Source organism: Benincasa hispida, chromosome 8, assembly GCF_009727055.1.
Source record: "Benincasa hispida cultivar B227 chromosome 8, ASM972705v1, whole genome shotgun sequence".
In the NCBI taxonomy this organism is placed as follows: Eukaryota; Viridiplantae; Streptophyta; class Magnoliopsida; order Cucurbitales; family Cucurbitaceae; genus Benincasa; species Benincasa hispida.
Window position 1 is genome coordinate 43,160,259 of NC_052356.1, and position 72,089 is coordinate 43,232,347.

General features: G+C 33.7%; 4 protein-coding genes across 8 annotated transcripts; 1 reads left to right on the forward strand and 3 right to left on the reverse strand.

The window, feature by feature from the left end:
- The first annotated feature begins 18,940 nt into the window (after positions 1-18,940).
- On the forward strand, positions 18,941-22,831 carry LOC120083722 (UPF0235 protein At5g63440). Of its 4 annotated transcripts, none has more exons than XR_005483525.1 (7): positions 18,941-19,177; positions 19,575-19,689; positions 20,429-20,582; positions 21,084-21,180; positions 21,798-21,926; positions 22,009-22,077; positions 22,562-22,609. XR_005483525.1 is itself a non-coding variant. In XM_039039576.1 (7 exons), the coding sequence occupies exons 1-6, from the start codon at positions 19,063-19,065 to the stop codon at positions 22,084-22,086; spliced, it is 648 nt and encodes a 215-aa protein (XP_038895504.1). In that variant the 5' UTR covers positions 18,941-19,062; the 3' UTR covers positions 22,087-22,095; positions 22,562-22,831. The 4 variants fall into 4 exon arrangements, 3 of the variants coding, with proteins under 3 accessions (XP_038895504.1, XP_038895503.1, XP_038895505.1); XM_039039576.1 differs by having other exon boundaries at positions 21,798-21,886; positions 22,009-22,095; positions 22,562-22,831; XM_039039575.1 differs by having other exon boundaries at positions 21,798-21,886; positions 22,562-22,831.
- A 1,267-nt stretch (positions 22,832-24,098) lies between these two features.
- On the reverse strand, positions 24,099-26,914 carry LOC120082533. 2 transcript variants are annotated; one of them, XM_039037737.1, is made up of 6 exons: positions 26,744-26,914; positions 26,336-26,665; positions 25,274-25,555; positions 24,863-24,935; positions 24,576-24,654; positions 24,099-24,473 (listed from the first exon to the last, which is right to left on the reverse strand). In XM_039037737.1, exons 2-6 carry the CDS (start codon positions 26,615-26,617, stop codon positions 24,413-24,415), a joined length of 777 nt encoding a protein of 258 aa, XP_038893665.1. In that variant the 5' UTR covers positions 26,618-26,665; positions 26,744-26,914; the 3' UTR covers positions 24,099-24,412. The 2 variants fall into 2 exon arrangements, with proteins under 2 accessions (XP_038893665.1, XP_038893664.1); XM_039037736.1 differs by having other exon boundaries at positions 26,336-26,913.
- A 1,680-nt stretch (positions 26,915-28,594) lies between these two features.
- LOC120083127 (exocyst complex component EXO70B1) lies at positions 28,595-31,995 on the reverse strand. The gene is made up of 2 exons (XM_039038690.1): positions 29,820-31,995; positions 28,595-28,948 (listed from the first exon to the last, which is right to left on the reverse strand). The coding sequence occupies exon 1, from the start codon at positions 31,825-31,827 to the stop codon at positions 29,848-29,850; it is 1,980 nt and encodes a 659-aa protein (XP_038894618.1). The 5' UTR covers positions 31,828-31,995; the 3' UTR covers positions 28,595-28,948; positions 29,820-29,847.
- Positions 31,996-69,483: 37,488 nt separating this feature from the next.
- Positions 69,484-71,178, reverse strand: LOC120083205 (F-box protein At1g67340). Its single transcript, XM_039038857.1, has 3 exons — positions 70,866-71,178; positions 70,613-70,775; positions 69,484-70,517 (listed from the first exon to the last, which is right to left on the reverse strand). Exons 1-3 carry the CDS (start codon positions 71,018-71,020, stop codon positions 69,783-69,785), a joined length of 1,053 nt encoding a protein of 350 aa, XP_038894785.1. The 5' UTR covers positions 71,021-71,178; the 3' UTR covers positions 69,484-69,782.
- Between the last annotated feature and the right edge of the window lie 911 nt (positions 71,179-72,089).

Consider the following 72,089-nt stretch of genomic DNA (forward strand, 5'->3'; position numbering starts at 1 on the left):
AGAAGGTGAAACAATCTTTAAGGTAGGGACCGGGGAGATTGTTTCAGCCAAAACAGTGGGAGATATGAAGTTATTTATAGGAGATAAGTACATTTATTTGAAAAATGTATATTATATTCCTTCTATGAAAAGGAATCTAATTTTTGTCTCTTATTTGCTAGAACAAAATCATAAAGTTTATTTTGAAAATGATGAAGTGTTTGGAAATAAACAGATTTGCCCTGCAAAGTTAGAAAATAACTTGTACATGTGAAAACCAACTGAGGTCAAAGCAGTCTTGAACATAGAGATGTTTAAAACCGCTCATAAGAAGAGGAAGATTTCTCCATATGCCTATCTTTGGCACTTGAGACTGGGTCACATAAATCTCAACAGGATTGAGAGATTGGTTAAGAATGGTCATCTAAATAAGTTGGAAGACAGTTCATTACCACCATGTGAGTCCTACCTCGAGGGTAAAATGACAAAGAGATCTTTTTCTGGAAAAGGTCTTAAAGCCAAAGAACCCCTAGAGTTGATTCACTCATACCTTTGTGGGCCTCTAAATGTTAGAGTAAGAGGAGGATATGAATATTTCATCAATTTTATAGATGATTACTCTAGGTATGGGCATATTTACCTAATGCACCAAAAGTCAGAAACTTTTGAAAAGTTCAAAGAGTATAAGGCTGAGGTTAAAAACCAATTAGGTAAAAAGATTAAAACACTTCGATCGGATTGAGGTGGTGAGTATATGTACATAGAATTCTAGAACTATTTGATAGAACATGGAATTCAATCTTAACTCACAGCCCTTGGCACACCTCAGCAAAACGGTGTGGCAGAAAGGAGAAACAGAACCTTGTTGGACATGGTTTGTTCCATGATGAGTTACGCTCAGTTACCAAATTCTTTTTAGGGACACGCAGTTGGGACTGCGGTGTATATTTTGAACATAGTTCCCTCGAAAAGTGTTTCTGAATCACCTTACGAGCTTTGGAGAGGACGTAAAGGAAATCTATATTACTTCAGGATTTGGGGTTGTCCAGCATATGTGTTGGTGAAAAATTCTAAAAAGTTGGAAGACCATTCAAAAGTGTGCCTATTTGTAGGCTACGCAAAGGAAACAAGAGGTGGTCTCTTTTATGATCCTTAGGAAGATAAAGTATTTGTATCGACAAATGCAACCTTCTTAGAGGAAGATTATGTAAGGAACCATAAACCTCGCAGTAAGCTAGTAATAGAAGAAATTTCTAGAGAAATGACAAATGCATCAACAAAAGTTTTTGATCGAGCAGGTCCTTCAACAAGAGTTGTTGATAGAGCAGGTCTGTCAACAAGAGTTGTTAATGAAACCAATACTTCACATCCTTCTCAAGAGTTGAGAATACCTCGTTGTAGTGGTAGGGTTGTGCAGCAGCCTGACCGGTACATGGGTTTAACTAAAACTCAAGTCATCATACCAGATGATGGTTTAGAGGATCCATTGTCTTTTAATCAACATGAACGATGTAGACAAAGACCAATGGATTAAAGCCATGGACCTTGAAATGGAATCTATGTATTTCAATTCTGTCTGGGATCTTGTAGATCAACCTAAAGAGGTAAAACCCATCGGTTGCAAATGGATCTACAAGAGAAAACGAGACCAAGTTGGTAAGGTACAGACCTACAAAGCTAAACTTGTGGCAAAGGAGTTTACCCAAAGAGATGGGTTAGATTTTGAAGAAATCTTCTCTCTAATTGCCATGATAAAGTTATTAGAATACTCTTATCCATAGCCACATTTTATGATTATGAAATATGGCAAATGGATGTCAAGACAACTTTTTTGAATGGCTATCTTGAAGAGAGTATCTATATGTCTCAACCATAAGGGTTTATATAGCAGAGTCAAGAGCAAAATGTTTGCAAGCTTAATCGATCCATTTATGGATTAAAACAAGCTTTTATATCCTGGAATATGAGATTTGATGTTGCGATCAAATCTCATGGTTTTGAACAAAATATTGACGAACCCTGTGTCTACAAGAAAATCGTCAACAAAACTGTCGCTTTTCTGGTGTTGTATGTTGATGATATTCTACTCATTGGGTGAGGTAGAATATCTAGCTGACGTTAAGAGATGGCTAACTTCACAATTCCAAATGAAAGATTTGGGAGAAGCACAATATGTTCTTGGAATCTAAATAGTTTAGAATCGCAAAAACAGAACATTAGCTTTATCTCAAGCATCTTATGTTCTTGGAATCCAAATAGTTCAGAATCGCAAGAACAGAACATTAGCTTTATCTCAAGCATCTTATATAGACAAGATGTTGTCTAGGTATAAAATGCAAAATTCCAAGAAAGGATCTTTACCTTTCAAGCATGGAATTCACTTGTCTAAGGAACAAAGTCCTAAGACACCTAAAGAAGTTGAGGAGATGAATCGAATTCCATATACATCTGCAGTTGGGAGTTTGATATATGAAATGTTGTGTACTCGTCCCAATATATGCTATTCCGTAGGAATTGTCAGTAGATTTCAGTCCAATTCTGGTCATGACCATTGGACTGTTGTTAAAAACATTCTCAAGTACCTTCAGAGAACAAGAGATTATATGCTCATGTATGGTCCTAAGGATCTGATCCTTATTGAATACACTGATTCTGACTTTCAGACTGATATTGACTCGAGGAAATCAACTTCGGGGTCAGTATTCACTCTTAATGGAGGAGCAGTTGTGTGGAGGAGCATCAAGCAGAGTTATATTGCGGACTCCACGATGGAAGTTGAGTATGTTGCTGCAAATGAAGTATCAAAAGAAGCATTATGGCTCAAAAAGTTCCTGACAGATCTGGACATAGTTCCTAATATGCACCTATCTGTCACTCTCTGTTGTGACAACAGTGGAGCAGTTGCAAATTCAAAGGAACCACGAAGCCATAAAAAGGGGAAAGCATATCGAACGGAAGTACCATCTCATCCGGGAGATTGTACACCGAAGAGATGTTATTGTCATCCAAATTGTTTCCCAAGACAATGTAGCTGATCCATTTACGAAGGCCCTCTCGGCTAAAGTGTTTGAGGGTCACTTAGTAGGACTAGGTCTACAAGTTTTGTATCACTAGGGCAAGTGGGAGAATTTGTGGGTATTGTAATGTCTTAGTTTATTGTATTTGTACATTTTATTCTCTCCATGTGAACTCAGCATTGTATATATTTGTACATATTGATCCACTGAAGTTTTAGTCCAAGTGGGAGTATTGTTGGGTTTTATGTCCTAAAAACTCGTAGTTTGTAAAATAATAAACATCTTCTATAATCAATATACTTGTTATTGATCTCATAAATTGTATGAAAGTCTAAATCCAATAAACTAAGACCCATGACTATTGTATGAGTACTTGAACTTTATGTGGAGATATAAGAGTGGATCAGGTTCGAGTAAATAGTCAAAATGATCTATGGTACGTGAATGAGGTTGGGTACCTTATTTTGGTAACACCATTGGATGCGGCCTACTTTGTAGTTGTTACAAAGAGTTGTAAAGCTACATAGATGTGATCCTAATTCGTACATGTTACGACATGAGGAGTGAGGGTGTCCTATGCAATGAGTTCGCATAAGATCAGGACCAAGAAATAAGTCATTCTTACTTTATAACGTTGTTTACTGTTTAAGACTGACTATTTCACCCAGACAACCAAGGTAACTCAATCTTAATCCTGAGCTAACTATGAACTTCTGTTTATTCGGGATTGCCCTTAGATTTGCATAGTTGAGGATTGGCTCAACAGCATCGGCTCAATAAGACTCCCATTTCATGGGTAAGATGTCAACCCCGTACTTTATTTTTCCTACGAAAATGAGTAACAAACATGTTAAGTAAAATTATGAAAGGAGGTAAAGAAAGTAGGAAGATGGAGGAAGAAAATTCTAAGTATTAGAAATACTTAGTCGGGTGAGTTTTAGATAATATAACAAGTAAAAGTTGGCTAATTATGGGAGCAAAGTGTAGGCATGCATTGATAGAGAAGTGTGGACGCATGAGGTTGCGTATGTAGCAACCAAAGCTTGCAAGGCTTCTTGAGAGGATCAGCCCTGCGAGGCAAGGCATGAGCGCGCAATGGAGAAGCTTGTCACGGAGGTAAGGCCTGTGATCATCCAGCCTAGCGAGGATTGGGCTGCGATGGTTTTGGTTAAAAAAACCGTGTGATCCCCCAGCTTTGCGAGATGATGTTGCGATGGTTTTGGCTGAAGTTAAAGCACTTATGTGAAGTAAGGCAAGCTAATTACCCTTAAACATTGGTTGAAGGGGCCAACTGTCATAATTAGATGGATTAAACCCACTTAAGGTGCAGGTGGCACTATAAAATTTCATGCAGTGTGCTGGACGGTGGTATAAAAGAGGAGAATAAACTTCAGAAGTCTGGTTTGAGCAATTCCTCCCTGAAATCTGAGAGAACTTGGTGTTGTTGGAAAGTTTGATGAGTCTAGTTTCAGGGGTTTGCTATCGGAAGAATATTTCACCGGGGTAAGGCCGGAGAAGTGAAAAAGTGACAGAAGGTACAGTTCTCGGATGAAATTGGGCCATCGATGAAGATGTGAGGCTCTAGATCGAACCAAAGGAAGTTTGCAGCTGCAATTTTAAGGTAAGGGTCCTGGAATATTGCTGAATAAATTTGTAGAAGGAAATTTCTTGAATTAAGCTTTAGAATTTGAGATATTAATGGAAGAATCTGAATCTGGAAATCCTTGAATAAGCAGGCAGCTGTTTGAGATGAATAAGCAAGTAGCTCACTTTTGAGCGTGAGAACAATGCCTTGTTGACCACTAAGACACCCTAGACTTTGTGTGCTAGGCAGAGAAATTTCACATTGAAGGCTTGATCGCATAAGAAGCTGAAGGTTGCGATAACATGTAATGAGTTGGGATGCACTTGGCAAGTTAATCGCAACATGGGACTTGAATCCTAAGAAAAATTCTAAGGCATTAACGTATAATAAGGTATGTGATGGGTTGATTAGGGAAGATTAGAGACAAACTTATTTATATGAGTTAAGTATAAAAAGAAGGCTTTCGACAATAGCTAAATAAATATCGCTATTGACCACAGAATTAACACTACTCAAGGACGCTTATCAACCTATAAGGAGTAGCTCAAAGTCGTGAGTGACTATGTGATGATTTAATGTTTTAATGATTTAGAAACCATGATTTCTTTGAAGTTATTTCTCATGGTAAGTGTTTATATGAAGTGCCAAGCAACATATGTTTGAAGTTATTTCTCATGCTAAGTAAAGCATGTTTTCCATGGAAATTGACATGATTTAAGTATGTTATCTTGTCCAAGATACTTTCAGCATGTTTTAGTAACTCCATTTTTACGATGAACTAGTATGATGATTTAAGCACTAATCCTTAGTTTTCAACTAAATGTTTATGACTAGTTATATGATGGATTCTGAAGGACAATGAGAAGATATCCTAAGGATACTGAAGGACAATGAGAAGGTATCCTAGTTAAGTACCTAAGGTATGATCGTACTCAGTTATAACCACATGCACGTAGGTAATACGACGTTGAGGGATTGAGCAAAAGGGGTCTCCCCGACTAAGGTTGACGTTGAGGGTTAGATCTAGTAGTTCACTATCAACTAAGGATAAAGGCAGTCATATCTTCTCCTAGGCTAGAAGGATAGTTTAGAATTGCTAATGCTTATGAATGTTTAGCAATGCATGTTTAATGAAAGCTATTTATGACAACTATTCTCAAACAGTTACCAAGCAATGCATCACACATTAATGTTATACTTATGCTATGATTTTCAATGACCATGAGGATGCGTTAGTATAGAATGTTTATGGGCAACTAAGTCATTAAGAGATAAAAATATGTAAGTTGAGTATGAGTAGCTCAGTACTGAAGTACACAGAGAAGGTACTGAAACTTAGTCTTAGAAATTGAATAGCTTAGTACTGAAGTACATGGAGAAGGTACTAAAGCTTTGTCTTAGAATGTGAATAGCTCGATACTGAAGTATACGGAGAAGGTATCCGAGCAGCTCGATACTGAAGTACACGGAGAAGGTATCTGAGCAGTAGTACCCAAGGTATGACAGTACTTAAACTAAAATCACATGAATGTAAGAAAAGTTGTTATTGGTAGTGTCAAGATCATTCCACATTAGCTATGGATTGACGTTGAGAAATTGAGTAAAGGTTCTCTCTCAACTAAGGATGCAAATTATGTTTTTAGGAAGTGAACAAAAGGGTTCCTTTCCAGTTAAGTAGTATGCGGTATAGAATGATAAGGCGTGAGCAAAAGGGCCACTCTAAACAAATAGACTAAGGCATAGTTTAACAAAGTAAGAAAAATGCTATGTGATGTTGATGATGACATGAATAATAGTTGCCAAGTTTATGTTTTCAGTTAAAAATTTCAGTCTTAATATCAAATTTATATATGAAAATTATGATTTAAATGTTAGTCACTCACTGGGCTTTTAGCTCATGTTTTCAAATGTTTTCCTTTCAGGTAGCGGTCAGTTCCTAAAAGATTTCTCTGCTTCTGCTCTGCCACTTAAAGAGTCAGGTTGAAGGAAGCTTAATTGAAGACCTGTATTAGTTAGTACACATGTGTCTGTCAGATAGGGACTAGTATCCTAGATGGGGCTCATTAAGTTGTAATATTCATGTATGAAATGTTATAAAATCCTGTAATGTAAATGTGTTAAGTTCTGAGTTAATTTGTTTAGTATATTGATGAAATGTACGTATTCAGGGTTTGAGCAAATTCAACAGGTTAGATAGGCAGTAAGTGCTAGCAAAGGGGTTGGTAACTGCTGAGTTACCACCCCATCCAGATTAAGAGGGTAATCTGGAGCGGGGTGTGACATAAGACCGGATAGATAGTTAGGGACATAGGGTGCAAGACGGAGTTCACAAATTTTCGATTTAGGGATAGGAGAAAGGTCGTTCTCTCAAGTACTGAATCCAGGTCTTAAACAAGGGCCCCCACTCACTCACTGGGCTAAGAGAGTTTGATTTAGTAATTGGATCACAAACCAGTTGTTCATTAGAGGATCAGTTGGGACTTCGGGAATAAGATGTAATCTCGAGGATAAAACAAATATTTGACCCAGTCGTTATTACGAACAACATGTGAAGGGTCGACTTGCTGATTATGGTTAAATCATGTGGACATAATATATCTATAATGAGGGGAGTGCAACTGTGGGCTTTAATGGAGTGACCCATTAGTTAACGAATGGAGATTTGATCTAATGAGTTTAGCCAATTAATCTCGGATTGTTGGAGCCCAAGATCTATAGGTTCGCGAGGACTCCCTACTAGCTCGTAACGGACTAGCTCTAGAATAGCGTAATAAGTTAATTTGAAAGGTTCATATTAGAATTAAAGGAATTTAATTTGAAAGGTTCATATTAGAATTAAAGGAATTAGTAATTATATGAGATATAATTACATGTTTAATTTGAGAATTAAATGGAATAGGAGAATTTATATATTTAAATATGATTTAAATATATAAAGATGGATATGTGTTAAAATTAATTTAATATTTGATATTAAATTAATTAACTTTTATTTAAAAATTAATTTATGAAATTAATTAAATTTTTCATTTTATAAAATCAAATTTTGATTTTATGATAAAATTTGAAAATTAGAAAACAAAATACACAAAATGGAAAACTAAGATTTTCCATTATCCATCACCAAGTAGCTCACTCAAATGGCATTATCATTACCTTGGCTTCTCCAAGCATGAGCTGCAACTCATGCAACTCTTTTCTCTGCATGTTGATCCATAATATAATGAAAATATTGGAGTGAAAATTGAGCATGCAATCTATAGAGATTTTGAGAGAAGATTTAGTTTGAAGAAAGAGTTCTTCAGCTGATTTTCTGCAGTGAGCATTTCTCCTTCTACCCTTGATTCAAGTTTGTTTTGAGTCCCACAACTCAATCTAGAGCACTAAGAGAATAGTTGGGAAGATCTTGAGGTGGTCTACAACAAGATTTGGAGAAGATATCAACTGGTGAAAGAGCTTTAAAGAAGTTCTACAAGAGGTATGTCTTGAAACTCATTTGTTTTTGCAAAAGCATGCTTTATATATTGTCAAAATTAGTGAATTTGGGTGCTTAGATGATCCTTATGCTTCCGCTACCGTTGATACAATCCTACAATTTAGACGATCATTTAAGGTTTGCGTTATGTGTCTCACGCTACACGATCGCATACCTCATGCTTCATCACATAATAAAAGGTACACGATCGTTTAGCTCTGGAAGCATTGGTAAACGATTGAGTAAAGCGTTTATTCTTTCGTGTAGACGATCGCATGGATTTTGGTACATGATCAGTGGAGACGCAGACTTCAATCGGATGGTTCAAAACCCAGTTTGCTTGTTTAAACCGGAGACTCTTTGCTTTTGTAATAGTTAGCTTTTGGTTTTGAGGATTTGAGGCTAATTATCCCAGTTTATCAAGTTTTGTTTAATATACATGAGATGTATGTGGTTTATATGGCATAGTGTATGACATATAGAGTTAAAACCCACCATAGGTTGTACAATTATTCATGCATCATGTATTATAAGTGTTATAATATGGCATGATGAAATTACAAGAAAGTATGCGCGTGCATCTTCAAAATATAAGAGTTATATTTACGCATGCAGTAAGCATATTCATGCATCATCTTTATATTATAAGCGTTATAATATAAGGTTGAATGGAAGAATGTTTGCTTGGTTCGTTACTATTTTGTATAAGAGTTATATAAAAGTAGCAATGAATGAAAAATGCATGGAGCATGACACTTAGGCTAATTTGTAAGCATTATGAATGCCTTGTATGTGTTTGCTTCGCGTTGTGGTTGATTTTGGTCGTTTCCGGTTATAAGCGCTATAATGGAAATTAGAACTTAAAACGATAAGAAAGAGTTGCATGCGGACTTAGACAAACTCATGTTTTAAAAGGGTTTTAAAATTGGATTGAGATAGACCTAAGTTCAAGGTTCTAATGGGATTAGCAACCTAGTTTAATCTTTTTAAATCGGTTTAATAGGATTAAATTGATTGGCATAAATGATTAAAATTGTATTAAATCTATCTATAAGGGACCTTTTGTCTAAGACGGGTTCTGTCTAGGATGGGGTACTTAAGCTGACGGAAACGGAATACCCCTACCTAAGAACCTACCTGGAAAGGTAAATTAGATAGATTTTCTGCAAGCATGCGACAATTGGTCAAAGACTCCGTTAAAAAGTTTAATGGATGGTGATCAAAAGTTGTTCAACTATCCAAGGTAAAAGTTATTCTTGGGCAAACCCAAAAAGTCACTTATTAAAATTCTTAGCCGTGTTTTTTCTAAGTAAACTAGACCCTAGGTTATAAAATACTCAGTGGGAGGAAGAGATATATATGATATGACAATGATTCCACTCACGTTTCTCCCTGAATGTTCACGCTGTGAGATTCATGCTTGGCCTCGTGGTGCCTTAGAAGCATCCACCTTCGGATGATATTTGCATGAGTCAATATCAAGGTGGACGGAGAAAGTATTTACAGTAAGTGGGTGAAGGGTGTGTGTCAACATGTCCTACAGTCTCTTTCATTGCTTCGCACCGTGAGATCATTCTTGCACTCCCTTGTGGCACCCTGGGAGCGTCCCCCTTCAGATGGGTTTTGTGCAGTTGATCAAATCAAGGTGAGCTCCAGTAATGGATAGGGTCACTTTAGTTTTTTCCCTAATCGGGTTTTTTCCCTTCGGATTGGCTGCTTGGGGCGAAACTCTAGTGCCTAAAATGGGGGGTCACACTTACAAGAAATTTTTAAGTAAGTTAATGATTTTTTGACCAAATTAATGATGGCTAGTCGTTATAGGAGCGAGAGTTATTCTGGTATTAATGTCTGGTTGAGAATATCTCAATTCAGAGGAGGGATAAATTGACCACCCTTCGGTGGATTTTTTCCTAAACCTTTAGAGCGTCATTGCGAAACTAGATGTCACACGGGGTTCATGTTAGTTTTACTAAACCTTATTGGATGTTGTATATTTTTTTTAACGGGCATTTGCTTAAAACCTAACATGGGTCAATGTGTTTTTTTTTCCAGCAACATGTTTGATGTTCTATTTAATGCCACTAATTTGACCGATTACATACGGTGGAAAGCGTCTTGTAAAACGTATTTGATGGTAAACAACCTCAAATTTGTCGTGGTTGAGGAATGTCCTTAAGTCCCGACCCTTGATGCACCGCGAAGTGTTCGTAATGCATATGAGGTGTAGATGAAGACTAATTCATTGGCCCGATTTCACATTTTGGCTAGCATATCTAATGTTTTTGCCAAAAGAGTTGATCACATGGTCATTGCACACGAGATTATGGACTCGCTGCAAGATTTGTTTGAATGTCAGTTCTTACTTTTCAAGCACAGAGGGATGGATGACAAAACCAGTAGTGTCAGTTCCCAAGTTAAACTCCAGGAAGAGAAAGCAAGTGTTGCTGACTCTGTTGAAGTTCATAGAAGATAAGTGTTCTCTGACATTAAACTTGGAGCTTATTTAGGTTCTAATGCTGATCCCACTACTCTCCAAAAGAGCAGGATGTCTAAAGACAGTAAATGTGATTTATTGGTCTTGGAGACGTGTTTGGTAGAGAATGATGATTCAGCTCCTCTTACCAAGGATTTAGTTCCTGCTAAACGTTGCCACGAGGAGAGATGTGAAGTTATTTTTGGACAAGAAACATTATCTATTACTGGATAATGTTTTCATAGTTCCTCATATCAAGAGGAACTTAATCTCGGTTTCTTGTCTCATTGAACAAGGTTATACCGTCTCCTTTTCTGAGAGTAAAGTGTTTGTTTTCAAGAATGGAATGGAGATTGTTTTTGGTTCAGTTGAAAGTAACTTGTATGTACTAAGACTGTTAGTCATAAAAGCCTTGTTTAATACTGAAATGTTCAGTACGACAATGACAGCTAAAAGACCAAAGATTTCTCCTAAACAAAACGCCCATCTTTGGCATCTAAGGTTAGGTCACATCAACCTCAATAGGATTGAGCAGTTGGTGAAATGTGGACTTCTAAAGAGTTTAAAAGAAAACTCCTTGCCGATGTGTGAATCATGCCTTGAAGGCAAGATGACTAAACGACCTTTTACTGGAAAAGGTTATAGAGCTAAAGAAACCTTAGAGCTTGTACATTCTAACCTTTATGGTCCAATGAGTGTTAGAGCTCGAGGTAGGTATGCGTATTTCATCTTTTTCTTAGATGATTATTCAAGGTACGAGTATCTATATCTAATGTAATGTAAGTCTGAAGTCCTTGACAAGTTCAAGGAGTATAAGGCTGAAGTTGAAAACTTGTCAGATAAGAAGATAAAAACACTAGATCTAATCGTGGTGGAGAGTATATGGACCTCCAATTTCAGAACTATATGATAGAACATGGAATTACGTCCCAACTCTCGGCTCTGGGTACACCTCAACAGAATGGTGTATCAAAAAGGAGAAACAGAACCTTGTTGGACATGGTTCGGTCTATGATGAGTTACTCATCTTCTAGACTCGTTCTGGGGTTTTGTAGTGGAGACTGCATGCTATATTCTGAACAATGTTCCCTCGAAAAGTGTTTCTGAAACACCTTTTGAGTTGTGGAAAGGCTGTAAAGATAGTTTACGCCACTTCAGGATTTAGTGGTGTGCGGCCCATGTGCTTGTAACTCACCCGAAGAAGTTGGAACCGCATTCGAAAGTTTACCTCTTTGTAGGCTACCTTAAGGAATCGAGGGGTGAATACTTCTATGATTCGAGTGAGAACAAAGTGTTTGTCTCTACAATTGCTATCTTCTTGGAAGAATACCACATCAGGAAACATAAACCACGATGTAAGCTTGTTTTACGTGAGATTTCTAGTGAGATTGAGACTACTGAGGGTTCAACAAGAGTTGTTGAACAGACTGACAGATCAACAAGAGTTGTTGAGGTCGGTACATCTAGCCAACCATCTAAAGAGTTGAGACTGCCTCGACGTAGTGGGAGGGTTATGAACCCACCGAAACACTACATGGATTTGACTAATGCCCAGAACGTCATTTCTAATGATGGGATCGAGGATCCATTCTCTTTTAAGCAAGCAATGGAGGATGTTGACAAGGATAAGTGGATTAAGGCCATGAAACGGGAAATGGAGTCTATGTACCTCAATCAAGTCTGGGAGCTTGTGGATCAGCCTGATGGGATAAAACCTATAAGGTGTAAGTCGATCTACAAGCGAAAATGAGGTGTAGAGAGAAAGGTGCAAGCCTTTAAGGCTAGACTCATGGCAAAGGGTTATACCAAGGTTAAGGGAGTGGACTATGAGGAAACATTCTCACCTGTTGTCATGCTAAAGTCTATCATGATACTCTTATCCATAGCCACATTTTATGATTATGAGATATGGTAAATGGACACCAAGACTGCCTTTCTTAATGGTAATCTTGAAAAGACTACCTACATGGCTCAACCAGAGGGGTTCGTAGTTCCAGATCAAGAGCAAAGAGTTTGCAAGCTTAATAGGTCCATTTATGGGCTGAAACAAGCGTCTAGACCATGGAACATTAGATTTAATAGTGCAGTCAAACGTTTGACTTTTATCAAAACGTTGATGAGCCTTGTGTTTACAAGAAAATCATCAACAGCTCAGTAGCTTTCCTGGTACAGTATGTGGATGACATCCTACTCATTCGGAACGATGTAGGGTTTCTGACTGACATTAAGAAGTGGTTAGCTGCCTAGTTCCAAGGGTAAATTATGTGACTGACATCCTACTCATTTAATTTGTGCTACAAGGGTAAATTCAAAGCATGGACGATTACAAGGATGCATGCGAGCTTGAATTTAACTAGCAAAGATATGCGATCATGATAGAAGCCTCAATCTAACACATAAAGGCAAGTCTAAATTAAACAAAATTCAAGAAAAACATAATTCTGAATTTAAAGCACAAAATTGAACAGAAAACTCATCAAATACAAAGAATGTTCCATCCAAGAACTAAACAAAAGATTACCTCATTAATTCATAGACAAACCGACGGGATACAATCCAAAACACGTCCATAATTTGAAAATAAAATAAAAACTAACCTAAAGATACTAAAAATTGAAGGGAATAGAAGAAGAATGAAGATTAACTTCGGCCTCCATCGATTTGGCCTCCAAAATTCGACATGTTTTGACCTAAGGTTGAGAAGGAGTATTTATAGAAATCTTCGCAGCATTGCAATGCTCGACAGGAAAGGCCCCGAGCATTAGAGAAGTGTTGCAACGGTGGCGTTGTTTAATAATCGGAGCGTTGCAACCCTAGGAGTAGCGTTGCAACACTGAGTATTCTGTCAAAAACTCGCTACTCGATACTCGATGCTCGTTTACTCTGTAGCATTTTCTTAATTACTCGACAGCCCTTTTACACAATGGTACTCGATGATGCTCGATGGCTGATCATACTCAGTGGAACTCGATGGCATTTTGGTAATTTCGATTCCTTTAAAGCCTGAATGTTCAAATCAATTCCAAATTAATTCAAATTAATAATATTCTTCACCAAATGATTAATTCCACCTCTTGATTGCTTGGTACCTACAAAATAGAAAAATAAACACATAAAATCCGATAACAAACCCGAATTAATCTAAGAATAATAGCTCTTTTTTAGAGTTATCATACTCCTTAAGTCCCACTGATCTTCTAATGAACAATTGGTTTGTGATCCAATCACTAAACAGAGTCCCTCTCGAGCCAATGAGAGGGTGGTGTCCCTTGTTCAAGGCCTGGATTTAATACTTAAGAGAACAACCTCTCTCTTATCCCTAAATCGGGCAGGTGTGAATTCCGTCTTGCATCCTATGTCCCCAACTATCTACCCGGTCTTACCCCTGAAATAGGAGGCTTATTGAGCCGGCACTGTTGAGCCAACCCTCACCTATGCAAATCTAAGGATAATTATGAATAAATAGGAGTTCATAGTTAGCTCAGAATTAAGGTCGAGTTACGTAGGTCATCAATTTGAAACAGTCAATTTTAGACAATAAACAATGTTATAAAGTAAGAGTAACTTATTTTTTGGTTCGATCTTATGTAAACTCATTGCACAAGACACCCCCACTCCTCATGTCACTACATGAATTAATCAAGATCACTTCGTTTGTAGCACTTTACAACAAATTGTAACAATTACAGAGTGAGTCGCATCCAATAGTGTTACCAAAATAAGGCAGCCAACCTTATTCATATAATATAGACCGTTTTGACTATTTACTCGAACTTGATCCATCTTTATGTCTCCACATAAAGTTCAAGTATTCATGTAATAGTCATGGATCTTTAATTTATTGGATTTGGTCTTTACAAGTGCAATTTACATACTCAACAACAATTTTATTGATTAAACATCAATAACATCTTTATTGACAATAGAAAATGTTTAACATTACAAACTGCGAGTTTTAGGACATACAACCCAACAGTTTGTATTTTGCTTGTATGGAAGAAAAAAAGGAAATTGGATATATATGAGTGAATGGAGAAAAAAATTGAAAAGAGAGAAAAGTCAAGCAAGAATGATGGAATTCTGGTGAAAGCGCTAAAAAGAGGAAATCAAGGATTGTCCACCATCAAATATCGAGTTGCTGAGACTTGACTTGTAGTCTTGTTACACTACTTTACACGAGTAATGGGTGAAGTTGAAGTAAACACGATTAGTATAAAGAATGTTTCTCAAGCCACGAAGCCATGAGTCCTAAGGGAGATTGGAAGAGAAATCTGATCTCCATTCTCTCAAAGAAATACAAAGGCTATAAATAGGAAATAGAAATCTCACATATGCATGCACAAAAGTTTTTTACAAATGACTTCACATGGTATTAATTGCATTGAATATGTCAACATTTTTATAGATATTTCCATATTTTCATGGTTTCCAATGAATCTAACATTTTCACTATTGTGTAAGAAAATTTTTTAAATATAGAAAATATGCAATAAAATGTCACTAATGCAAATATAATATAAAATGTTTTTAATTTAAAACATAAAATGTTTATTTATTAATTTAAACTTTTATTTTGATATTTTGATTTTGTAATTTTTTTAGAAATATTCATCAATATTTTGGTCAACATTTTTGTAAAATTGATTCCTTGACAAGTAGTTGACATTGATATTTTATTCATTTGCTACCTCAAGATTTAACATTTCATAATTATTTAGTTTTCAAAAGTTAAACTTACAAACCCTACATCTATGATCTACCTACTTTGACGACATTTTATAATTATTTGATTTTTAAAAGTTAAAACTTACAAACTCTACATCTACCTATTTTGTTTTATTATTTTGTTATTCAATTTCTACAAGTGTTTTAAAAAACCAAGTCATTACAAGAAAATTCACATTCAATTGACTATTATAATTTCTAATTACTTGACATTTTTATGAAAAATGTAAAATAATAGGATAATTCATAAGAAAAGACATCAATAAATCTTTTTTGAAAAAGCAAAAGTTAGGAGGATTTTTTAAGAAAATTTCACGCTAACACAATCTTAATATTTTAAAAAACGCTAACTTTAATCATAGTCTTCTTGTCATATTTTAAATGTCAAGAATTACTAAGTAATGAGAAAGGGTATAGGCGTCTACTAACTTACCCTCACTTTCTTTATTTTGTTTGTCTATTTTTCCCCGAATTTCACAATCTTCCCTCTCTAACGAAACGCTCCCTTTCAAGCAAAACGCTCCCTCCCACAAAACCTTCACGTCATCGGTGCTTTAACATCGTTGATGACTTGTCATCGATGGTGTCTTCACACATATGATTTTTTAAACAAATTTTAATATATATATATATATATATATATATATATATTATATATATTATATATATATATATATATTATAAATGACTATTTTCAAATATAGAAAAATGAATAAAAAAATTACAAATAATAGTAAAATATCAAAGTCTATAGACAATGATAAACTACTATTTGTGTATAGACCGTGATATTTTGTTATTATTTATATATTTTTAACAATTTTATCATTTAAAATATATATATATATTTTTAAAGAGTGAAAATCTACTAAGAAAATAAACAAACTGAAAATCATTGTCAAAATAGGCTACATTTTAAGACCCTATCGTGAACCAACAGAAAAAACATCTGCAACCAATTAGAAAAAATGGCCGTTTCTACACTGCAGCAGTCGGAAGAAAGTTGTTTGAACTTTGAATCTGCAGAAAGCCTTTGCAGCAAAGGTGTAGCAATCTTTGGTATCCAAGGTAATTATCCAAAAAGGAAAATTTAAAAAAAAAAACAAAACAAAACAAAACACCTTTGCATTTTGTTCTTTGTAATCAATAATTTACTCCATCTTTCAAAATTTTCAATTAGCACCCTTAAACTCTTAGAAAAGATATTTCAAAAAGATATTTACTATTAATTTTGGATGAAAGTTGTTAGTATTTCAAAAAATGCGCTTGCAATTTTAAAAGTTTTAGTAGTACCCACCAAATTTTAAAAATGTTTTAAAGTACTTAGTATCTAGAAAAAAAAAATTAATACCTAATTTAAAAAATGTTCTTGAACTTTTAAAAGTTATATTAATACTCTTGCCCTTTAAAAAAAATAAAAAATGTTCATTAGTATATGTATCAATTTATTTGGAGTTATTTTGAGTTGGAAAATAACCAATTTTAAATTAAATAAATTATAAGGGGTGTTCAAATAACCCGACAACTCGAACAACCCGGACTACCCAACCTAAAATATAAAGGTTGGGTTGAGTTAATTTTATTTTTGGGTTGGGTTGGGTTAAACTTTTTCTATTTTTGTTGGGTTGAGTTGTGTTATGAGTTGCTAAAAAAAAACTTGATTATACCCCAACCTACCAATTTATAATATTATAAATAAAATACTATATATATATTTATATTTGTTGTAAAATTTAATTACTTTGTATTGATTAATTTGTTAATTTTAAAATATTTTTTATTTATAAAATTGTTATGATATTGTCTTATTTGAAGTTTGCAATAAATATAGATATAATTGATATTTAGGCATTTGAATTTTTTATGAGATTTTAGCTATTATCATATTTGTGTATATAAATTTACATATTTTTAATTAAAAAGAAAAAAACATTATAAACCTGACAAACCCACCAACTCAATCCGAATTTTAAAGGTTTGGTTGGGTTAGAGAATTTATTTGAATTCTTTGGGATTACCATCCAACCAACCTGAAATTTTCGTGTTATGTCCAAAAAATACCCTCATATCTAAACTCAACCACCCATGCACACCCCTATAAATAATATAGATACTTTTTTTTTTTTTTTTTTTATCCTATTGGTACTCTCATTTTTCTCTCTTTTATCCAATTTTTATACAATTTTTCCAACAACCAAATATAAATCAAAATTTCGAGTTAAAGCATTAGATCCCACAAAATATTACACAAGGTTTTGAGATATGAACAAAATGGCAAATAGAATGAAGACGATGAAACTCCCTACAAGTGGTTTGGTGTCAAACGCAGTTATATTTCTGATAATCACATAGTTGCAATTCTTTCGAATACTCATTTGCCAACAACAACTTTACTAATACAATCAACTTTGCTCTTTCTCACCTTAGAGAAAGTCCATCGTTGTAGACATCTATAAGTTTCTAATAACCCCCACTGCTTGGTCGTCATCTTCCCCACATACATCGATCTATAGGCAGCTGGAAGCGTTACAGATCATATTGGATGATTTTCAATTTTTGTTTCTGAAATGTTTAGATACTGTGTATTTATGATTCTAGAATGTTTAAATAGAGTGTATCTGTGGTATTCGAGTGTATTTGTGGTATTCTAGTTGTTTTTGAACTAGTGTATCTCTGCATTCTCGTTTGTACTTAATTTTATTATTTTGGGTATTTTTGCCATTTACTAATTAGCATTTTCTATTATATAAAATTCTTTGTGCTATTTTTATAATTTTGAAACTTTTTTTTACCATTTTTCCAAATGAAACTTTAAAATTTGTTATTTCTCTTATCAACCCTCGATAATTTTTACTAGGGGTGTTCATGGGTTAGGTTGGGTTGAAAGACTTCTTAAACCCAACCCAATTGTTCGGGTTGTAAATTTCTTGGACCCAAATAGCCCTTATTAAAAAATGAACCCGACCCAACCCAACTATGAAATATTTGGGTTGGGTTGGTTCGGGTTAATCGAGTCATTTATTTAAAATTTTGTTCTAAAAAGAAGCAAAACGTAAATATGTAAAAATCTAATTTTATTATTTTCATATATTAAATTAAGATTAATTACTTAACTTCAACTTATATAGTGAATATTTTCTGTCTAAAGTGCAAAGAAATGACTTTTAAGAGTTGTTGAAGAATAAATTATTAAAAAATATTGGAATTAAATAAAATTAAAATCAATATATGTATAAATAATTGTGTTATGAGTAAATTTTTTTTTTTAAATTAATAATAAATTCGAGCTGGTTCGGGTTATATTAGGTGAATCCATGAACCAATCCAACCCATCAAATTTTCATTTATTTGAACCCAACCCAACCAAAATGAGTTGATAATCCAACCCAAACCACATGGATTGGGTTGGATTGATCTGTTTTTTCGGGTCATCACGTTTTTTGAATACCCCTAATTTTTACCAATGGAATCAAACTTAAGTGGGTGAGCCTACCACCCCTACTATTTAAATACTATTTTTGTTGTTCACCCATGTTTTTTTTTTTTGTTTCTAATGAAATGAAGGTCAGAACTCAGAAGAGGCAGATGATGGGCCTTTTATCCGAAAATGGGCCCGAACCAAAACAGACCGATGCGCGCTCGACGATAGCACAGTTTTGGGCTTATTCTCAAGGGAAGTCAATGTCAAAAGAAATTCATCCTGACCCGAGAAGGACGGGAAGTCTCTAATCCTCTGGTTCCCAGTTGTTGCTCGAGGACCGGGGAAGGGGGAAGGAGAAGCGAGAGGAAGAAGAAGAACTAAGAAGTCATGCCGAAGAGAACGACGCATACATACTCGAGCGAGGACGCCGCACCAGATGGACCAGATTCTGATCTCTTCGTTTACTACTGCAAGCATTGTGGATCGCATGTCTTAATCACTGGTACTCCTTCGCCTGGATTCTAGACTCTCTTTATTTTAACTTATCAAGTTTGTTGAGAATCAATTTATAATAAATTTATTGATTCAATGTGGAATTAACAGCTAGAGATGATATGGAAGGTATTTATGTATATCAACTTCATGCAATTTGATGAAAATGTTCGTTCTGTTTGAAGGACGGATGTAACCTAGGGTAGGTTATCGTTCTGCTTTATTCTAAAAGTTGAGCTAGAAATGAGGAAATTTAGGTGCACTTTGTACTGTTTTCATGCCAAGTTGCCTTCTTCTTGACCAGGATTAGTGTTTGTGTGAACTAATGACCAGGATTATCTTGCTATTATTCCAAGAAATAAGCATTTTGCCTGGTATTTAACCGTACTGAATATATATACTATAAGATACTCAATTGCAGAAGATGCCAAAAAGGAAGACGGACAAGGCTTTTGTGTTGGACAAGAAGAAACATCTTGCAAGGTTAAATATCAATGAGGCAGGGAAAATTCTATTGAAAAGGTGATTTTGATCTCTCTATGTGTGTGTATTGTATATATATTTGGGTATTTCAATTTTATGTCGGGTTACGAATAAATTTGCATTGAGATGCTTGAGGGTCAAAATTTGAGTTACATACAGGGTTTCACTTTTGAATCGATAGTATATCTGCTCTTTAGATAGACTCAGACTGATATATATGGGTCAATATAACCAAATGAAGTTTCTGACTATATTAACAAATTGAGGTTCAGCATAAGGTTAGCTCTGTTCTCCGATGCTGCCAATTAAAATATAAATGTTCCCTTGTTAGTTACATGGAACTTGACCTGATGAAAAATATTAATTCTATCTGAGGGATGCATGCATAATCGTAATCTAGAGTAAGCTCTCTGTTTTATTGGTCAAACTAAGCCTGAGTCAGGTAATTTAGGTGCGTTCTGTACCATCTGCATGTGAAAAGATAATCTGGGCAACTTGCTCGCCCCATTTTCTTTAAATACGGTACCACAAACAAGAAGAATAGGCATGGGATTAATAATTTGAAAAGAGGAGAGTTTCACGCATGCATCTCCTTGATGATCTCATTGTCAAATAGAGTCTAGATGTGGGTTTAGTTATTTATGTATTTTTCTCTTTTGTGTGTGTGTGTGTGTTTAAATAAAATAAAATAAACAATTTATAGTTCATATCAGATTATGTTGGGAAAATATGGAAAATTGTTGAATTAACACATGCGTTGTTTATAATTATTTTTCAGGGGTGAAGGGAAACTTGAAAGGCAATACCGCATGAACTGTATAGGCTGTGGACTCTTTGTGTGTTATCGCTCAGAGGAAGATTTGGAATTTGCTTCTTTCATATACGTTGTTGATGGTGCACTTAGTACAGTGGCTGCTGAAACCAATCCACAGGTAAGCCAGTCTGTTATAATAATGACAACTGCTTTTCATTATATTGCTCACGACGTTTGTTTTTTCACTGTAAGCATCTTGACACTAATTCCAATTTAAAGAAATTTTCTCTAGCGCAAGATGTAAAAGATGTTGAATATTTTATTACCATTTTTAGAATTCATTACTAAGAGATTGCTGGTATGTTGATCTTCGTTGACTCCTGATGAATATATCATATAGTCGGACACTTCTTCTAAAATTGTGGGTAAAAGCTTATTGTTATTTTAATAGAATACAGCTTCTACTATACTATTAGAAAAATCATTGAGATGAAAACAATGGAAGTTTTACGTTTACCGGCACTTACTTTACTTTGGTTGGTATTTTAAGCTTTGGTTAATTCTTGGTGCACATACAATAGTAATATGAAAGTATAGTATTTTCTTTACAAAGGTGTTTCAATATCTTTTTGTGATTTGTAAACAACCACATCAATTCTCACTCAAGATAACAACTTAGGATGCTCCTGTGCCACCCTGCATATCTCAACTTGAAGGAGGACTTGTCCAAGTAGCCATAGAAGTTGAAGATCGAGCACAGCGCTCAGCAATCACAAGTATAAAAGATACAAGTGCTGTCATATTTATCTTTATGCACATAATCTTTAATGATTAATCTTTGCTATTGTGTTGTCTAACAAAGAAGAACAGGAGAAGTCAATTCTGGAACGTAAGATTAAGTATAGTTTCAAGAGTGTGAAACTGTATTGAAATCAAACAATATCGTAGGATTTTGTACTAACGATCCATTTTTATTTTGTAGGCTAGCTCATTAGCGTGCTGTCATGATTGAAGGGGGGAAAAAGCTGTTATTTGATTGGGGAGGTTTTCATATACGAAGCCTTATTCATAATTTTAACATTATGATACACATCCTGTAGCATAATCCATTGTGTAGAACAATTTCATGAAGAACAAGTCCTAATAGATCTAGGGGATTTTAAAAAGTACAGGATAAACATCTCTAGGTGGGAATTTGATGGGTGAACTCTAGGAACAGTCAGTTTATGCTGAGATTAACTTGTATACATTCTGATTAAATATCCCTGTCCTATGTTTTACGCTGCAACTGTTGACTATCTGTTCACATATATTATTTTCTTGATTATAGACTCTATCTCATAGAAACACACATACACACACACAAAAAGAATGACATGTTTTCTTTCTGCAGGAGTAAATGCTGATGATGTACGTGTCGCTGTTGCGGCGCCTGCAGCACGTGGAGAAGCCAACAATGAGCTTTTGGAGTTCATGGGAAAAGTACATTCTAATTCTTGCTAAGCTATATATATATATATAGGTTCTGGATCTTCAATGCCTGCATGATTTTGCATCCTCTTTCAGCCTCTGCATCTACTTAAAAGCTATCTTCTTCAAAGCAGGTGTTGGGACTGAGGCTTAGCCAAATGACTCTCCAACGGGGATGGAATAACAAATCGAAGCTTCTTGTGGTGAGTTGATCACACCTGGTAATGCTTTGATATTCAATCGTCCCGTTTCTCTTCTCATGGACGTTCTTTATTGCTTATTACATTCCCACCCACGAGGTGGTTTTTTTTTGCTAACTCGAATCTGACATCAAAATGTAAGATGTGGAGGATCATTCCCACCCACTTGTTACTTGTTAGTATTTATTATCTGAAGATTCTGTGCATGTTTGAGAGTGATCTTGAAATTATTAAAATTACTATTTCATATTTAAAAAAGTACTTCGATACACATCTTTAATCACTCAAAATTAATTTAATATTTAATTTTACACTTTTACATACAATTTTCAGATCATTATAATTAATTTTGAATTATTAAAAACATGATTTTAAAAATAACAAAATCCCAAGCATGCCCTCAGAACCGACTATTTCTGTGATGTTCTTGTTGCTTGTCAGTGGATGTTGTATTGTAAGTGTAAAATTCTGTAAATTATTATTTCAGGTTGAGGATTTGTCTGCCAGACAAGTGTATGAAAAACTTCTCGAGGCTGTGCAACCTTGACTGACACCGTTTAATTAGCGACATCTTTTACGCTAAGTGATAACGGATGGCAATCCAATCTTAGTTTTGTAATTTTTTATATTACGAATTTGTGATGAGTGAATTTGAACTTGGGATTTTTTCTCTTCCATTTGTAGTTCAACAATATAGGGTGAGGACTCAAACCTTTGACACCCGTAATCATGATTTTAATTTTTGTGGATTAATGTCTATTATATCATAAAAGAATAACGGATCAATCAGATAACATAGCATTATATTGAAAAAAAGTATGTTAAATGCATTAATAAATAAATGGAAAATTTTCACAAACTATTTATAGAAATAATAAAAAAGAAAATTGATAAATATTGATAGATTTTTATGAGTTTTTATTTTAGATAGACTTCTATCAACCTCTTGTGTAAATAGTTATCTTTATTTTTTAATTTTTAAAAATCTTTCTTAATAATAAGGGGGAGATTGATGTATAACAACGATCAACAATCTATTTAGGGAATTTTACGTTCAACATTGTTCTCTCATGGGAAGAAATGCCTTTGTTCACGTAATGTAGGTAATGTAGGGAAAGTAGTGTTCCCATTGTCTAAAACAATAGAGGGGAGAGATTGGAAGGAAGAAGATAGGAAGAGAGACGTTGAGAGAGAAAAATAGAATCAGGTTAACAAATCTTATTTTTAAAAAATCAGCTAAATAACATATTTGCCCAATTTTGTAAGTCAATCAACCCCGTTACTATACATATTAATTAGAGGATATTTGAAGCAAAAAGTTAGTTATTATAGTTGAGATATAATAGTTTGTGTTTGACTTTAATAATGTGTTTGAAGGATAAACTATTTTAGTTTGAGAAATGAATGATAAATATTGTAACAAAGAATAAAAAATGATGAATATAAAATAGTCAAAATTGTAACAAATAATAAATATTGTAAGAAATGAGGGTTTTAAAATAATGTTCCGTAACTAATTGGGGATACAAAATAGTATTTACTATAACAAGAAGTGATATTTTAGTCTTAAAATAATCCTTATCCCAAACACACCCTTAAATGTTATTACAAATTTACAGGTATATACACTTATTAATTAAATAATAGGTCAATCTTGATTACTTATAATAATTGAACACTTATCCAAATTCATATTTACAAGTACTTGGCTTATTCAATTTATAAGTTTGTTGGTGAAGAGCTGTAGAGTCAAGTTGAACACCAACAATATTTAAGGATGTAATGCTTATATATGGATCCCAATAATCCCATGAACGAATTAGCAAGTAAAGAAATTTAAAATAGACAGTAACACAGCTTCTTCGTTATTTTTTTTTTCCCTTGTTGACAATAACATAATCACAGTTGATAAACGTTAATCCTTTTATGAAATAATGATATATAATATCGCTGCATTGGCTTTAATTTTACCACTACATTCTCCTTCTGTCCTACAACGTTCTACAAAATGTAAACCTTGTCAATTGAATGAATATTGAAATGAAATATCAAACATCATAAAAAAAAATATTCTCCACATTATCATCTAAAATTCATCATGATGACTTGAAACTAGAGACACACCCAAACACGATCGAATGGATATCGATATTTTCTAAGGACTGGAGATATAAAATATATTAGGTAAATTAAATTTCTAATAGATTTCTCAGATCTGGTACTCTATTCTAGAGTGAGAAAGCAAGGCAATGGGGCCACAATATTCAGCAGTGAACAAGGTAAAAACCTGGCAATGACTACAAACTCAGAGTGATGTCAATCACCAAAGTTTCTCCAATTATTTGACTCCTTGAGACTTGGAAAATTTGGAGGCGAGCAACTTCTCCAACTCCATTAAACTGAAAGATTCAACAAAATTTACAAACAAATCACCCCCTTTCTTTGTAACCAAGGTGTAATTTAATTAAAAAAGAAACAAGAAAGTCATAATGTAAACTTACATTTCATATTTTCTATAGGCTTCCTTCCGTTTTGCCAAATATATGCCACTGTCTTTTGGTAGATCGCTAAACGAATCACCTGCAATAACAAAAGAAAAATTCAAGAACGGGTATGCGTGGCCGAATTTGTGAGGGAAAAGACCATTTTCTAATTGTATTCTTAATAAGAAACCTCCAGTTCCAGTATTTAGAAATTGAGTCGAGTATAACTTTAAGTGTACTTATAAGAATGGTGAGACATAAGAACTAAGAAGTCTTTTAAGAATAGTATATAGAAAAAAGTTTACGGGGAGGCAGTGCTGGTTTCATTAAGACATCCTTGTGAACTTTCAGAGGAGATTTGTCAGGCAGCTGAGAACCCTGCCCAAGAAACGATAAAATTTCATTACAGAACAAGACCACAAGTGCCAGATCGGTTGAGGTAATAAGATACTAGCCAACAAAAGAAGTCAATGAGAATTTGTAGAACTTAAGAACACAGGACAGTATCAATACTAGAATCTTTTAGTTAGCAGATTCAGGCAGTACTTTAACTGACCTGTTTAGATTGACTTTCTAAATGTTTAATACACATCAATTGACTTTCTAAGTGTAAATATGTTTTTAAGCAGTTAGAAGGTGAATCAATCAAAACAACCTTCAATCAGTGAAGTGAATCCCCAACAGTTCATATGAAAAAAAGAAACTCATTTAGATACCTTTTTCTTTTCCTTTCTTTTCAATATCTTCAAATGACACTTTTTGATATAGTGCATTAAATGATAACGAGAATGTCTTGAACACAGCTGATCTCTGATGGTGGGATTTTCGGTCAACCAATCAGATATTTCCTTAGACTTGACAACCTCATCTTGATGTAGAGACTCTAACCAAGAATAAACAGGTATCCACTGGTTGGTGCGTTGAAATCGAGCATGTGGAAGATCGCCCTGATACCCTTGATCATCCTCATCTTGTTGTTTATGAATCTCTTCCTTTCCCTGTCATGGAACATATTATATTTCAAATCATAAGTTTATTTAGGGTTCATAAACAAGAAAATGTACCAACCACAGATGAAATGGCTAAAGGGAGAACAATGGAAGCAAAAGCACTGCAGTGCGTTAACAGTTTAGCCACCGAAAGCATAACAGTTTCATCAAACTACATTCTACTTTTCAAGTCTCGACCTAATCAATAACTAAGGGTTAAAATATCGATGTCGATATCGATATCAAGATTTCAATTTTACAGATATATCGATAAAATATTGATATCGACGGATTCTGTAAGTAAAAAAATTTAGACAATTTGTTTATATTAATAAATAAGTTGTTTTTATACTCAAACTTAGTTATGGATATTGTTATTAGTATTTCTATTCATATTGGATTAAATAGATGACATTTTTTTATTTTACGTGCATTTATAAAAGATATTAAAGATATCCATAGATATTTAATATCAATGTTGAATCCTTCAATTTATGTATATATCAACATATTGATAGATATTTTCATCATTGTCGAAAACCAAATCTAGAAGTTATTTATCCATCAACAAAAGAACTAGGATAGTAAAGCTCTTAACCCGCATAGGGCATTGCATGACAAACTGCCTCTGAAACAAAAGCGCAATTCAACCTCTACATCATAAACATTTCCGTTCTCCCTCTAAAATCCACGATTCTAAACACGATGAAGAGGCTAAGTTCTGATATAAAGGACTACACCAACATATTTCAATAATAAATGCAACAGAAAGAAAGTAGCGTAAAGTACCGTCGCCTGACTGGAAAGTCTCATTAAATTTTGAATGGAAATCAGCCTCTGGCAAAGGTCGGAGCGGGGCATTGATTTGAGGTTTCCAGGTAAAGAGGCATGATTGGAATCGATCCAAGCTTCAACCTCTTCCATGGACCCAGCTTTGGCCTCCGGGAAGGAGCAAAGCCAAGCCCGTGCCATGATTTCCCATTCTTGGGATTGATCGCCTTGGTCGCTAGGGTTTACCTCAGATGGCTTAGGGTCTTCTCCTTCTTGGGTTTGTTCCACTGGATTCGACATTTTACTCGCACTTGTTGCAGATTAAGAAGCTGGTCTGATTGTGATTTCCTGTGTCGCATTCTTCGTAAATCCAATTAACGAAATTTTGTTGTTAACATTAGAAATTTACAAGTAGAAGAAGAACACCTGTTCGTCGATTTGTTAATTCCCAAATCCGTTTTCTTCTTCTTTCTCCTTCATTTCCCCATGCCTCTGAGTTCGCCTTTAAAATACCAAATGACCTCGAGATTTTGTTTCAAACTTTTATGTTTGCCGTTCAACATTAAAATTTAGTTTTTTTTAAAAAATACCCCCTAGGGTTTCTTTTTCCCCTCCTCACCCAGAAGAATAGTAGAAATATTATGTCATTTGAATTATTATGATTTTAGTATATAAGTTTCTTTTTAAGAGTTTAAATTGACGTGATCGGTAATATGTGAAAAATAAAATGTGTCACTACACTTTATAATTATATACATCAACCATCATATCAATTTTCATTCTTTATTTTTATTTTCTAAAACAATTTTAAAGTTTGATCATAAAAATGATTTTTTTAATTTAAGTGTAAATAAAATAAATTTAAAAATTTAGAGATATTTTGTATAATTTAAACTATCAATATAATTGTTTCATATTTATATAGTATAACATGACTGATGAATTTACTAATTAATATCCTTAAACTTGTCGAGTTATATTATCTTTTATTCTAAACATTTTTAAGGAATTTTATGAATGTTCAAATGAGTAGACAATTTGAACAGTTTGTTTTATCCAACTCAAACTGTAAGTGTTGAGTTAATTTAATTTTGTTGATTTTTTTTCTATTTTTCGGTATATATATATTATGTTTTAATTTTTGGGTTTAGCGATACATATTTTATGTTTTTCTTTTAGGATTGTTACAATATTTGTCTTTGTCTATCATTTATAATATATATCGTAGATCTTTGGTATTTAATATTTAAGTTTTATGAGATTTTAGTTCGTAGACATGTGTTGTAGTAGATAAATTTAAGTATTTTAGATTAATAAAAAATAATTATAATCCGACATAACGACCAAACTCAACCCAAATTTTAAGAATTTGGTTAGAGACTCCATCCAAGTCTTTCAGTTAGCCAATCCAACCAATTCGAATTTTCAAGTTAGTTTGAAAAACCTCCCAATCCAACCCATATACCCTGGAAACTTTTATTCTAACCTTTCAATTTCATTAAATTGCATTTTTTAATCAAATGGCATCTCAAACATGTTAAGAGTTGCAATCTTAACCTTAATCTTAAAGAATTGTTGTAATTTTTATTGTCTAATAAGTTTTTGTTTGTAAATTAGTAATATATATATATATATTATATGCTTTCAATGAATTATTACTTATTATCAAATACTCGTTAGACTAGAGAACTCCAATCTCTCCCATAGGACCGTGTCCTGAAGGGGTTCCCTGATTTGGCGGAGAATGGGAGGAGTGGAGAAAAAATCCCCATGAGCTAAATAAGGACGAGGACGGGAATGTCCCTACCTGTCCCTCGTATCCGGTTAGCCTCTATTTGTTTATTTAGTATAATTATTTAATATTATGTTGTTATCATTATTATACAAATATTATATTTAAATTCCAAATTTGATTATTTATTGATCAAGATAATGAATATGTTTAAATTAAATATTTAAATTTAGATTATATATGTACCTAATTTGATTTATATTTATTTCTTTCTCATAAAAAATGATTATTTTGTTTAGACCAAATTTTTAGTAATTTATCTTTAAATTATCACGACTATCCATAATATACAATTTAGTAATAGAGTGAATTATTTAATTAAAATTTGTGTAAGTGATTTAAATTAATTAACTTTTTTAAAACAAGAAAAACTAATTGGAAAAAATTCCCGCAGGGAAACGCTTTGATTAAGCCTTGATACAAGTTGTTGATGGCTTAAAAGGCAAACCAAAGTAAAGTGTCTTGCAAGGCGAAGCCAAATCACATATAGGATATTCATATCATTACAAGACATCAGAATTCCCTTACAGAATGGAGAAAAACAAGAGCTACCATTCATAGAAAGCTAATTTACATTCTTAGACCATAAGAACAGACATCGTTTCTTTCGACAATACGTGTCGACGGTTCATTGGATAAAACATCCATGAACATAAGAAGGATATGAACCCTCCCCATTTAGATAAGCTGCTGAATAAGATATTTCTCTCAAGTCTCAACTAGAGTATAATAGATGGCAAGATTAAAGCAACAAAATGCCATGAATGACTATAAAATTGCCACCAACAAGACCTTCAAAATTTGATTGTTTCCCCATCCAAACTTGTCAAAAACCAAAGCTGCCAACCAACAGAGGAAATAGTATGATCAACCAAGAGTTTCAGTCCCCACAATATCATCAGTACTTGAAAGCACTAATTAAGTAAACCAAATGAAAATCTGCTATCATTGCCACTAACTAATGCAAAACTACAAAAAGAGTATTCAACAGAATCAATGAGAATGACAAGTGAACTTTGGTGATTGATAACGACGTGCAAGTTTTTGAGGTCCTTCCATGTATCTAAATAACCACAACACTGATGATCATGCAAGAATTCCAGCACCTTAAAGCAGACTACTACTTCAGCAAAAACTCAAAACCAAAAGACAACATATGGGAAAACTAATAGAAGCACGGCCAAACACATTAGCCAGATCAGCAAGTAGTAAAAGCTCTGTGGAACAAACCGCAGAGTTAGCCTTTGAAGCACTTAGATTCAACCAGGAGGATCATAATTATATCCTGCAGTAATAACCTACTTAAGGATGTAAAACTTTTTCGACGACAGAGTTGTAAGTGATAGCCTGATTTTGATTGAATATGATATGCCTTAAAAAGGCTAGGAAAATATAATTTGTTGATTTTGGTAGTCCTCCAGTTATCCAGTATACAATATGCATATAAGAATGTCTTTACTAAAGAGATGAGGAATGATGATTATTGAGTAGCAGTTTCATGTACATAAGGTATAAAATCCAAAAATGTATTTGACATTAAAAAAGATTCCAGGTAAGAAAAGCAAGAACCATGACAATCAAGAAATACATAACTTATATCCCTATAAAACATGTACATGAGTCTTTCTGACCCCATTGTATTAACACCATGAAGAACAGTAAATATCACGAAACTACATTCAACAGGTCAACCTCTTCAATGGGTCATACCTGTCAATAGAGTCGGTTCAGTATCTCGCTATGAACTACTTTTTCTTCGTAAGTGATGTATAACACAAGGTGATCCTTCAAACAGATCCAATAAATAGCCTTCCAAGTCATCGGATGTGTACTTTATATACCTCCCAGCATGTCTTGTATTCTCTAACTGACTTCCATGTCTTCCCAAGAAGGCACGATATGCAGGTAGCGCTTTTGCGGACACTGAAATTCGGAGCTCTTCCCGTAGTTGAGCATCTGGAACCTTCCAGCCTGTCTGAATTCTATAGATTTCCTCAAAGCCAGCATTGAAATTTTTGAATTTTTCCTTTAAAGTAGCTAGTTTCAGAGCACTATTAGAGCTCCCACCAGTACCTTCTTCCTTTAAGAAAGATAATAGCTTGCCCCAAGATGCCCTAAGATAGTTTGTTGCATAAATGCGAACCTGACCACGGCGCTTACGAACCCAGCGGTCACCCAAGAGCTTTCCAAGCTCAGAATCTTTCACTTTCTGCACAATATATTGTATATTGTTCATGAGAAATATATATTGTATTGAATCATCACCATAGAGTTTGGATTTTCTCTCTAAATTGGTCTCCAGTGTTGCTATCAATGAAAACAGACGACGAGCTAAAGGAGACATAGTTTCTAACTCCAAATTGTCACCGCCATCACCCCCTAGATGATGCAAATCCTCATCATCTCCTTCTAAAAGAGCATCTAGAGTCTTACTATAAACCACAACCAATGTTAAGTAATTCATGACATATCGAGTGAGCGGGTGAATCTCAGCATTTAACATTGTTTTCTTAGAAGTCTCATTCCGAACAGCATTCTCAAATTCAGCAAATGTACCTTTGGCGGCCTCTCCCAGCCTAGAAAGTACTCCTCGAGCCTCCTCAATCACAAATTCATCGGTTACCATAGCCTGCAAGTCAGGGAAGACGTATTCCAGAGCTTCATACATATCTAGAATACGAAATAGCTTCTCTACTGACCTTTCCCCTATAGCAATGGCTTCTGCAAAATTCAGTAATTGTCTGATGCACCCTTTTGCAGTCTCATTGAAGCAAAGTTCCTCAGAGTCATCAGACCCACTAAAGATATAGTCACACAGTCGCTTCTCGGCAGTCAAAAGTACTCGAACACTGACCTTAACAGCTTGGATCCATTTCTTCATCTTCTCGTCCAAGATTTTCCAGTCAATTTTCTGAACATCCTCAATACTTAGCTTCTCAACTCCAAGAACCACCAAACACTCATCTAAAGCATCGCGTCGGACACCAGTATACACATTCACACACTCTTTTTCGTATCCAGACCGAATCATCCGGTCGGCGATCTCTTTCAAATCAACAACAGCATCAGGATGGATCAAATCGACCCGCAAATCATCGCCCAAACTAACGCCACGCTCATGGTAAATTCCCGAACCACGGTCAACATCAGCGAAGGACTCAAATTCATCGGAATTTTCGCTGTCGTGTGAAGCGAAAGAGAGGGAAACCTTACGAATTGAACCGTAGAGATGCTCAGCATCGAGAGGGACAGTGCTCCGAATCAACATATGACGAAACTCATCCTCAAGCCTCGACATAGCGATCTGGATCGCGTTCTCAGCACGGTCGACGATCTCAGCAGAATCCGAACGAATTGACAAGTCGTCGATCCACTGAATAATATCATCGACCGCCGTTAAGTACTCAGCCGCCTCATCTGGCGAGTCCTCCCAATGAATTGAGTTCCTAGAAGCTCCATGACCAGAATCCCAACGAAGAATCACCTTCTCAGCAGCTTCAAATCGATCCTCCTCCCTCTTTGAATCCCCACTGTTGACCAAACTGGTGATGTTAGAAAGACGATTGTCAAAACTAGAGAAGATCAAAAGCATGTCGTCTCGAACCTCCTTAGGGGTATTATTGAGGCTATTTACTATCTGCTGAGCGGTAGCCATAACTCTATCTTCCCCACCGCCGCCGCCACCTCCGCCGCCAATACTGGTGGTCGTCGTCGCCATTCTTTACACCTTCCGTTAATCAAGCACTCCCAAAACAATAATCAAAACCCCCAAAATAAGGAAGAAGAAAGAAAGTTACCAGGAAAAAAAAAAAAAAAAAAGGGTTTCAGAGAAAAGGAGGAGAAATGAAAGATGAAGGGTCAAGAATTTATGCGAGTTGTTAAACAAAATTTCATTGGAAATGTGAATGGCAATATCTTTCTTTATTTTATTTTATTTTTATTTTCATTTGGAAATTATTTAATTATTTATTTTATTTTTCTCGTTTCTGACTTTTTTGTTGGAAGGAACAAATAGGAAATGTTTGTGATGTGGCATTGAGAAGGTCCGGTGGGTCCCACTCCGACTTAAATTCTTTAAACAGTAGCCGGCTGCTTTGCCTGACGATTGCAATAACAAAACAACTGTTAAAAAAGATATTTTATTTTAGATTTTATTTTTTTAAAAAAAAAAATCTTTTTTTCTTAATTAATTCGGTGAATTATCCGCAAGAAAATTACAATTTGAGCTTGATTGGCGTGGACTGATGACTTTCAATATTGGAATTTTGAGGCCCGGTTGGTTTGGCATATTTGCGGTTTTGTCCGGTCCGTCGTTTTCGTAAACCGACCGTGGGGTCGGGTCTGACACTTTTTCTTGGTCTCGGTGTCCCCACGCCGCCCGATTTTGACCCATCTTAAGATATATAATAATGCGTACTTCTGTTGAATTAATCTTTCCATTTCTCCGTCCCCGAAAAAAGAAAATATATTTTAAAAAAAGTTAATTGACCTTGTAAAAAAAGCTTCTGTTGAACTAACAGGAGTAACCTATTAAGTTATATTATATTATCAATAATAATTAAAATAGTTTATAATTCGTGAAAAAAAATACAATTTAAAACATTAAAAAAATTGTGAATTAAATATTTAAGTTTCCATTTGGTAACCATTTTGTTTTTTAAAATTAAGTCTATTTTCTCTTCATTTCTTGTCATGAATTGCATCTTTCTTTAAGTATAATGGTTGAATTTTTAACCAAATTACAAAAATAAAAATAAGCTTTTAAAAGCTATTTTTCTAGTTTTCAAAATTTGGCTTGTTTTTAAAATCATTGAAAAAAAGTAGATAAAAAATAAAGAAATTTTGAGGTGGAAGTAGCGTTTATAGCTTTAACTTTTAAAAACAAAAATTCAAAAATTAAATTGTTACCAAATAAGATCTAAGAGATTAACGACTAAAATGATGCAAACCTATAATGTTAGGAACTAAAAATATGTCTTAATTAAGACCATGCTTCTTTTACTAGTTTCAAAGTTTCAAGTGTAAAAATATAATCCAAATTCACATGATGTTTGAATTATAAGATATACTTTTACTCGTTGCATGGAATAAAATGTTTCAATAATATCATGCAAAATTATATATTTCTTCTTGTGACATACTGTAACGACCCGACTTTCTAGGACTTATATTAGGTCGTTACTACATGCATGTATAAATCCCAAAAAACAACGATTTCATAAATTTTAACTAAAATCAAAAGAATTTTATTAAATAAATAGCTTTTGTAAAATCTAAACAATTGAAAATCTTTGGTCGAGGTCCCTCTGAAATAAAACCAAATTTCATGATGCTTTATAAATAAAAATTTTAAACAATAGCATTCTTAATTTAAACATAGCATCTATCTAGTCCCAATAGCACGATCACGAATTCCTTCTGTCATTCTTCTGGTATGTCATTATCCTATATGGAAAACATAATATAATAAAGAATGAGCATAGAATACTCAGTAAATAACCAATTACTGAGCCCTCTAGGTAACATGTTAGTCTCCCTATCCAACCAACAATGTACATTCTATAGCATAACAGTCGTGGTGAACTCGAAGGGTTATATATCAATCGTAAACGTGATCCTGAAAGATCATGGATCAGTCGTAAGCATGTAAACACAAATAAGTCATAGGCGTGTATCCTAAAGGTACACATATCAGTTGTAAGTGCGGTCCCGAGGGAGCACACATAAGTCATAGGTATATACCTGAATGTATACAAAACAGTCATAAATGCAAACCCGAGGGTGCACATAACAATCACAGGTGTGAACCCGAAGGAACACACAATTAGTCGTAAAGTGTACACTGCCCAAATAAGAAGGTTAATAGTTACCTTATATACTTAGCATGCATCAGTCCACATATATATATCCTTTATCATGAACACGGTCACTTTACTCATGAAAAATTACCAGAATGCCATCAGTCAACATATCATTAAATAGTAATCAAATATAAAGTAGTAGGGGTGTTCAAATAACCCAACAACCCAAACAACCCGGACTGCCCAAATAAGGGTTGGGTTGGGTTAAACTTTTTATATTTTTGTTAGGTTGGGTTGAGTCATGGGTTGGCTAAAAAAAATTTGGGTTGACCCAACCCAACCCGAATTTTATATATATAAATAAAATATACTATATATATTTATCTTTGTTTAAAATTTAATTACTTTGTATTGATTAATTTGTGGATTTTGAATATTTTTATTTTAAAATTGTTATGATATTTGTCTTTATTTGAAGTTTGTAATAAATATCTTAGATATAATTGGTATTTAGCATTTGAATTTTATGAGATTTTAGTTATTAGTTATGTGTTGCATATAAATTTACATATTTTTAATTAAAAAAATAAATAAATTATAACCCGACAACCTAACCTGAATTTTAAGGGTTGGGTTGGATTGGGTTAAAGACTTTATTTGGATTCTCTGGGTTGCCAATCCAACCAACCCGAATTTTCAGGTTAGTCCAAAAAACACCATCAACCCAACCCATGTACATTCCTATAAAGTAGTCTTATCATCATCATATGGTTGGGATGATTGGTTCGAAGGAAAACCAGTAATAAGACACTTACCTCAACTAATCTCAATAATAAGTAATTCAATCTTTCCTTTGGCCTGATTTGAATTATGGATTAAGTCCTTAATTGCGTATCGACTTTAATAAACTTCTCAATAAAATAGCTTGCTCCAACAATTACCTCCAAGCTTAACATAAGCCCACCGATAAAAAACATGTCAAAATCTCTAAAATCAACCTCTTCATGTTTGTGAAGATGATTACTACTTCGACTACAAGCTTGATTAATTCCATTACCCTTCTTTTTGTAACTTTTAGTTTTCTTTTGTTCAGAGGAAATTTGTTTGGATTTCTCAAATTTGTCGTCAAATAGAGAGAAATAGGATTTCTTGTAAACATCCAGGAACTGAACAATTCATCGAAAATGACAACTTTAGGATGTGATGCAAATTGGACAAAACGACCAAAACTTCACCACCCTTTTTGGACGGAGGCTCTAATTCCGTCACACTTTGAATCAACCGTTCCAAATGGTACCCATGACTGAAATTGAGACCCATGATGGAAGCAACCCTCTCCAGATGTCGGATGGGCATCGCGACTTAGGAACTCCGACGGTGAGGGCTATCACTAGAGGCAACAGTGATTGAGCAGCGGTGTAGGTAGAGACCGACGGACGAAGTTTTTGTGCATGCAAGTGTAGAGAGAGAGAGTGTGAGATGTGTGCAGCGGCTGGAACTTGTATTAGGGAGCAGTAAATAAATCTTGCTCATTCTTTATTAACCACAAAAAGCCTTTATATAGGCAAGTACATAACAGAAAGCAAGATACAACAATAAGAATCATTCAACAGTATTTATAATAAAACTCTAACTAATCCTTATGTCTAATACTCCCTCTCAAGATGGTATTATCGAGAACTCCCATCTTGAACATCAATGGAAAAAACAAAGAAGTTGGTAAGGCTTTGGTAAACATATCAACAATTTGCAAGTGAGTTCGGATTTGAAATAGTTTGACAGTACCACGGATGATGTGATCTCGGGTGAAATGACAATCAATTTCTATGTGCTTTGTCCTCTCATGAAATACTAGATTTTTGGCAATATGGACAATACCTTCATTATCACAGTATATTAAGGAAGGGTGAGCAAGAGGTACTGAAAATTCTATGAGAAGTTGAGTAATCCACAATAACTCACCCGTTGTAGCTGCCAGTGCTCGGTATTCGGCCTCGGTAGAGGACCGAAAGACAGTAGATTGCTTTTTAGCCTTCCAACTGATGATGGATTCTCCTAGGAATATGCAAAAACTAGATATAGACTTCCTTGAATCAGGACAAGAGCCCCAATCAGCATCAGAATATGTTTTTAACTGAAATAAAGTGATAGGTTTCAGCAAGATACCTTGTCCAGGAGAAGCCTTCAAATACCGCAACAAAGACATGATAGCATCAAGATGAGGCTAGCATGGTTGAGCAACGAACTGGTTGAGCTTGTGAACAGCAAAAGCTATGTTAAGACGAGATATGGTTAAGTATAATAGTCGCCCAATGAGCCTTCAATACATTGTTGCATCAGGTAGGAGAGTATTAACATCAGTATGCAGCTTCAGTGGGGATCAAGAGGCAGAGGAGCTGGCTTACAAGCCAACAAACCATGATCTTCCAGAAGTTGTAAAGTATAATTTCGTAGAGACAAAACAATGCCTTTAGAAAACCTTGCAATTTCGAGTCCCAAAAAGTACCGAAGGGAACCCAAGTCTTTTAACTTGAAGGTCTTGTGAAGGTGATCTCTCAACTCATGTAACATAGGTAAGAAAACACTGATGATGACTACGTCATCTATACAGACGAACAAGGTAATAAATGACTCTTCAGAACCTCGAAAGTAGTCTGATTTTGACTGAGAAAAGCCCAAACAAATGAGAGCTTTTGAGAATTTGTCAAACCATTGTCTTGAGGCTTGTTTGAGTCCATAGAGTGACTTGTGCAAGCAACAAACTAGATGCTCCCCCTGTTTGTGGACAACATTGTGCTTGTATCCTAAGGGTAAATCCATCTATACTTCCTCAATTAGATCACCATGTAGGAAAGCATTATTGACATCTAGTTGAAGTAGGGGCCAACCTTTGGAAACTGCAAGAGTAAGAAGGACTTTGACAGTGACTAGCTTAGTAACAGGGGAAAACGTCTTAATGTAATCAAGGCCCTCTTGCTGTGTGTACCCTTTAGCTACTAATCATGCCTTATAGCGGTCAATGCTTCCATCTGCTCGATATTTGATTTGTATATCCATTTGCAGCCAATAAATGTTGTCCTTGAGGTAAGGGTACAACAGACCAAGTCTTGTTAGTCTCCATTACTAAGATTTCATCTTGCATAGATTTGCGCCAATGCTCATGAGGGACAACCTAATGATAAAAGAGCGGTTCATATATGGCTAAGACATTGAGTGCAAAGAGTTTATGATCAGGGTGCAATTTTTCATAGGACAAAACAGCTTGTAAGGGAAATTTCTTATGTGTTTGCTGAGGTTGCTTTTGTAATAGAAGGTTGCAATGGTAGTCTTTGAGATATGAATGTTGTTTAATGACCCTTGTAGAACGTCGAGGATGATGAGACTGATGGGCACTGCCAATATTGGGAGGATTAGGTAAAATGGTGGTAGCTACATCATTTGGTTCATAGGAAGGTTCAACAAGATCAGGCATCTCATGAGAAGTGACACTGTGTAGCTCATTGGGAGCAGGTGTTGAAGTGTCCTTCGAAGAGTATGGCTAATAGATGGTAAATGATTTGCATAATCAGATGGTTCTCTGGAAAAAGTAAGCGACAGTGGTAGTACTAAGTCAGGAAAAGAGTCAAGTACCTCATCTTGAGAGTTGATTTGATGAAAAGGGAATATGTCTTCATGAAAAACAACATCTCTTGAAATAAACATCTTCTTCTTCTCAATGTCATATAAACGGTAGCCTTGACACCAGTGGGGTAGCGCAAAAAGATAGAGACAATGGCCCGTGGTTGAAATTTTGTAAGCAAAGTAGATGCAAAGCAAAGACAACCAAATGTACGAAGTGAATGCTTATCAGCATGTTCACCATTCAATCGATAAAAGGGAGTTTGCCAAGATAGAATATGAGATGGAGTTCTGTTAACCAAATAAGAAGCAGTCAATATGCATTCTCCCCAAAACATGATTGGCAACCTAGACTAGAACAAGAGAGACCGTGCTACATTTAACAAATGTTGGTGTTTTCTTTCCACTACCGAATTCTGTTAAGGCTTTTCAACACAAAAAAATTGGTGGAGAACTCCTTTAGAAGCAAAAATATCAGTAAAAGCCAAGTCTGGTGCATTATCAGATCGAAAAACTTTAATAAAACGACCATATTGAGTCTCAGCCAGTTGAAAGAAACGAGGAACGATAGTAATAGCTTCAGACTTGTTTCTCATCAGAAAAACCAAAGCATATCGAGAGTAGTCATCAACTATTGTTAAGAAATAATGATATCCGGCATGAGTAGGCTCATTATAGGGGCCCCAAACATCACAATGTATAACATCAAATGCATGAGCAGCAAGCCTATTATTACTTTGAAAAAATAGTCGTTTATGTTTTGCTAAAGGGCATATCAAGCATTTATTACAAGTATTATCCAACTCAACATGTAAAATATCTTTTAGTGAACTAAGATGCTTGTGGGATGGGTGTCCAAGACGATTATGCCAAGTAAAGGTAGAAAATGCAGTAGTGGAAGAACAAACAAGTTCTGTAAGTATAGAAGAATGTGTGGAGGAATGTAAAGACTTAACAACTGAAGCTTGTAAAAGATATAGTCCATGCCATTTGCTAGCCTTGCTAATCATCTTCAAAGAGTACTTGTCCTGAATTAGATAAGAATCACTGGAAAAAGTGACCATTACTGGTAGATGAGAAGTTAAAAAGCTTATGGAAATCAAGTTGAAATAGAATGCTGGTATATATAATACATTCTGTAGCATAATATCGGTAGTTATTTGGATATCTCCAACAAATTCAACAAAAAGTTGAGACTGATTTAGTAAAGAAATACTTGCTGGTTTAATTGGTCGTAAAGAAGTGAATAAGGCCTTATTATAGCAAATGTGTGTTGAAACACCAGAATCAAGTATCCATTAATCAAAAGATATACCAGGAAATGAGCAAATACCTACTACATGTCCATTAGAATTGATTGGTTCTGCTGCAATTGTGGGTGATTTGAACTTGTTGAGATGAGATTAAAACATGGCTAATAACCCTTGGCACTGCTCAGTTGTAAGAGAAGAAAGAGAATCAGAATGTTCTATTTTTGCTGATGATCCAAGAGACTTATAAAGCTTGTGGTCAGTAGGATAGCCATGAAGTTTGTAGCAATGATCAACTGTATGTCCTTGAAGATTGAAGTGGGTGAAAAATGGCCTCTTCTTCTTTTTGTGTTGATTGATGTTGCAGAAATTATTTAGAGTAGGTTGGGAGGAGGTCGAGGAACTATTTTTCACAAGAAGAGCAGTCGCATTGGATGAAGACACATTAAGGCTAGGGGATAAAGAGAAAGCTTTCTAATCAACTTCTTGTACTACCAAAGAAAAAGCACGATTGATAGAGGGTTATGGTTCCATCAGCAGCAACTGTGATCAAATAGGAGCAAAGGTTTAAGCCCATTAGAAAAGCCATAATATACTCCGTTTGAAAGTATGTTTGTAGATTCTTCCACAGGAACAGGAAGGGCGATAGGATATCAGTTCATTCCACAACGTTTTTAACTTTGCATAGTATGTAGTGACAAAATGTTGGTTCTGAGTGAGGTTGGAAATTTCCCAACGAATCGGAAAAACCCTTGGTCGATTCTTACGCTGGTATCGTTCTTGAAGATCAGCCCAAATTTCTTGCGCGGAGTCAAAGAAATTGATGCTCGCAGAAATCTCTTTAGAAAGAGAACTAAGAATCCACACAGTTACTACGTCATTGCATATGATCCAATATCTAAGTAACCCACCATAAGGATGAGGAATTTCTCCATTGATGAAGCCAAGTTTATTCTTGACAGTGAGCCCTATCTTCATCGCCTGACTCCATGAGTTGTAGTTCGATTCCGTGAGAAGATTGGAAATGAGCACAAGAATGGTACTGTTTAAGGGATGAAGAAAATAAGGGTTCTGATATTGTTCAAGAATGGAGGAATGGGAAACTCGAGCATTCTCCATGTAGTTGGAGTTTTCTAAAAAAGGCGGGTCGTCGTTCCCGATCATGGAAAAAATAGAGAAAAAGAGAAAATATTTTGGAGGGAAGACGAAAGTCGAAAGAGAGAGAAAAAATTGGGAGGGAAGGTGAGGGAGAAATATTTCCGATTTCTTTTAATGCTCTGATACCATATTAGACAGTAGTAAATAAATCTTATTCATTCTTTATTAACCACAAAAAGCTTTTATATAGGCAAGTACATAACAGAAAGCAAGATACAACAATAATAACCATTTAACAGTATTTATAACAAAACTCTAACTAATCCTTATGTCTAATAACTTGCAAGCAGAATTAGAATTTTTTTCACATTGGAATGTAGGTTAGGCTTAGAAAATCGGGGAATGAGGTGCAGATTTATAAATTTTGAGTTTGTGATGGAACCATTAAATTTTGAGTTTGTGATGGAACCATTAAATTTTGAGTTTTTTCTTGTACTATTTATAAATTTTGAGTTTCATCTTAATTATTTTATTATAGTCAAGTTTAAAATAATCTAAAAAATTTAGAAAAATATTTGTTTTTTGAATTTTGAAATATAGTTTTGACTAAAATTATAACTTTATTTAATTTATTGTTTTATAATTTGATATTTTGATTTTATTAGGTTTTGAAATAAAATGTTATACAAACATTTGTCTCTTTTACTAATTTAAATTGGAGTTTTCAACACATATAATTTAAATAAATATACTTAATTATGCAAAAATCTAGTTCAATTTACTTTTTACCCCTCCCTACTCAATTTTGATTAAAAATGTATATATAATAAGAAGAAACGCATATAAGGGATGTTTCTTGTAGTGATCAATTTACAGCTAGGATAAATAAATAAAAAAAAAACATATAAACAAAGGGAAGAGAGCGAATTAAAAAAGACAATCTAATAAATAATAATAATTAAAAAGAAAAAACTCCAAAATGAAAAAAAAAAAAAAAAAAGAATTATCATTAAACTAAGAATCTGTTTAAAATGAATTAGAAAATCTTTTATTTAAACATTCTTGATTTAAAATAAAAACACGTGTTTGACAACTCTTTCTTATAAGTATTTTTACATATAAGTTTGTTTGGTTTGTTATATACTAAAAATATTTTTTATTAATGCTTTCCAAAATTGATCGATGGTAGCCAAAATTTGGCCAGAGTCGGTGGTCGAAAGTTTGCCAGCAGGGGTTGTCGACGGTGGTCATTGAAGTTGGCCGACAGCGATCACCAGAGATGGGGTCAAAGTTGGTCGACGGTGACCGAAGTTTGGCGACAGTCGGCGGCCAGAAGTCCATCGACAGGGTTGTCAGAAGTCCGTCGGCAGGATCGTCGGGAGTGGTGTCCGAAGGTGGCCGACGATAATCGTCGGAGGTGGTGGTCGGTGTTGGCCTATAGCGGCCGCCGGAGGTGGTGTCTGAAAGTTGACCGACAAACTTCCTAAATTAAATTAGGAAAAAGAAAAAAAAAACATAACCCATGAGTTTGAATAGTAAAGAGGGTAGTAAGCGTCGCTTCCTAAACAAGTTCACAAGGGTTGGGCTTAGAATACCTAACCCATCCCAAGCCTAACCCTTGAAACAAACACAAAAAATAATTAACCAATTTACTTTAAATTAAATCTAAATTTTCAAATTTTTTCAAATATTTGATTAAAGGAATTCAAAATAAACGAATTATCTTCTCCTAATTTTTTAATTAGATTTTGGATCCAAACTCCAAATTTAGAAAAAGTAAAATTTTAAAGCCACAATTTTCTCTTTTTCCTTCTTAAATTTTATTTCCTTCACAACTCCAAATTCCAAATTCTTTTGCCAACCAATTTAAATCATTTATGTTATCAAATTAATTTAAATTAAACATCTTCTTCAAATATCTCGATTTGGATTAAAAAAAAATTAGTGGAAAATAAAACTCAATAACTTAAAATATTCAACTTAAATTCACCTAAAGTTTCAAGATTTACACATATAATTTGATAATTCAATGATAAATATTTAAATAAAAATGGATATATACTTGATATCTCATTCCGTTTGAATAGTATTAAGATAGAAACAATCGAATCAAATTAGAAAAAATCATCAACATAAGCGTAGCTCAACTGACATAGTACTTGTACTATCGATCTTGAAATCAGAGGTTTGATTCCTCTACTCTACATTTTAATTACAATATATTTACAAATAAATAAATAAATAGAAAAAATCAATACACAATTTTATATGGTTCACAAATTGTGCATTAATTACATTTGCAAGCATGATATTAAAGAACAGTAGAATATAATAATAATAGAGGTTTTGTGTACCTAAAGAAGGTTTGGGAAACGATTATCTAAAATTATAATAACCACCTCTTATTATAGTAATTATTATTTCAAAATCTCCAATTAATTTTTAATTACCATTTGCTACCATTTTTAAACTATTATAATCAAACTATAATAACTAATTTATACTCCGAGAGGTTGAAATATTCGTACCTTAAATAAAAAAGACTCAAAATAAAACTTAAATCAGACTTCTTGTCGTGCTTAGTTTTCATATTGGACTCGGAATATTAAAAAAGTTGTTTTAAAATGATAATATTTAAAAATAATTTTAAATTAAGCCTGATCGTGTAGAACTTTGATTCTTGAATCTTCCTCGACCTACTTTATGGTTATATTATTCAGTCTTTAGATGATATTGCTTGCAAATTATGTTATTGTTTAAACAGAAATCCCTAAAATCTAACATCCATAAGTTGGAATTTAAAAATCTTGACAAATATCAATTCACACAAATCCTAAATTAATAATTACATCAAATCTTAAATTAATAATTATATTAAATTTAGTTTCATAAATGCATCAATTTAATTATACTTTATTTAGTTAATAAAAATTTAGTATTTAAATTGATATACTTATGAAAATTCAAAGTTTAAATTACAATTATTAGTTTGGGGTTTAAATTAATACTACATCCAAAGTTTATGGGTACAACCTTCGAAAGTCAATGATATAAATTGATATCTGTCTTTAAAAATAGTTGGAAAAAATTGGTATTTAAAAAATAATTTTGAATACCTGATTCATCTAGTGAATTAATTTTTAGTATACTTATGTTGACTTGTCATTTTCTTGAACAGAGTTTTTCTTGTTTGGATAGTCAATATTAAAATGAACTCATGTGCTAATGTAACACAGAGATGTTAAAATTTTACACTATTTGAAAATTTGAATGGTTTCTTTTCAAACATGTGCCTTCATTGATTGTCAAGGCCCGGTTTGATATCTATTTTTTTTTTTTTAATTTTTTAAAGTTAAAAGCCTATATAAATATCTCTTCTATTCTTAAGGTTCGGTTTGATAATTATTTGGTTTTTTATTTTTATTTTTGAAAATTAAGTTTATTTTATCAACATTTCTTATAATGATTTACATTTTTCTTAAATACAATGATTGAATTCTTAGTCAAATTTAAAAAATAAAAACAACTTTTTGAAAGTTACATTTTTAGTTCTTAAAATTTAGCCTGATTTTTTAAATTATTGATGAAAAAATAGAGAACAAATGAAAAATTTTAGATAAGGAAATAACGTGAGTAGGCTTAATTTTCAATAACAAAATCCAAAAGCAAGATTGTTATGAAATAGGGCTTGAATTTCTTGTTTTCTTATCTACTTTTTATTCATATTTTAAAAAATCAAGCCAAACTTTAAAAACTAAAGAAAATATAGTTTTTGAGAATTTCATTATGTTTTTTAAATTTGGCTAAGAATTCAACTTTTGTACTCAAGAAATATGTAAACCATGGTAAGAAAATATGAGAAAATAAATTTAATTTTCAAAAAATAAAAAATAAATTATTATCAAATTGGACAAAAGAATTTACAAAATTGGAAGGATTCTTGAATATAAATGAAACTACTATTTGCATATTTGAAAATCATTTTTACACTGGTATCTTATTCAATTGTACATTCTATTTTTTTTTAACCTTAAAGGAGTTAGTTCCACGTCTGCAATTGAATGAGTTTATAATGAAATGTAATAAAAAAAATCCATGTTTAAAAATTAGATCGAGCGTTTTGGATTCGATTTGTAATATCAAATTCATTTTGTTTCTACAGTTTTCAACACAACCCTTTTTCCCATTGTTTTCACACTTCATGGTCTCATTTCCATTATGCTCTTGATTCCCTACTCATTCCAACACTCCTCTTATTTCTAGTAAGACATTAATCTTGATTACATTTCAATCTCCCAACATAACTCCTAAATATTAATAAATGATGAAGTATTATTTCATCACACACAAAAAAAGAAAAAAAAATCAAATATTGTCCGTCCAACCAACGATGTATAAATATTACACATTAGTCCTAAATGTGAAATGTTTGAATTTTTTAAATCTTACATTGTTAACTTTTTTTCGTTAGTGGTTAAAAATTGAAAATGCATAATCCAATTGTAAAAAAAGATAATTAAGAAAAAAAAAAAAAAGACTCAATAACAATAACCAAATCCATCATAACCCGGGCTTGAGTCGCCTTTAATTCTAAAATATTATCGTCATGTTCATCTTAGATGTCTTACTTTGATGGTAATATGAGTATTGGCATAACATTTCTTTCTAAAAGTCGAATTTTTTATTTCCATCTACATATTTGTTATATACTAAAAAAAGTATTAACCTCTATCCCTCATTGTATTTAAATCCAAATTGTTTACTCATAATTTTTTTTTACAAAAATTTAAGTGAAACTTCATAAACAAAATTTCTAAATCTGCTACTACTAAAAAAAAAAGTAAAGGATTGACTTTTTTTTTTTTTTTTTTTGAGAAGATTAAAATTTTTGTCGCTTAATTTATTATATTAAAAAGAAAGAAAACAACTAAAAAGTATCTAACCCAATTAGAATAGAAGAGTTAAAAGCTACATATAAATAGAAACCTTACATAAATGGGGATGTGGACTATTTGTAGATATTAATTCCACATTTTCTAACAGAATTTGATAGAAGTACAATTTTGGAATTAAAGTGGAATCAGTAAAATGGGCAGAAATAAATAAATAAAATAATTTTTATGTAAAGAAGTGGGTGTGGAAAATCCAAAATGTTGACCTAGAAGGAGCCAAAGAAACCAACATCCACGCAGTCTGCCGCGGTTTGACAGTGTGGCGCCGAGTCCCATTCGCGTTTTGATTTGGTCATTCAAACGGCGCACCGCACGCTCCTTTATTGCCTTACATTTCACAATTTCCCCCTATTTTTCAATTCAAACATCATTAACTCAATCATATCTAATTTTAATGCTTACATTCATCAACTTTTTCTTTTCCATTTCATTGTTGATTAAATTTTCAATTTGTTTATGTTTGATGATATAATCGTAAAATTACCTACACTTATTAACTTAAAATTTTAAATTATTTTAATAAATTTCAAACCTACCAATGAGGAAAGTCTTAGATGATATAATATTAAATTTACTTTCACTCATCAAGTTTAGTTTTTCTTGTCAATCGATGATTTAACAGTCTAATACATCTTTAAACTTTTAATCTTGTGTATAATAAATCACGGACCTATTCAACTTTCTTAAAAAAATAATAGGCCTACTATACACAAAATTGAAGGTTACGAGTCCTATCACTACAAAATTCAACTTTATATCAAATATGTTGATGGCAAAATTTGAACAAAGAGACTCACCTAACCTTCACGTGTCGTCGACGATAAATTTGTATTTTGGGAGAAGAGGTCACTTACAAAACAATCAAAATAATACATCAGTGTGGTGCTTGCCATAGACACTTAAATGCTTGTGTTAGTTTTAATAAAGAGTTAGAGCAAGCAATATAGGGAAGAATATGAAATTACCTAGACGGATACGTCATACTTTGTATATAGTGGGACCAAACTTGAGGTTTCCTTCATCCTTTTAAGAAAATGATTATGATTTCCTTTATCCTTTTGAGCATATGATTCTCATAGTCTGGATCAAGCCACTCGGGACACTAGATAGATACCTACCAAAATTAGGCTTCAAAGAATGGGGGGTCAATTACTTTACCCTCTCTTCTTTGGCATCTATCCAAAGGAAAATAGGTGAGTTTGCCTCGACCTTGGAGCGAATTAATTGGCCCGCTGATGCAACGAAAAAAGGCATTTAGGCTAAATCTATGGCCAATCAAAAGAAGTCCATCCCTAAATGAGAGAGCACTCTCAAAACAGCATAAAATTATACATTCAAATGGATCATTCAAAACTTTCTATTACAAATCCCAAAGAGGCTATTTATAGACTTACAACGAAATATGAAAATATCTAATTAAACACAAATTAATCTAAATTATCAACTAAAATAATCATTGCCAAAATATACTAATTATCTTCTAATTCTCCTCATCAACTATTTTTACGGAATAATTTTTTAACTTACATTTTTTTTCGTACAATAATTGTAGAGATGAGATCAAACATTTAACCTCTAAGAAAGAAAGTCATATTATTCATCGTTGAGCCAAACTTACTTTGACAACTCTACCATATTTAATTCTCAATGATACTCGTATTGAATTACATCATAACAAGTAAATCATGACTTTAATTCATTTTCTTTAAACTTTTTATTATTTACATTGATTTTCATTAACCACTAAATCAATCCATAATAATTAATTTATGTCTACTGTATGTGTATATATATAAAGTGACTCCAAATGTAAATCAAGAAATGATATATTTGGAATGAAAGTAACACAAATGAAAACAAAAGCATAGATATAAATCAATGGAGAAGCAGTTTCGTATTAATTAGCCTTAAAAACAAGGTGCCAACTTGGAAAGCTTTCTAATTGTAACATGAAATTTTGCAGATCCAAATAATTTCAATTATATTTATAGTCAAACAATTTGACGAAGCACGAGGCAGACAAAACGAACACACAATCTCCATTTATTTTTTCTTTAATTTTTTTTAAAAATAGAAATTAAACAATAGGATTTTATTTTATTTTTATTTTGTTAAATAAATGGGAGAATTTGAATTGGTTTGTGGTTTCCCACTTAGACGAATGAGACAAAGGTTATTAGACATATGGATTGATTGAGAACTGGAAAGCACAATTTTAAGTTACCACTTGTCGTCAGGTTCGAAACCTCGGCACGTTTTTCCAACTAAACTCTTTTGCCTTTCAGATACGTCTTTTTCCCACTCTACTCTATTTATTTTGGTTAATAAATAGCTTTAAGTATTCCTCGAAATAAATAAATAATTTTTTTTGGTTGGAACAGCTACCTCCAGTAAATAGAAGATAACTACGCTCGAACGACTTGAACAACATTAGACGCCGGAAATTAACTTACAAAAGAGAACATTGTTACTAAGTCGTGGAGCTCGCCCTCCTTAAGAAATTTCGCGGCTCTGTCCCTTGTGCAAGCAGTTCAACAATGGCTATCGCGTCCCAGGATAAAACAGGGAAAATTTGTACAAATGACCCAATATTTGAGTCCAAAATGTCAAATGACCCTTTAAAAAAAAAAGGTCAAATGACCCTCAACTAACATTATCGTCATACCAGATTACGAGAGTTGCCCCCTTATAATATGGTCTAGCTTTCGCTTCACTTACTCTCACTCTCTCGTTGTTGTTGTCGCTCTCACTCTTTCGCTATGATGTGATTGTTTGTCAGTGTAGAATGATTTGAAAATTCTCATGAAATAATTTGTCTGAAACCTTAAATCGTTAATACCCTAAACAAACAATGATGAATTCTTTAAAATCTAAACTTTGTTTCAACCGTGCTTTTGTTGAACGAGGTTCACTTCAATGGTGCTTTGTTGAATGAAGTTTTATTGAACGAGGTTTTCCAAAACGGGAGTTTTCAGACCGGAACGAATTTTTTCCAGAACATGGTTTCATTAGAGCTGTGTGATTTGTCAAAAAAGGTATGTAAATAGCATAACGAAAAGAGTAGGAGAGTGAGTGCAAAGATTATTACCAAGGGTTTAGAACGACAGCGAGAAAGTTCGAGAGTGAGAAAAGGCGATAGCGAGAGAGAGCGACAACGAGAGCGTGAGAAAGCAAGAGCGTGAGAGGGCGAGAGCAGAATTGGAATTGTGTATTGGACTGATATTCATCTACTTGTACAACTTAATGACAAATGTTCTCTTGTTTTGTAGAATGACAGAAAAGTGTCTACCCATTTGATATGGAGGTGATTGGGATGAGAACAAAAGTTTGTATATTGAAGGCGAGTTGACTTGAATCATTATGCCTATTACATTAAAGTATGAAGAACTTAAAGCTAACATTTACAGGGTTACTATTCAAAGTTTGATGTTATCACTAGAGTTAAATATAAGCTTGACTATGAAGCCCCTCCACAATACATATGAAACGATGGTGATGTTCACTTCCTTCTTTTTCAGGAAGATCTTTTTAGAGTTCAACTATTTGTAACACGAAAATCGAACCATGACGAAAATGTGAATATGAGTTATGATGATTATATGAGTATAGATAGACAACACGAGGAATCATATGAGTTTAATCGAGAAGAAGATGATATTCCATTGTATTTGAACATTCAACCATCAACATTATCAATAGACAATAACCGCACTAATCCATGAGACTTAGGAAGAGAAACTCAGAGTAACCGACTAGTGCTCGGTAATGAGAGATCGACAGATTCAATAGATTATGGTCCTCTAGAAGAGTGTGATCCTTTCATAGCTGGTAATGAGAGATCAGCATGATTGAATTTTATGGATTGTGGTCCTCCAATAGAGTGTGATCATTTTATAGCTGGTAGTGAGAGATCAACATGATTGAATATTATGGATTGTGTCAAACAGAGGTGTGTGGATATGCAGTGACTTCAGTGGTTCCACAATCCAGGTCTTCATATTGTAGAAGAGAATTGATTATGCCTGGTACCTCTTTATCTGGAACAGATGTTGAAGTTGGTCAACTTTTCTTTTCTTTGTTTTTTTTTTTTTTTGGAGTAAAAGTGACTTGAAAATGAGATTATCTACTCTGTCCATAAACCATAATTTTGAATATAAGGTAAGGAAGTCAAGTAAGCCTTTGTTCACTAACAAATATATTGAGAAAAGTTGTAAGTGGAGCTTCCGTGCAGTAAAAATCTCAGGGTGTAATATTCAAGATCACAAAGTATATGCGAACGCATACATGTTCGTAGTTTTTGAGATACACTTTAGAGATTAAAAGTGATTATTAGCTTTTTATTTATGGTTAAGTTATACTTTATTTTTTTCAATATATTTGTGAGTATCCAGGTCAGTTTATGTACACTTCCACTAATTTTACGAGATAACTTGCTTGATCTTATAACATTTTGATACCAATAAAGTACATAGAATATTAAGACATGGGTAGATGATAAATTACACATTTTAATATCTATATCTTTAAAGTTTGCATCGGTTTGAATTCTAAATATTTAAAATCGTAAATTTAGTCTAATAAAACTTTGGATTTTTAAGATTTAGGTTAAGATATCATTCTCTTATACACATCTAGATGTGTATAAGAGACAGGGCTTGAACTAGTGGGGTAAAGACAAACCTAATTATATATCACTAACAAGTAACAATTTGAAAGTACATGGACTAATGATATTTTGATCTCTTACACATAAAATTGAGATTCTGTTTGATAACTAACCCTATAGACACTCCTTCCACCTCCAAAATTTTTCCTTTGTTATCTATCAATGATTTAACCAAGCCAAATTTTGAAAACTAAAAATAAAAACTTTTAAAAACTTGTTTTTGTTTTTGGGATTTGATTAATAATTCAATTATTGTACTTAAGAAAGATACGAATCATTATAAGAAATTGAGAGGAAATAAACTTAATTTTCAAATTAAAAAAAAAAGAACGAAATGGTTACTAAATCAAATGGGACCTGAATATTTAGTGTTGAATCAAATATAAAATTGTAATTTATATATAACATATCAATTAAATTTAAAAATTTGAATTTGTCAAGAATTTATTAGACATAAATTTGAAAGTTTTAAATCTATTAGATACAAAACTAAAAGTTTAGAGGGGTGAGATACTTTTATATATACAGGGGTCTTTCTTAATATAAAAAAATATTTAAAAATATTTACATAGTAAAATTTCAAAAGTAATTTTGGAATTTTTCCTATAAAACTTAAATATTTTTAGGATTTTCCTATTTATAAGAATTTTAAAGCCACACACCAATTTTTCTCACAAAATGTTCACATTTTTATTGATGTGTTATTTAATTATGTTTCATTATTAAAGTCGTCTGTTCTGTTCTTCAGATTATTAATTTATTGTTGGTTTAGATGTCAACATTTTATATATTTTAGTCATGTTATTGTTTAGATATTGATCTCCGAAAATTTTATATATAAAGGTTAAATATTAAAAAAGAAAAAGTTAGGTGGCATAGATAGCAATTTGATTTTAAATAATTACAAATTTAGTACAAAATTAAAACACTTGCAAATATAGCATATTTTAAAACATATCCAAATAATAATAATAATAAAGTTAGAAGGAGTCGGTTGACAAAATTTTGCACATGTATATTCATTATATCAATCTGTCGATAATAGATGTATATATATTATAGAATATATTTATATAGATATTTATTGCTTATATTATAAAATGGTAGTACGATGGTATACAAGATAAAAAAAATAATTATATAAAATTATTTAAACGTCTATCAATGTTGTAAATTAAAATGGTAAATAGATGATAGGACTGTTTTTAAATATAAAAAATAAATAAAAATATTTACAAAATATAGAAAATTTTAGAACTATCAAGGATAAACACTGATAGACTTCTATCAGTATCTATCATGATAGATAAGTTTATCAGTGTCTATCCGCGTTTATCATTGATGGTTCTAAAATTTTGCTATATCTTATAAGTATTTTCAACAGTTTTACCATTTGAAATAATTTTTCTAGATGATATGCAGAGGAAAAAACAAGAAATTGCTTACAAATATTTCGATGGGCATACAAAGAATATAAGAAAAATTACCATGTTAAACAAGTAATGCAAATTTCTATTTTGAGGGGTACACATGCAAATATGGTAACCAATTTTGCCATAGTGTCATATTCTGATAGAAAAAGTTTTTTTTTTCTTTTTATTTTTGTCAATCTGGATCAAATGAAATGGCCCAAGATTAAGTGTTGACCCAAACCCATTGATGTATTGGGCTTGTCCAAAGTCAGCCATTTTCAAGATGGGCCTGAAGCCCAGAATAGTTGCAATTTGCAAATACTTGTTTACATTTTCTATTAAAAGAAAATTCACTTTCACACATTGATCCCAAGGATATGAATAAGCTCAACAATAGAGTTTGTTGGCACGAGCAACTCGTGCAAGCCTTGTGCTCCTTCTGTCCACTCCTCTGGTCTATAAATACCGTTTGGAACTGACATGTAAAAGTACTCCCACCAATGTGGCACCATATTTCGATGATGCCAAAGTTAATAAACAAAGTATTTAACTTGATTAAGCAAATAGAGAATTGCTAACCCTCGTGTTGGGGTGGGGCTATTTATAAGATCCATCCTCTAACTTCCGCTTGGGGGTATGTGCAATATCGATAATGTCAGAATAGGTGTGGCCCTCGAGATTGCAAAGTGTCAATAATGAGCTCAGCTCAATCATTTTCTCTTTGGCGCAATTCCATAAGTTTAGTTGGTTGACTTGAAACCCAAAGGCTTGACTTTTCCTATTGAAACGTGTAGATAGTCAGTACCCCTTTGGACTTGGACCCATTTGTGGGCTTTGGTCTTGTCTTAGGAAACCCTCGATAGAGTTAAGAAGGATCAAAGTGAGCCCAATTAAATGGTTATTAACATTTACTACCTCTCTTGAGGTTGAAGTTTCAAATACCTATACCTCACTTGATATACGGAAAAAAAAGTTTTAAAATGAGAAAATCTTTGTCTTATGTAAAAAATAAAATAATAATAATAATGTTAAAAAATAATCTCATTAATTTAATCTATCCACATTTCTGAAGGATGGGTTGAAAAAGTTGGAACTCTAGGAAAGTTTCTACTTTCTAGAAGAATATACTTTCTAAGTTCCAAATTATACAATAGACGAAAGATTAAAAAGGAAAAAAATGACAGCATGGATGTGGGCTGACACAATTAAATTGATAAGTGTTTTGTTAATCAACGTAAATACTGTCACGGTGGGATACACAAATTGACTAATTATGAATTAAAAAAAATCAGAAAGTGGTGACTCCGGCTACACGGTAAACTGGACAACGATGGTTCGATACTATTTAAAAATTGAAATAATGTGACGTATGAGCAAATAATAACACATAAGTGGTGAAGAATTTTATTTTCGATAATAATATACCCAAATGTTTGGTATCTATATTTATCATATCTCAAATAGATTAAACAATAGATATATTACTTTCTCAAATATGTATATATATATATATATAAAAATATTTTTCAATAATTATTTTAAATAAAAAAATTACTGGAAATATTTTCAAATATAACAAAATGTCACTATTGTGAGGTTCTATAGTTTGTAATTGTATTGTACAAACAACTTATTTATTTAATAAAATCTGAGGTATTTTATTCGACATTTAATAGTATTAACCCACAAAACCAATAAACAAGCATCAAAGGTTATCTTCTGAAGCTTAGACATGTATGTAGAGACATACAAGTGAATTGTGTTTAAGTGATAACCTGAAGGGTCTGTAGTAGATGGATAAGGTTAGGTACCTTATCCTGGTGACACTATGAATACGACCCGCTTTGTAGATGTTATAATTGTTGTAAAGTTCTACAAATGATTTAATCATGATCATTCATGTAAAGACATGTGAGCGGAGGTGTTCTATACAAAAGGGTTTATATAAAACCGCACCACGAAATGAATAGTCTCATTATATTACATTTTTAATAGTAGAGACTTATATTTCTCAAAGATGACCATAGGTGATATGACTTGAATCCTAAGTGAGTTCGGAATTGTTGCCTATAAAGGTGGTCCTTTGATTTACATGGGTGAGAGTGGCCAGTTCGCTGATTCAATATGCCTACCATTTGGGGATTTGTTTGATTGGGGAGCTGGGAATACACCTATACAAGATAGAATTCACTTATTCTCTACTATCAGGGTAAGTAGATAAATTGCTTCCTTAAGAGCTAATTCTAGAGCTTGAACAATGTGGCACCACACCCTTTCTTAGCTCGAGAAGAGTTTGGTCATAGTTGGACCATGACTTATTGTTCACTAAAGAGATCAATGGTACTTAAGAAGTTAGACGTAACTACAGGGGTAAAACGGTAATTTTGGTTCAGTTGTACTTACGAGCAATTTGTGAAGGGTCATCGCATTGTTGACTAGTTATATCCAATTGACACAGAAATATATATGTAGTGCAAAGAACGCAGTTATTGGTTTTTAGAGGAGTGACCGACAGTTAATGGATATTGGGTAATTTAATTAAAGGAGTTTAATTAATTATCAAGTACCATGGGAGCTTCAACCTACAGGTTCATAAGGTCCCCTCTATAGCTCAACTAGGGTTATTGAGAATTAACTTTTCGATTAATTTGAATTGTTCAAATTAACCGAGGGATTAATTATATATGATATAATTAATATAATGTATTTGATACATTATAATATAAAATTTTATTTGGGAGAAAATAAATATTTGAATTTGATTCAAATATGAACTATATGAATTTGATTCATATAAAAACTATAGGTTAAAATTTGATATGAAATTGATTTGTATTAAACACTATAGGTTATATCATAGATTAATAAACTATAGGTTATATTATATGTGATATAATAAACTATGGATTATATGTTACATGGGATATAACATATAGTTTTAGTTATATTAAAATTGTTCTAATATAATTATATAAATTAAAGCGATTAGTTATTTGGTTTTAAAAAATTTAAAAAAAAATGAAAAGTGAGTTTTTCTCATTATTCCCTTATTGTCTCTCTATTGGAATAACCAAATGGTGGTTTTTGGATGTGAGATTTACACAGGCATCTGCTTCTTCTTCCAAAAACTTACGATCTCAGAAAAATTCAGAAGAGTTCTGTATTTTTAATTCTCTAATTTTCTTCCTTCCCTCTGCCAAAATTGAAGCTAAACCCACACCTCTTGCTAATTCTCATCCCTCTAGAGAATATAGAGGTTTATTGTCTCTCTATTGGAATAACCAAATGGTGGGTACTGTATTAAGTTTTGCATTTATGTTGATGAATGTGGTTTTTGCACATATTGGATGTTTTCGAGATTGATTTTTTGTTTACTGCTTTAATTTTTACAAATTGGTTTGTAAGGACCCGTTATTTTTTGGTGTATTATGAAATCGAGTATGTAATTTGATAGGTCTGGATCGTTCGTGGCTATCTCGGCAAAGATCTGGAAGAGACGGAGCCAAATTTGAAGCAGAATCGGCGCTGTAAAGTGTTATGTACAGAGCGTTGCAACGTTGTACCCTAGCGTCGCGATGCTCCGACGCGAGACAAACGGGAATTATTCCCGTAGCATCACAATGCTAGGGTATAGCGCCACGACGCTCCGAGACGAAGAGACACACAAGGTGTTTAGTTCGCGTGCAGTTCGCCTGGGTGGTTCGGTTCGCTGTTTGGTCCGGTCTAGGCGGTTATTGCAGTGCTTTTTTCCTTATTATTTTGTAATAATTTAGGTTTTAATTATTTAAATTAATGTATAAGTTATATTAATTTAATTAATTTTTTTGAAAGTCAATCTCGGTCCATTAATGTATTGTTTATTTAATTTTAAATTATGCATTGGATGTATGATTTATTTTTCTTATATGTGTCATAATGTATGTCATATAGAAAAATCTCATCATAGGTTATGCATTTTTTTCATGCATTATAAATATTATAATTATTATAATATAAATGCATGATTTATTTTATAGCATGCTCCTGCATCATATCTATAAATGTTATAATATACGTTTGCATGCATTAATAACATAGTCATGCATCATTTATATTATAAGGATCATAATATATAGTTTGGATGTATGAATGTATGTACGTTATTAATACTTTCATTACTTTAGCATATAAATGTTATGTATATTAAGTAATAAAATTGAAATTGCATGAAACGTGTCATCACTCTAGGTAATTTTCTAATTGTTATAATTTTCCCAAGTATGATTTCAAATGCAAATTATAGTTTTAATTTATTTAATTTGATTTTATAATTGTTATAATTAAATGAAATTAGAATTAAAATCAATAATAAAGAATTGCATGCAAACTTAAGTTAAAATCATTTTTTAAATAGTTTAAAATATGATTCACATAGACCTAAAGTCACAATATTTCTAATATGATTAGAAACTAGTTTAATCTTTTTAATCCGTTTAATAAGATAAATTGGTTTTGATAACAAATTAAAATTGTAGCAAATGTATCTATAAGGGACCTTTGTCTAAGGCTAATTCTGTCGAGGCTGGGGTATTTAAACTGACAGAAATGGAACACCTTACCGAGGAATTGACCTGGAAGGTGAATTAGATAGATTTGCTACAACAATTATTGATTAAAGTTTATTAAAATGTTTAATGAGTATTAATCAAAATTGTTTAACTATCCAAAGTAAGTGTTACTATTGGGCAAACTTAAACAATCACTTAGTAAAAATAAGTAGCCGTATTTTTTCTAAGTTAAATTGACCCTAGGTAAAACACTCAGTGGGAGGAAAATGGGTATATGATACTTCATTTTTCCTATCACGTTTTTCCCTCATAGTTCACACCGTGAGATCTATACTCAATCTCGAGGCACCTTTGCTTGTGTCCCACCACGGGTGGTGTTTGTATAGGTCAATACCAAGATGAATGAAGATAATTTTTATAGTACACGTGTGTTAACACATCCCACGGTCTCTCTCATTAGTTTGTAGTAAATTTTCATGCTCAACCTCGAGGCATCTTTGCTTGTGTCCCCCTACGAATGACATTTGCATAACTCTTTACTCAAACTTCATAAATGGATAGGATTGCTTTAGTTTTTGTCCCAATCAGTTTTTCCCTACGATTGGCTCATTGGGGCGGAAGTCTAGAATCTAAAATGATGGGTTACAATTATAAAAAAATGTTAAGCTAGTTAATAATTTCTGGACCGAATGATGGTGATTAATAATTATAAGAATAAAGAGTTATTCTGTTTTTTGGTTGAGATGGTCTCATTTCAGTGATGGGGTACCTGATCACCCTACGGTGGTTTTTACCCTGCCTCACTGAAACATCATTGTAAAATAGATGTCACATAAGATGCATTAAATTATTTTGCTAATTTTGATTGGTTTTTCCAAATGAGTAATGCCTGGATTACTAATATAAATAAATTGTATGTTTCATCAATATTATCAATATGACATGCGACTCTAAATATGCTCGCTGCTAACAATTAACCAACGATAATTACGTCACATGGAAAAACACAATCAATACAGTTTTGATCATCGATGGCTTATGATTTGTCCTGCTGGAGGAATGCCCTCTAGTCCTAGCTCCAAATGTCACTTGAAACGTTCGGGAGACATACGAGCACTAGGCAAATGAAAATGCCCGAGCGCATATCTTGGCAAACCTTTATGAAGTCTTGGCCAAGAAGCATGAGCCTATGCCTACCACCCGTGAGATCATGGAGTCCTTGTAGGGAATGTTTGAACAACTATCCACTCAGCTCAGGCATGACGCTTTTAAATTCATCTTCAAAGCCCGTATGAAAGAAGGGTCTTTGTTCGAGAATACGTTCTGAACATTATGGTCTACTTTAATGTGATTGAGATGAATGAGTCTGTCATTGATGAGGCCAGTTAGGTTAGCTTCATTCTGAAAACTTTACCTGAAAGTTTCCTACAATTCCGTAGCAATGCTGTTATGAATAGGATTGACTACAACCTAACCACCTTGCTCAATGAGCTACAGACTTTTCAATCCTTGATGAAAGTCAAGGAATAGAAGGGTGAGGCAAATGTTGCCTCGTCCTTTAAAAATTTCTACAGAGGTTCGACCTCTGAAACTAGGTATGTGTCTTCCTCTTCCAGCACAAAAAATGGAAGAAGAAGAAAGGTGGAAAGAAGAAGGCTAACCCACTAGTTGCTGCCCAAAAGGATAAGAAAACCAAGGTTGCAAAAGGAATATATTTCCATTGCAACCAAAAGGTATATTAGAGAGGGAATTGTTCCAAGTACTTGGCGGAAAAGAAGAAGGCCAAGCAAGGTAAATTCGATTTACTTGTAATTAGAGACTTATTTAATGGGCAATGATGATTCAACCTAAATAATAGATTCAGGCACCACTAACCACATTTGTTCTTCATTTCAGAGAATTGATTCCTGGCGTTAGCTGGCTCTTGGTGAGATGACGATACGTGTAAGAACTGGGCACGTTGTCTCTGTCAGGGCAGTGGAGGACTCCAACTTACTTTACAGAACAATTATATTTTGTTGGAAAATGTATATGTAGTTCTTGATTTAAAGAGAAATTTAATTTCTGTGAAGTGTCTTCTTGAACAAAATTATACTTTATCTTTTAATGTAAATAAAGTGTTTATTCAATAAATGATATTAATATTTGTTCTGCTAAACTGGAGGATAACTTATACGTGCTAAGACCGTTTGCAACTAAAGCTCTCCTAAATGCTGAACTGTTTAACAATGTGGTAACTCAGAATAAAAGACAGAAAATTTCTCTTAAAGAAAATACTCATCTTTGGCACCTAAGATTAGAACATATAAATCTCAATAGTTGAGAGACTGGTTAAGAATGAACTTCTAAGTGAGTTAGAAGAAGATTCTTTACCTGTATGTGAGTCATGCTTTGAAGGAAAAATGACTAAAAGATGTTTTACTAGAAAAAGTCAGGTATCTTGTTCATTCAGACCTCTGAGGTCCAATGAATATTAAGGCAAGAGGAGGGTTTGAATATTTCATCACTTTTACTGATGATTATTCCAGATATGGTATATTTATTTAATGCAACATAAGTCTGAAGCCCTTGAAAAGTTCAAGGAGTACAAGAGTGAAGTTGAAAATGCATTAAATAAAACAATTAAAACATTTCAATCTGATCAAATTGGAGAATATATGGATATGAAATTCTAAGATATTTGATAAAGCATGGAATTGTATCCCAACTCTTAGTACCTGGTACATCTCAGCAAAATGGTATATCAGAAAGAAGAAATTGAACCATCTTGGACATGGTTCGGTCTATGATGAGTTATGCTTCCTTATCTGACTTGTTTTAGGGATACGCAGTGTAGAGTGCAGCTTACATTTTAAACTACGTTCTATCCAAAAGTGTTAATGGGATACCTTGAGAATTATGGAATGGTCGTAAAGATAGTTTATGCCATTTAAAGATATGTGGTTGCCCAACACATGTGTTTGAGGCAAATCTTAAGAAATTGGAACCTCGTTCATAATTATGCCTATTTGTAGGTTGCCTCAAAGGAAAGAGAGGTGGTTACTTCTACAATCCTAAAGATAATGAAGTATATGTATCGACAAACGCTACTTTTTTAGAACTACCGAACCTTTCCCACAGTAAGATAATGTTAAATGAACTTTCCAGTAAAACTACCGAACCTTCAACAAGAGTTGTTGAAGAGCCTAATACCTCAATAAGATTTGTTGAAGTTGGTTCATTTAATAGTTCACATCTATCTCAAACGTTGAGAGAGCCTCGACGTAGTGAGAGGGTTGCGAATCCACCTATTTGTTGCATGGGCTTAACAGAAACCCTGGCTGTCGTAGCTGACGATGATGTTGAGGATCCATTGTCTTATAAGAAGGCAATGAAGGATGTTGACAAAGATGAGTGGATCAAAGCTATAGATCTTGATATGGAGTCTATGTACTTTAATTCAATTTGGGATCTTGTAGATCAACCTAATGAGTTCAAATCTATAGGTTGCATGGATCTACAAGAGAAAACTGGGTACTGATGGGAAGGAGCAAACCTTCAAGGCTAGACTTGTGATAAAGGATTATGCCCAAGTTGAGGGAGTCGACTATGAGGAGACTTTCGCACCTGTTGTCATGTTGAAATCTATCTGGATACTTTTATCCATTGCCTCATATTATGACTATGAGATTTGGCAAATGTACATCAGACTGTTTTTTTTTTTTTTTTAATGGCAATCTTGAGAATACCATATATATGGGGCAACCTAAGGGATTCATAACCTAAGGTCAAGAGTAAAAAGTTTGCAGGCTTAATCGGTCCATTTATGGATTGAAACAAACTTCTCGATCTTGGAATATAAGATTTGATACTGCGATTAAATCTTATGGTTTTAATCAGAATGTTGATGAACCTTGTGTTTACAATGGAATCATCAACAGTTCAGTAGCTTTTCTTGTGTTATATGTGGACGATATTTTACTCATTGGAAATGATGTAGGTCTACTGACTAAAATTAAAAATTGGCTAGCGACCTAATTCCAAATGAAATATTTAAGATAGGCGCAGTTTGTTCTAGACATTCAGATCTTTAGAGATCGAAAACCTTATGTTTACAATGGAATCATCAATAGTTCAATAGCTTTTCTTGTGCTGTATATGGATGATATCCTACTCATTGAGAATGATATAGGCTTACTGACTGAAATTAAAAATTGGCTAGCAACCCAATTCCAAATGAAAGATTTAAGAGAGGTGCAGTTTGTTCTGGGCATTCAAATTTGTAGAGATCGAAAAAACAAAACGTTGGTCTTGTCTCAGGCATCATACATTGGCAAAATGCTTATCAAATTTTCGATGCAAAACTCTAAGAAAGGTTTGCTCCCTTTCCAACGTAGAATTATTTTGTCTAAGGAACGTTGTCCTAAGATATCTCATAAGGTTGAGAAAATGAAACGGATTCTTTATGCATCGGTTGTTGGTAGTCTAATGTATTTGATGTTATGTACTATACCTGACATCTTTTATACAGTAGAGATAGTCGTAGATATCAGTTCAATCCAAGATTTGATCACTGGACCGTCGATAAGAACATCCTCAAGTATCTTCGGAGAACGAGTGACTACATGCTTGTGTATGGTTCAAAAAATTTGATCCTTACAGGATGCACAGATTCTGATTTCTAAACTGATAAGGATTCTAGGAAATCCACTTTAGGATCAATGTTCACTCTTAACGGAGGGGCTGTAGTTTAGAGGAGCACCAAGCAAGGGGCATTGTTGAATCCACTATTGAAGCTGAGTATATAGTAACTTGTGAAGCTGCCAAGGAAACTGTGTGGCTCAGAAAATTCCTGACTGATCCGAAAGTGGTTCCAGACATGCCAAAGCCCATCACTCTTTATTGTGATAATAATGGTGTCGTGGCTATCTCCTGAGAGCCTAAGAGTCACAAACACGAGAAGCATATAGAGCGAAAGTATCATCTCATTTGAGAGATTGTGTATCAAGGATATGTGATCATCACACAGATAGCTTTGGCGCACAACTTTGTTGATCCATTTACGAAGGCCCTCACGGCTAAGGTGTTTGAGGGTCACCTGCAGAGTATGGGTCTGTGGGACATTCTGCATCTAGTCTATGGCAAGTGGGAGATTTTGTATTGGGCACGTGTTATGCCTTAGTTTCTTGTTTTGTGTACTTTTATATTAGTATGACTTTTATGATGTACACCCTACTAGCTTAAGGACAAGTTGAAGACTTACATTTCACTGGGATGACCAAAGATTACATGATCTGAATCCTGAGTGAGTTGTGAACTCCTGCCTATGAAGACAGTCCTTTGATTTGTATGGGTGAGAGTGGCCAGATCGCCGACTTAATAAGTCTAACATTTTGAAGATTCGTCTGATTGGGAAGCTGGGAACACATTTACACAAGAAGAAATTCACTCTTTTCCCCAATGTCGGGGCAAGTAGATAAATTGCTCCCTTAAGGACTGATTCCGGGGCTTGAACAATGTGGTGCCACACCATCTCCTAGCCTGAGAGGGGTTTTGGTCATAATTGAACTATGATTTATTGTCATTAAAGGGATCAGTGGTACTTAAAGAGTTAAATGTAACTACAAGGGCAAAACAGTAATTTTAGCCTAGCTGTATTTACAAGTAATTTGTGAAAGGTCATCGTACTGTCGATTGGTTATATCCAATGGAGTCAGAAATATATCTGTAATGCAAATAGTGCAACTATCGGTCTTTAGTGTTCGACAGTTAACGGATGGTGAATAATTTAATTAAAGAGTTTAATTAATTATTCATGTACCGTTGGAGCTTCAAGCTACAGGTCTATGAGGTCCACTCGATAGCTCAACGGGAATAAATGAGAATATGTTTTTTGGATTAATTTGAATTGTTCAAATTAATTTAGGGAATTAATTATATATGATATAATTAATTAAATTTTAATTATATCTGATATAATTACTATAATGTATTTGATACATTATAATATTAACTATTTATGAGAGGAAATAAATATTTGAATATGATTCAAATGTTAATTATATGAATTAGGTTCATATTCTTAAATTTAATATAAATGAGATTTATATTAAATACCATTAGTGAGAGAGGTTATATTGTATATGATATAACATTAAAACTATAGATTATATGTTATATTCGATATAACATATAGTTTAATATATATTATATGATAAAATAGTTATCATATTAATATATATTAAATTATTTATTAAATAAATATTTTTTTCATTTATTTACTTTATTTATATAATTTGAAATTAATTAATAGGAGGGAGTTGTAACTCCTCCCCCTCTATTCTCTCCTGATCGTGTGAATGATGGGATGGTTGAGTCTTCTTCTTCCTGCAAAAATAAACAGAAGAGAGAAGACTGTAGAGATTTTGTGATTTTTTTTTAGAGAAATTCCCATCATCCTCCTCTCTTCTCTCAATCAATTCCATTCTCTCACAAAATCCAAAATAGCCAGAGTCCACACCTCTTGGGTTCTGTACCTGAGAATACTGAGGTTTCCTAGTGGTGGCACCCATTTGGCCTTACAATTTGTACATGTTTTTCCCAGAGAAGAGGAAACGTGAAGATTTTGATTCTTCAAGGGTAAGTCTTTTCCTTCTCTTTTTCTCTTCTAATTTCTATGCATGTTGTATTGTTTTCTTAAATGCATAATTGTTGTTCTGTTTACTGTAAAATTATGAGTTCTGTAGAATTGGGATTTGGGAAGATCCGCTTCCGCTCATGGATACCTCATCGTGGTTCCTTCAATTTCATCATTCCGGATTTGTAAAATAACAAAGTTGATTTCTTCTTCTTCTTTGTATCTTCTCTCCCTGTTTTAACTTCTTCTTCCTTTTTCATTTCTATCTTGAGAAAAACTAATTGTTGGCCCTAATTTGCAATATATATATATATAATGGAGTTTCCAAATCTACAAAATAATAGAGTTTTGTATGTGTTAAATCTAAGCTAGCCATCCATATCCATGTTTCGTAACTTCAAGCTTGGTGCATACAAATATATTTTCCCTTTCATTGTAGTTTTTGGGCAAACACTATCATATTGTGCGAATAACTAGAAATGTGGTAGCACATTGCTTGAAAAGTTAACGTTTACAAAAGATGATGACAGAGTTTGAATTGAAGATTAGCCTAAAAGTCCGTCCTCTATGATTCTCAGAAAATTTATTACTGATCGGATGTCCCACTAGCTAATTTGGGGGTTTCTCTTTTAGTTAGTTCCCCCCCCACATATACTACTATAATTTTCATTTATTTTGTATATATATTTTGTTTTGTACTCTATTGTAGCAATGAAATTGCCTGATGATGAAAATGAGAAAGAGGAAGGAGAGAGAAAAATGAAAATCTGCTTCAATACAAATAAACCAATAAAATTTCAAAAATTGCCACATCAGTCTTATGTGTGCAGTCGTTGACACTGCTATGTCAACTTTTTAAAACAGTCAATTAACTCTTAAACTAATTTTAGGGAACATTTAGAACTATTTTTCAAGTCTCAGAGTCTAAAATGTCTCTTTTGAAACCTCAGGGACCAAATAGACACAAAATCCTATCACACCCCTTCCCAAATTCACCTCTTCCACTAGGAAGGAGATGTGAGGATAGTAGATGCCAACCCTTTTATGACATCAACTGCCAACTGAACCTATTAAACGTAGAATTTGAACATGCTTTGTTTCAAACTTTAAGTAAACCTATGTGATGCATGACTAACTCATAACATAACTTAACACACCACAACCATAAACTCCACCCACAACATTACAACCCTGATTACAACTTATTTACAAGCCAAGCCCTGACTCTACCTCCATAGAGGCTCATTAATTATCAACCTTGGAACTTTGGAACTCTCCTACTACTTGGGAAAGGGAGGAACAAAACAATGGCAAACGTGAGCTGGGAAGCCCAGTGAATGACATATTTTAGAAACATAGGCTTTAACTTGGAAATTCCTTTTGAAATCATTAACATAAAGTACAACCAAATCTGTTAACATAAGGCATTAAAACATGCTTAGCCAAATCATTCTTAGGCAAATCATTGAGAACATAAACTCCACATAAAACATCATACTCTTAACTTATCATAGTGAAAACCAGAGGTCACTTTAACTTAATGCTTTTTATTTAGTCTTTCTTATAAAACTAAAGATTTAAACATTTCATTTAACTTCTTGTTGGAATAATTTAGGGACGCGTTTCTGTTTTATTTTATTTATTGAGGACGGATGGGTTTTGAACATTAAATCATGCGTTAGACATAACTGATGCATTTGCTCACATGCGTCTGAGGTCATGCGTCGGAATGATGATGCGTTAATCTTAGCATGCAAAGACCACACGTTTCTATCACAAGTTTTCTTACGCTTGTGCCAAGTATAACACAAACGCAAGTTTCTCGGGTAATCTGAGGTCGAACACGGGGACTTGTCACTCAATAATATTTGTGAGGTGATGCGTTTGAGGCGATAAATAAGAATAACAATAAAGCGAAGAAGGTTAAAAATGATTTACACACTACTCTACTCCTAACTAAACAGATTGAGTAATAAAAGAATTGCAATGAGAATAGGTAGAGACACAACAACCATTAACGCATAGTAATGTTTACTATCTTAAATCGCCCGAGTAATCCCAGCTCGTTGCACCAACGTATCACACCTCTGGGTGCTCAGTCGCATAACTATATCTCTATAGTGCATGGTTGCATCGAGCATAAGATTGTGCCTATCTCTTGGAACAATACGAACCTTGCTTAGTGCATTCAATCCCTTACCTTCTTAGGCAGTTAGACGCGGCTACTTAACTTATTGACAAGCAATGCAGCATTACATAGACAGGCGCTGCCACAACCTTTCACCAAGCAAAGAGGATTAACTCACTATACTCGCACAACGTACCCCTCTCGGTGGGTTGCTACATGTGTCCTAATTTCTAGGCTACACGATTAAGCATGCGATTGACTTTGATAAATAAATGCTGAAGATAAACTATGATAGAGATGATGATGATAAAGAAAACGAGAATGAATGAAGTAATATTTGCATTGATCATAAAATATCTTAATATCTCAAGCTAAAATGTAATATAATACAAAGATTAGAAGGGAGATGAAGGAATCTACGTCAAGGCTGCCGGTGGTGCCATGGTTGAATGGTGGAGATTTCTCTCTCGAGCTCTATCTTCAGCGAATGCTCCGGTCGTCACTCGGTCTGGGCTGTGGAGATGAAGAATTCTCACTGGAAATCTCTTTCAAGCTCTCATTTGTGATCACAAACTTCTGCCTCGGATGTCTTAAAATGAAGGTCTCAAGGGCTATTTATAGAACTTGGATGCTTACAGCTGTAATGATGGAGGTATGGTTCATTGCTGCTTTTGTTGCAGTATGGGCGTTGTCACATCGCCTTATCTTGTTGATACTCCCAAGGTGTGCGTCTGAGCTGAATTTAGCTAAAGGTATCAACGCGTTCTACCCATCTTGCGATCTTCTATTATGGCTGTCACTCCATGGCCGCAATCTCTATTTGTTCACCGCGTTCTCCATGTGTTGGATGCATGCGATTACTGCAACTTCCATGCGTTGGATGTATGAGGTTGCCGTCTGTGTTCGTCTTTTGCGGTCGCCTGGCTTCAGCGCATGCGTTTGTCTATGATTGCTTATTACAAACGCATGCGTTTGATTCCTGCGATAGCTACAAAAATAGACACTTTGGCACAGAATAACGCATAATATTGGGTCAGTGAGGTTTTAAGTGCTTATCGACGCAAAACTCAATTTTTCACAAATTCTAAGTATCATCACTGCGTTTTCTACCTGTTAGCCTTCATAATTCTAAATAAAAGGCTTATAATAACTGGTATTTCTACCAGTTATCACTTCTCATTTAAACATGAGGATACTTCTTACATAAATTCCATTAAATCCAGAAATATCATTTAAGTAAGGTATCTCAGTTAAAACCAGAGATTTCATACATACACCTTTAACACTTAAACCATATATTACTCATAAATAGGTTTTATGTAAACCAGGAAAACTAATATTAAAACATCCCATTAAAACTAGAGGTTAAGTTCATAAATTTCCACTCAAACCAGGAAAACATGCTTGGCCTTTTCGAAAATTGTCATTCATCAGCTTCATCTTCTTGACTGATGAAGACTGTACTCATAAAACATTTCCATTAAAACATGAGAATAACATAGCATAATATTTCAGTAAATTCAAAGATTAAACTCCCTTAGTCTTATGGAACCAGGAAAACATACTTTTAGTAACAAACTGACTATCATCAACTTCTTCTCCTTGACTAATGATAACTAATTTATTAAACTTTTTCATAGAACTAGAAAACATACTTAACCTGTACCCTATCTTATCCCATCCCCATGTGCACATGTAGACAATTCCTAGCTAGATATACAAGAGTACGTTGACATTTCCCATCAGTGTATACTGATAATTCCCATCAAATGTATCTGTCGTATGTTAACAATCCATAATACATAGCCAATGGTTGGAAGCCCTTTCAATCAAAAACCACATTCCATTCATAAACATCATACATTGTTTATTAAATTCCTTCTTTGAGATCATAGGAAATCATTCTTAAAAGTCACTAAACATACTTGAGGATTCAAATATGCTTATTAAAATCCTTTTAGGAAAACTTAGCATCTCATAACTTCCATTCATAAATCATATCATTCTCTTTAAAACTCATAAATTATGCTTTGAGTTTATAACATACTTATTATAAATTCTCATTATAAATCATGGCATGACTAGCCTTTTGGAAAGCCATCGCCTAGTATACACTCATTGCAAAAGCTAACCTATAATAACATCATGGAAAATCATAGCACAAACTCCTTTTGAAATAAAACTTACTTAATCATATTTGAAAACATTAGAGCATCTAGCTCAATTAGAACATATCACGCTTAAACCATTTCTTAGAAACGTTAGAGCATTTAGCTCATATAAGATAAACTTTAAGCTTTAGCATCCTTTAGAAACATTATCTCATTTAAACCATATCATGCGTTCAACATGAACATGCTTTGAGTTCATAATATATTCAGATCTGTTTGAAAATCAAAGCATGGCCTAAACTACTTTGGAAAACATAGTACTTCATAAACCTTTTAGAAAGCATAAAATATCATAATTTCCTTAAAAACATAACATCAACATGTGGCCTTTTGTAAAATATAACTTGGAAACAACATAAACATCATAACATAGTCCTTTTTGGAAAACCATAGATAAACAAGTTTATCTAAATCATGCCTGAACTCATTTGGAGGATCACACTTATATTATGCATAACATAGGCAAACTTTGCTTAAAACATATCATAAGCATGCTCTTTAAAATAATTTTAAAAAATAAAAGCCACGCACTCTTCTTTAGCTCATTTTTAACCTTTTAAAGCCTCGGGTACACCTTCAGTCAAACGACCCTCCTTAAGCCAAGGTGCACTCTTTCACTACATTGCATGGTCGACCGCTTGCCCTCCTTGGGCACATTGCACTACACTTAGGTCGTGACACATGCTAAGGGTGCTGGATCTCGCACACAGGCAGCTAAATGTGTGGCAACTCTCACGCAGACATGTGTGCTGAGGTTGAGCGTCAAGTGATGGTGTGTGGTAGTAACCCCTTGCAAGCACGGTGTGTGTAAGCGGGGGCACAGCAAGGCGTGGAACTCTTAGCACCTATGCACTAAACTTAGCCCACCAACAACAACCTCTCAACACCAGCCTTACACTTCTTCAATCGATAACCCCTTTTTTGACTTCCTTCATTTTCCAGCATATATAACATCAATTCTATCCCCTAACTAAATAAAAATTCCTTCATGAAACTTGTCAAGAAATGTCTTAGAAAGTTTACCTCCAAATTTGAGCTTCTAATTCTTCCTCAAGAATTCATAATCCATCAAAATCCTTAGCCTGCAAACTTATATCTTTCTTTAATTTCCTTTACTTTGGGTCATTCTTTTGGCCAAATCCTTTCATGGTAGCTCAAGAGCAACTTCTAAACTTAAAGAACTTCAACTAGGCTGAAAATTTCCTTCTTAGCACGAGTCAAATGTTTAAACCACTTTCGTTTCTTAATACTCAGTCAGTTGCTCGCTTCTTTATCACCTAATTTTCATATACAAACTTCAGAGAATATAACTTAAAATTCATTCATTAAAATCCAAAACTTCCTTCTATGAACTTCTTAAAAGCTATCTTACCTTAAAATTGGAGCTTTTAATTCCTCTTGGAAAGCTCAGAATTTACTAAATGGCAAAGCTTGCTTGATGGAGTCTAGAATCTGCATTACCTTTGATTTCCTTAAGTTTTCAAAATTAATCCGTTGAAGATTCTTCACAGCCGACCTAGAACATCTCGTCACCCATCAAGCTTTCAAATGGTTTAAGAATCCTTCCTTTTGGTGGAGTAGAATGGCCAAACCAACCTTATCTTTGTAGCCTTTATTTATAGTCCTTCTTGCATGCCTTCTTTGTTTAATAACTTGATACCTATACATACAGCTGACATTTTCTCTAGACTTGGATATTTTCCCTTAATCTATTCCATCCTTCATGCAAGATATGAGTCCTTTACTGGCCAGCCTTCCTTGTCCTTCAAATTCCCAACGCCTAGTAGTCTTAACCATCGCAGGGTTGCACCATGCCTTCCCATCGCGTGTAAGCTTGTTTCATGCTAAAATAACCTCCAAAGTGTTAGTTTCAACCAACATGTAGTAGAAGAAAATAGAATCATTAAGCACTCTAATTCATAAATTTTAGCATCAAACTAAGCATGTTCATCAAATGAAAAGAGGGTTTTAGAAATACCTGTGAAGATCTTCTTGAAACTTCAAAATCAGCTGCAATCTTCTCCTCTACTAGTCGTGAACCACTAGAAGATCTGCCCTACTATCCTCTATGAATCTTAGATCGAGTTATGGAACTCAAAACAAGCTGAATCAAAAGGAATTTAGTAGGAGAAGGTGATCGTTTTTCCATAAACTGAAGAATCTTTCTTCAACTGAATTTCTTAGCAAAAACCACAGTTTGCATGCTTAATCTCAGCCAAAAGAACTTGTGTTTTGTATCTATCTTTCATGCAATCAAATTGCACAAAAAAACACAGCTCCTACTTTGAGAATTTGCATGCTTCTTGGTGGAATTGTGAATAAGGTGTTCAAACACCCATGTGGAAAAATCCCATGGGATTTTCAAAATTCTGATTTTTTCTTTTTAATTTTGAAAACAATTTTCAAAAAACAAAATCAATTTTTTAGTTTTAATTTTTTAATTAAACTGAAAATATTGATTTTATCAAAATTAATTCAATTAAGTAATTTTCTAATAAAATTAATAATTAATTAAATAATTTAATTAATTCTATTAATTTAATATCAAATATTAAATTAATTAAACACCAATTCAACTATCAGTTTGAGAATAACCTCTCTACTATCCCTAAAAGCGAGTTAGTGACCTATGTCCCCGTCTTACCTCTAGGAAGATAATCCCGAATAAAAAAAATTCATAGTTAGGTCAAGTTAAGTTACTTCGTTTGTATATTACCAAGGTATCCAACCTTATTCTTATACTATAGATTATTTATTATTTTGGCTATTAATAAGTTTATCAATTACAAACTACAAGTTTTAGGACATAAATAAAAGTTTAATAATTTAAATTGGAGAATTTATGTTAGTTTCTATCACTACTGATAAATTTCTTTCATCATTTATTGGAGAACCATTATTAAAGAAGATTAAATTTTATTTTAAGTGAAAAAAAGAGAACTGAAACACACGTAACTCTAATCTAGTCAAAGTTAACTAAAAAAACGTGTTACCCTACAAAATTCTAAATATTCACATTTTAGTTTACAATTTTTGTTTCTGAATAGATTAGTTTACATTTTGTAACAAGTAAATAGAAAATGAAATTAAGGGAGAGGGAGGGACTCTGTAAGTATTCAGACAAAAACCTCGAGCATTGAAATGTGTTTAAAGTTTTTTTAACCTACAAAATTATAAATATACACATTTTAAATTTACATTTTGTAACGAGAAGTAAATAGAGAGATGGAAGAAAGAAGGAAAAAAAAAAGAAAAAAAAGCTGCAGCTATACGGACAAAAACCTCGAGATGTCATCTCTAAGTTAAAAAAACGAGAAGGAAAAACAAAATTAAAAATAAATAAATAGAACTTCAAAAAGATAAATAAATTGACGTTCAGCAACAGAATTAAGCCTTGCTTTTAATCATCAAATTTTATTCAGATTCCACGTTCTCACCGTCTCCAAACTGCTCTATTCTATTTACGTCGCCGTTGTCGTCGCCTTCGAGGTCATCATCCTCGATTAGCCACCGATCAAACGGCGCACATTCCGTCTTGTGCCGCAGTTTCCAGTCCAAAGCTTGGCATCCTCGTGAACAATAGTTTACATTACCACAAACAGAGCATCGCCGGAATTCATGTAGCCGAGTCTCCGGCCTTCCACATCCACTGTTTGAGCACAGTCTCAGTCCTTCAGCGACAAATCCACGCCCCGATGCGAACCAATCTCTTAAAAACCGGTTCGCCGGATGAGCCTCTGCCGCTGGAAAGTTACAGCCGAAATCACTGAGAAGCGATCCGCCGGAATCCATCGCGGAAGGGAGGTCGCCGGAGCAGTGGAGACGGCGGAGGGAGGAGTTTGTTATGGACGTGAGTTCACGCGCGTTGGCTTCGATTAAGAGACGACGTCCTTCGGATGCGTTTTGAGGGACACCGTAACCGTCTTGAAGGCAGTGGCCTAGTTCACGAAGCGCGTCGATATGGCCGAGATAAGCGGCTCGTCCACACAGAGCAACTCCGGCACGGAGATTCTTGTCGCTCTTTGAGCCACCGCTTCCGTTAAATTGTACGATGGCGAGCGAGTAAAGCGCCAACGGATGAGATTTAATCGCGGCTTTCGCCATTAACGAAGCTCCACTCCCTCTGTTCTTCAAACAATAAAACTCGATCTGAAAAAATGAAAAACGAAAAGAGAGAACGAATTAAGATTCAAAATCAAGTGAATTTGAAATTGCAGAAAGGATAATCAATCAATTACACGAACCATTCCGAGAGTGTAGCAGGCTTCCACGTTACCAGCAGAAACACACAATTTGAGAAATCGATGAGTCGATTCAGACCAGTTCTTGGTTAGGATTTCAAATAATTTAGGTCCAGCCTTCGATAACACAATCGGATGCAAAGCCAATCGATTGAACCTTTTACATCTATAATTCGCCAACAAAATATCACATAAACATCAAGCAGAAAATTACAACAAACTGAAGAAATTAGGCGAAACAGACGGCAATTCTTACGTTATCATAACATTGACGAGGTCGGACGGAGAAGAAGCGGTGGCGCTAAGCTTGCCAAGGACGACGACGACAAGATCATCCGGCAAACCGTCGAAAAGATCAGAAATCCCGGCGGCGGCGCTGGTCGAAGTTCTCCTCCTTTTATTGCACAACATTCCGGAATGTAATAGAGTGGTCTTCGTTGTGGCGTTCACCTTGAAAATGAAACCGCCATGAGAGGAGTACAAAAATGGAGGTCCGTTGATGGAGGATGAAATGAAGCCAGAATTGAATCGTTGTTAGAGCAAATGGATGTAGTGACGGCAAAACGAATCGAGTGCGTTCATTATATATCCCTAAGCGACCCAGCAACGGCTGGGAAGAGCCGAGACAGATTTGGATGGGTCCCACGATTCGGGTCAGTCAGCTGAGATATATAGAAATAAAAGATTTAAATTAAGTTAATTCGACTTAATTAGACCGTAATCATATGATTTATATCTAATTTGACCGAGTAAAAGTGTAAAACTCAACCTCAATTTTCAATTCCTAAAAAAGAAGAAGACAAACTTGCAAGCTACTCAGCTATTTACTATTTTCATTCTATTTTAAAAAAAATTAAGAATATAAACTTTTTTTTTGTTAATTTCCCTTTTTTTTCCCTTCCAAAATTGATTGTAAATGCTTCAATCCTGGCTTTGACCCGATCTTGTTGTTTACTATTGTAATTTATTGAGTTAGTTTGACTTAAGTTGTATTTAGATTTTTTAAGTTTTTATCTCGATATTTTAGTTCCTAAAATTTGAAAGGTTGAGTTTTTCATGAGTTGATTGACCTTTTATCATTTTATTCTTATTTTTGAAATTTGATTTAGTATTATGCCTTTATTTGGATGATAACTTTAATTATTTCAACATTTAAACATATTTAGAAGGAGTGAAATTATTTAGTTTTGAGAATTATTTAATAGTTAGATCACAATGAAATAAGTTAATAAGTCATAGAATTGATGTTTCAGTAATCTTTTCAAATAAGGAGTATAGGTGTAACTCAACTCTCAACTCACGTATATATTTTAACTGATTAGGAATTAAACACTAAAAACTTCAACTCTTCTTAAAAAAAAAGCTAATTATATCTTTATTAATTATAAAAGTGACTTAGTATTAGTTTATTTAATAAACTCGTTTTTTTAACATTCTTTTAGATTTTATTGGTAAAGTCATTGAAATTGGGGTAAATTAT

Excerpts from the sequence above, each read along its gene's own strand:
- LOC120082533 (XM_039037737.1), bottom strand. The coding sequence starts at position 26,617 with ATGTCGAATCCAGTGGAACAAACCCAAGAAGGAGAAGACCCTAAGCCA. Across the intron at positions 25,556-26,335 it reads GACTTTCCAGTCAGGCGACG|GGAAAGGAAGAGATTCATAA; the intron begins GTACTTTACGCT and ends GTTCCATGACAG. Across the intron at positions 24,936-25,273 it reads AAAGAAAGGAAAAGAAAAAG|GGTTCTCAGCTGCCTGACAA; the intron begins GTATCTAAATGA and ends TTTCTTGGGCAG.
- LOC120083205 (XM_039038857.1), bottom strand. The coding sequence starts at position 71,020 with ATGTTGTGCAATAAAAGGAGGAGAACTTCGACCAGCGCCGCCGCCGGG. Across the intron at positions 70,776-70,865 it reads CTCGTCAATGTTATGATAAC|ATGTAAAAGGTTCAATCGAT; the intron begins GTAAGAATTGCC and ends GGCGAATTATAG. Across the intron at positions 70,518-70,612 it reads CCTGCTACACTCTCGGAATG|ATCGAGTTTTATTGTTTGAA; the intron begins GTTCGTGTAATT and ends TCATTTTTTCAG.
- LOC120083127 (XM_039038690.1), bottom strand. The coding sequence starts at position 31,827 with ATGGCGACGACGACCACCAGTATTGGCGGCGGAGGTGGCGGCGGCGGT.
- LOC120083722 (XM_039039575.1), top strand. The coding sequence starts at position 19,063 with ATGCCGAAGAGAACGACGCATACATACTCGAGCGAGGACGCCGCACCA. Across the intron at positions 21,181-21,797 it reads ACAGCGCTCAGCAATCACAA|GAGTAAATGCTGATGATGTA; the intron begins GTATAAAAGATA and ends TTCTTTCTGCAG. Across the intron at positions 22,078-22,561 it reads ACAAATCGAAGCTTCTTGTG|GTTGAGGATTTGTCTGCCAG; the intron begins GTGAGTTGATCA and ends TTATTATTTCAG.